This window comes from Oryzias latipes, chromosome 2 (genome assembly GCF_053564925.1).
Source record: "Oryzias latipes strain Hd-rR chromosome 2, Olatipes_Hd-rR_3.1".
NCBI classification, from domain to species: Eukaryota; Metazoa; Chordata; class Actinopteri; order Beloniformes; family Adrianichthyidae; genus Oryzias; species Oryzias latipes.
Window position 1 is genome coordinate 2,305,939 of NC_136238.1, and position 69,995 is coordinate 2,375,933.

At 44.7% G+C, this 69,995-nt stretch overlaps 6 protein-coding genes across 13 annotated transcripts; 4 read left to right on the forward strand and 2 right to left on the reverse strand.

Annotated features, from left to right (window-relative positions):
• The first annotated feature begins 2,713 nt into the window (after positions 1-2,713).
• Positions 2,714-7,490, forward strand: boll (boule homolog, RNA binding protein). Of its 6 annotated transcripts, NM_001164517.1 has the most exon segments (13): positions 3,081-3,186; positions 3,782-3,904; positions 3,966-4,057; positions 4,126-4,180; positions 4,254-4,329; positions 4,414-4,562; positions 4,741-4,785; positions 4,854-4,970; positions 5,056-5,127; positions 5,231-5,390; positions 5,431-5,477; positions 5,616-5,842; positions 6,044-6,858. In NM_001164517.1, coding segments are annotated over 10 exon segments (882 nt in total). In that variant the 5' UTR covers positions 3,081-3,159; the 3' UTR covers positions 5,357-5,390; positions 5,431-5,477; positions 5,616-5,842; positions 6,044-6,858.
• Positions 7,491-9,638: 2,148 nt separating this feature from the next.
• On the forward strand, positions 9,639-10,956 carry LOC101163542 (gamma-crystallin M2-like). The gene is made up of 3 exons (XM_004084474.4): positions 9,639-9,759; positions 9,830-10,072; positions 10,630-10,956. The coding sequence occupies exons 1-3, from the start codon at positions 9,751-9,753 to the stop codon at positions 10,903-10,905; spliced, it is 528 nt and encodes a 175-aa protein (XP_004084522.1). The 5' UTR covers positions 9,639-9,750; the 3' UTR covers positions 10,906-10,956.
• A 437-nt stretch (positions 10,957-11,393) lies between these two features.
• Positions 11,394-12,240, reverse strand: LOC101163295 (gamma-crystallin M2-like). The gene is made up of 3 exons (XM_004084473.4): positions 12,107-12,240; positions 11,782-12,024; positions 11,394-11,705 (listed from the first exon to the last, which is right to left on the reverse strand). The coding sequence occupies exons 1-3, from the start codon at positions 12,113-12,115 to the stop codon at positions 11,436-11,438; spliced, it is 522 nt and encodes a 173-aa protein (XP_004084521.1). The 5' UTR covers positions 12,116-12,240; the 3' UTR covers positions 11,394-11,435.
• A 5,423-nt stretch (positions 12,241-17,663) lies between these two features.
• Positions 17,664-19,406, reverse strand: LOC101163051 (gamma-crystallin M3-like). 2 transcript variants are annotated; one of them, XM_011492711.3, is made up of 4 exons: positions 19,313-19,364; positions 18,850-18,888; positions 18,077-18,343; positions 17,664-18,000 (listed from the first exon to the last, which is right to left on the reverse strand). In XM_011492711.3, exons 1-4 carry the CDS (start codon positions 19,319-19,321, stop codon positions 17,722-17,724), a joined length of 594 nt encoding a protein of 197 aa, XP_011491013.1. In that variant the 5' UTR covers positions 19,322-19,364; the 3' UTR covers positions 17,664-17,721. The 2 variants fall into 2 exon arrangements, with proteins under 2 accessions (XP_011491013.1, XP_020555533.1); XM_020699874.3 differs by lacking the exon at positions 18,850-18,888 and having other exon boundaries at positions 19,313-19,406.
• Positions 19,407-19,720: 314 nt separating this feature from the next.
• LOC101162805 (uncharacterized) lies at positions 19,721-23,323 on the forward strand. The gene is given in 5 exon segments (XM_078942642.1): positions 19,721-19,841; positions 19,918-20,163; positions 20,236-20,552; positions 22,167-22,389; positions 23,012-23,323. Coding segments are annotated over 5 exon segments (1,158 nt in total). The 5' UTR covers positions 19,721-19,742; the 3' UTR covers positions 23,285-23,323.
• A 5,638-nt stretch (positions 23,324-28,961) lies between these two features.
• LOC101164024 (ETS translocation variant 5) lies at positions 28,962-34,921 on the forward strand. 2 transcript variants are annotated; one of them, XM_023949184.2, is made up of 13 exons: positions 28,962-29,095; positions 30,013-30,077; positions 30,147-30,228; positions 30,498-30,545; positions 30,629-30,679; positions 32,848-32,947; positions 33,004-33,210; positions 33,280-33,539; positions 33,646-33,705; positions 33,792-33,857; positions 33,930-34,081; positions 34,284-34,391; positions 34,471-34,921. In XM_023949184.2, the coding sequence occupies exons 2-13, from the start codon at positions 30,030-30,032 to the stop codon at positions 34,690-34,692; spliced, it is 1,404 nt and encodes a 467-aa protein (XP_023804952.1). In that variant the 5' UTR covers positions 28,962-29,095; positions 30,013-30,029; the 3' UTR covers positions 34,693-34,921. The 2 variants fall into 2 exon arrangements, with proteins under 2 accessions (XP_023804952.1, XP_023804956.1); XM_023949188.2 differs by having other exon boundaries at positions 34,284-34,385.
• The last annotated feature ends 35,074 nt before the right edge of the window (positions 34,922-69,995 follow it).

A 69,995-nucleotide genomic window follows, 5' to 3' on the forward strand; every position in this document is an offset into this window, starting at 1 on the left:
CATCCATCCATCCATCCATCATCCATCCATCCATCCATCCATCCATCATCCATCCATCCATTCATCCATCATCCATCCATCATCCATCCATCCATCCATCCATCCATTCATTAATCCATCCATCATCCATCCACCCATCCATCCAACTGTCCATCCATCCATCATCCATCCATCCAACTGTCCATCCATTAATCCATCCATCCATCCATCCATCATCCATCCATCCAACTGTCCATCCATCCATCATCCATCCATCCATCCATCCATCCTTCCATCCATCCATCCATACATCCATCATCCATCCATCCATCCATCATCCATCCATCCATCCATCCAACTGTCCATCCATCCATCATCCATCCATCCATCCATCCATCCATCTTTCCATCCATCCATCCATCCATCCATCCATCCATCCATCCATCATCCATCCATCCATCCATCCATCCATCATTCCATCCATCCATCCATACATCCATCATCCATCCATCCATCCATCCATCCTTCCATCCATCCATCCATCCATCCATCCATCCATCCATCCTTCCATCCATCCATCCATCCATACATCCATCATCCATCCATCCATCCATCCATCCATCCATCCATCCATCCATACATCCATCATCCATCCATCCATCTGTTCATCCATCCATCACCGTTGTCTGCATCTTTGTTGGGTCGGTTCCGGTTCCTGACAGAGCTGTGTGGAACCATGTGGTTCTGCTCCTGTCTGGGTTCCGTGTTCCCTCTATTCTGGATCAGCGTGTGGACACACCCACTAAGTGCAGCGGCGGCTCAAACCCTAAATAATAGGTCTGCTTTTAGAGAAATGGTGGGGTGTTGCTGTGGAATCCAGCGTCATTGTGGTGGAGCGTTTTCACAAAAGACCAAACAACCACCAGAGAGTCAGAGGGCGGGTCGCCACGGAGACGGAACAATGGAGGTTCTGAAGATGGAGGTTCTGTTCCTCTTCTTCACTGGCTGGACGTTGGAGTGCAGAGATGTTTTCCAGAACCTGGTTTGTTCTGACCTGAAGGCTTGAAACTGATGAAACTGTCCACAAATACGGATCTGTGCCTGAACGTCCAGGAGGAGCCACGGGTTCGATTCCCGGCAGTCACTGCACCTCCACGCGTTGCTGCTCATCTCTGGTTCTGACGTCTGCTTTGATCCTGAGCCGCTCTTATCAGAACAAACCAAAGCAGAGAACGTCAAATCAAACGCCGCCCGCAGACGTGGAGCTCTGCAGGTTAACGTCTTTGTTTTGTCACCATTCACTCCATGTGACAGCCCCCCCCCCCCATAACCCAAACACGGCGGGGGCGCGTGGTCCTGGTGGGAACGTCCTCAAAGCCGCGCATCTGAATCCATCGCCCTCGTCTGATTAGAACGTAAACAAGAAGCAGCTCCAGGAGGGGGCGGGGCTCCAGGTCCGCCGTCACCTGAGCATCCACACCCCCCCCCCCCCCCCCTCCCAGCTCAGAACAGAGGACGGGAACCGCAGAGGAACTCGGCGCTGGTCAGCCGGGCCACCACGCCTCCCAAATGTTTGTCCAAAGCTGTTATTTCTGGCGTGGCGTCTGCAGGAGGAATGCGGCGGCGGGAAAAGTCTGTCAGATCTGTGGGGTAATTACAGAGGCCGACCGCTCCTCATCAGCCTCCGTCTCCCTCCCCCACTGACCCCAGAGGAGCATCCAGCAGGGGAGGGGTCACGACCTTTACTCACCGCCATGTGTTCCCTGCTCCCAGGAGACTGTTTGAGGAAGACGAGGAGGAAGGTGAGGGCAAAGCCTCACGTCAGAGGAACAGGGGAGGGAAAGGTCAAAGGTCGACCAATCGCTCCGTCTCCAAAGATGTCATTTAGTGTAAAAATACATCATTTTATTCAGATTATCAAATCTTTAAAGGATTTAGGATCAAAGCAGAGACAAACCTTTTGAACTGGCTGCCGGTTCCAAACCTGCTTTTCATTCCGATTCTGCTGCTTCCCTTTGCGCCCCTGCAGGTGCGGCGCCTTCTCACCTCCCCCGTCTGCTTTTCAGATGTTCCCCCTAAAGTCCTCAGGACCGGTTTGTGTTCATGGTTCCAGAACCAAACGTACGTTTCTGTGCGTGTCGGCTTCCAAACGATGGAATCGGAGATCGTGTTTTAGAGAAGAATTGTTCCTCCATTTCAGCGCTTCAGCATCAGTCTAGTCCCGTTTTTCTGCCGGTTTGAATCTCTGTTTTTGTTTGGTTTTATTACCGTTTCATTGGTTCTCCATGTCTGCAGCTTCGGGCCTCCTTGGCTGGCGGTGGAAGGTGATTTATCGAGAAATAAATGATGAAGAGGAGGAAAAACACGGTTTATACGCGGAGAAATGTCGCCATTCTGTGGTCAAACATGGGTACTGCACCTGTACTCAGTCTGATTTTATTTCATTCAGTTATTAATTAATGTTGTCGATATTTAGATTTATTATTCTCTGTTTTTGTTTGTTGTTTCTTTGACTTTCCTAAAAAAATAATCTGACCTGAAACAAACAGCAGATTATTGTTATAAAAATCAGAATAAAAACAATAGATTTTAGTACATCTGTCAAACTATAGATAGAATATGAAGATTATTTCAATAAAAATGTGGCAAAAGAAATTCAGCGATTGGAAAAAAGAACAGGGGGACACACCGCCCCCTAGAGGTCAAGGTGTGAACTACAGCTGCCAGTTTCTCTGTAATAAATAGTTGTGTGATTTTTAAAAAATAAATCATCTGGTAACTGTTTCTACATTATTTGGATCCAGCTTATAGAAAATTAAACTTCTAAATTTTATGAAAACGTTTTGTTTTAGTTTTCCTGTTTTGATTATTTTCAAGGTAAAATCTTACTTCACTTCTTACAAAATTCATATAAAGTTTAATGATAAAAGCAAAACATCAGGAAATGTAGTTTTCTGTCCGTTTGGGTAAAAGCAGATGGTCTGTTTGTTGGCGGTAATGGTTCAGTCCGGTCAGGTGTTGCTGATGGTTCAGTCCAGTCAGTTGACAGGTTGCGTTCAGGTTCGGCTCGTTATCTAATCAGCTGTTGGTTCGGTGCCGCCGACCCGGGGAGCTGCTGAAGTTCGGTCCAAATTCGCCTCATCTGGTCAGGAACCGTTCGTGACGCCGGAACACGCATTCATGGACGCTCAGAACCGGAACCGGGCGGTGAGTGAGCGGCTACATGCTAGCCGGCTAACGGTTCCTCCGTAGTTTTAACGTGAAATTCCGCTCCCGGTCGGTCGGTGGCGGAGACTTAAGGTTAACGTTTCTGACAGAGACCGAAGAAAAAAAGTTTTAACATGTTTATTTGTTTATGTTTATGTCCATTTTAAGACCGAGAGAGAGAGAGAGAGAGAGAGAGTTCCCAGCAGCAAAGGATGGAGGGAAATCCCGTTAGCTCCAAATAACCGTCACCGTAACGGCCGGTTTATAAACCGTTCTCTACGGTCTAACGTTTCTGTTAGGTTTCTGTTTATTTGTTCACATTGTTTTATTAAATCCATTTAGTTAATTAGTTTCTAATATTAATTAAAATTACTATAATTATTCTAATAATAAACTGAACTCTTATTTTGAAAGGGAGAGTGACAGAAACGGTGGATTTCTCTAAACAGAAACTCTGCAGGCGTCTCGGTTCTGAGTGTAAAGCAGAAGCTGCTGCTCAAAGTCTGTGGTGGTTTCTGCACAGTTTTCTACTAAAGCAGCAGAAAGATGTTCTCCAACCGTAAAGCTGTTGGTTCTCCTCCGGCTTCATCCTCAGCATTCATCTCGCAGCAGCAGCAGCTTCTTCTCCGATGCAGACAGACACGCCCACCTCCTGATGGGCCACGCCCCCGGGACCATCATCCCCAACCGGATCTTTGTGGGAGGAGTCGACTACAAGGTGAGGGCTGGATGTGCTCTGGTTCCCAGAGGGACGTTCCTCACGGTGTCTCTGCCTCCAGGTGACGGAGAACCACCTGCACCACATCTTCTCTCACTACGGGACGGTGACGGAGGTGAAGATCGTCACCAACCGCTCTGGGATGTCCAAAGGGTGAGTCTGCCGACCCAAACCGGCTCCCGGATTGAAACCAGATCCGCCCGTTTCTGTCTTCTCCTCAGATACGGGTTCGTCACCTTTGAAGCTCCAGAAGACGTGGTGAACATCCTCAGCAAGGTGAGTAGGACTCAGCAGAACCGTCAGAACCTGGAGGTCCTCCGCCTGCCGCACGGCTGTGGTTCTGTTGAAGGCTAACAGGATCTGCTACAGAGACAAGAAGTTCTCCATCAGTCAAGCCGTCCAGAAGAGCCAGGCTCCAGGACCGGGTCAGAGAGGAGAACCCTCACCTTCCTGACGTTCTGCTGCTTTCATTCACTCGGTTCTAAACCCTCCTTTGTTTTCTGCTTCAGGTTCCATTGTCCACAAGCCCTTCATCCACCACGACCCCACCTGTGACACCGTCTACCTGACCACGCCTGCAGGCTTTCCCTACACCTTCCACAACGGCGTGGCCTACTTCAACTGTCCCGCCATGAACCAGGCAGCCCGCCAATGGTCTGTAAGTCCCGCCCCCAACCGCAGAACCCGCTACGACACCACCAGAACCTCCGTGACAGCAGAGGTTCTCCGTCTATGGTGGAGAACCTCAGCCAGCATAGTTATCCATCCTACTGTCCACCTATCCATTCATCCACCCATCCATCCATCATCCATCCATCCATCCTTCTGTCTTTCAGCCTCCTCAGAGCTTCCCTCAGCATCTCCAGTGGAACGCTGTGCAGGTAACGGCTGAAGCTCCGCCCCCTCCACGCTGCAGGACAGTCAGGATTTAGCTGTCTCTGCTCCTCAGGTGCAGGCGCCCTCCACCGCCGTCCTCTACTCCCAGCAGGCGGAGTTTCTTTACCAGCAGGCCGATGGCGCCTCCTTCCTGCCCTACCTGCCCGTCATGGAGGATGCTGCTGCTCAGGTGTGGACTCCTGACAGAACCCTGATAGGAACCAGTTCCTTACCGGGAATGTTCAGCTGGACTGTTCCTCTGTCTTCTGTTCCAGATGTTAGAACCGACCGTGTCTGCAGTCTATCAGGGAAGCTCAGCTCTGGTTCTGCAGCACGACCCGGTCAAGGTGAGAACCCGTCAGCTGTTCACCTCAGATGGTTCCTCTAGAGAAGTTCTGGAAGAGACAGAAACCCCCCCCCCCCCCCCCCCCCCGCCTTGTTTTTCTGCAGAGTCGTATGCTGCCCCCCCCTCAAGGTCATCGAAGGTCAAAGTTCAGACACTTCATTTCCCCCAAGAAGTTCTTCCACCCCCCTGAATCCACTGACGTCTTCTGCACTCCTCATCCTCTTATGTAGACGGGAAGGAAGCCCCGCCCACTGCCGTCGCTGTGCCTCCCAGGTGAGCTGCTCCTACCTGTGAACGCCGGGAGGCCTTCTCACAACCTTCTGCTGCCACTCTGATTTCTGCCTCAGATCCATGGACCAACGCCTCCTCAGGTGTTTCAGCAGCAGCTGCAGACCGAACCATCTAAAGACCGTTTCCCTGATGGACAAACGTCTCCTCAGGTGTTTCAGCAGCGGCTGCAGACCAAACCTTCTAAAGTCAGTTTCCCTGATGGACAAACGTCTCCTCAGGTGTTTCAGCAGCGGCTGCAGACCGAACCATCTAAAGACCGTTTCCCTGATGGACAAACGTCTCCTCAGGTGTTTCAGCAGCGGCTGCAGACCGAACCTTCTAAAGACAGTTTCCCTGATGGACAAACGTCTCCTCAGGTGTTTCAGCAGCGGCTGCAGACCGAACCATCTAAAGACCGTTTCCCTGATGGACAAACGTCTCCTCAGGTGTTTCAGCAGCGGCTGCAGACCAAACCTAAAGTCAGTTTCCCTGATGGACAAACGTCTCCTCAGGTGTTTCAGCAGCGGCTGCAGACCGAACCATCTAAAGACCGTTTCCCTGATGGACAAACGTCTCCTCAGGTGTTTCAGCAGCGGCTGCAGACCAAACCTAAAGTCAGTTTCCCTGATGGACAAACGTCTCCTCAGGTGTTTCAGCAGCGGCTGCAGACCAAACCATCTAAAGACCGTTTCCCTGATGGACAAACGTCTCCTCAGGTGTTTCAGCAGCGGCTGCAGACCGAACCATCTAAAGACCGTTTCCCTGATGGACAAACGTCTCCTCAGGTGTTTCAGCAGCGGCTGCAGACCGAACCATCTAAAGACCGTTTCCCTGATGGACAAACGTCTCCTCAGGTGTTTCAGCAGCGGCTGCAGACCAAACCTTCTAAAGACAGTTTCCCTGATGGACAAACGTCTCCTCAGGTGTTTCAGCAGCAGCTTTGTTTGCTTCATCTGATCCTCACTGTGGATTCTCCTGAACTCCCAGCATGCATCAGCATGAAGGATCCAGTTTGCTGCCGTGGGGCTTTAGGCTGGTTCTTGGTTCTGATTGATCAGTCTGGACCGCAGGTGTAAGGTCCAGATCCTTCTGAAGAACCTTTTTTTGTCTCTTTAGATGTGAAGCCAGCTCTAGCTTGTTTTTTAATGTTTGAGGTGAATCCATGGTTAACTTTAATGTTCTCAAAGTTTGAGTTATTTAGCATTTGTGTCTGGAGGCGGAGCTTACCACCAACCAGGACGAAGTTCTGCAGAAGGTCAGAACTCGGATGGTTCAGAAAAAGTTTTCCTTCAAAGTTCCAACGTGAGAACGCTGTGTGTAAAGTTACAGCCCAAAGTCTTCACGTGTTTTTATTCTGTGGTTAAACGTCAAGGGTCATTTGGATCACCTGACCTTGTGCGTTTTGATCTTAAGATTCTGACGTTTGATGATAAAAATGGAATAAAACTTTCTGCTGGTTCAGTCGCTGCGTTTGTCTGCATTGATGATCAATTCAAACATGAAGACAGTTAGGTTCTGTACAACAGATTCAGGACCAGGGAAAGGGCACCGCACAGAAAACCCAAGAACAATCGGTTTTGAACTGCAATAATAATTAATGGAAGTGCGACTCTTGGCTATGCCATACGTCTCACACAGCTCTTTCATCATCAGTGTGGACTCAAAATTGGGTCTCTGATCTGAATGGAACCTAGCCGGACAGCCAAAAGGCTGAATAACATCAGTCCAAAGCGCTTTAACAGTAGTCTGAGCAGTCTGGTCCCACGTAGGGATAGCCCAGGCAAATCAGGTGAACAAGTCAGTTACAACCAAGATATTTGAAAAAGTATCTGTAGGCCGACCTAATGACAAAAAGTCAATACCCACTATTTCCAGTGGACATGACACTGTAGTTGAATTCAACAGGGCCCTAGGTTTTACTTGCTCTTTCTGCAGGTTACAAGAGACACAACCCTGATGGAACTGACGCAATTCTCGTTCATGTTGGGCCAGAAGAACCGCTGATGAAGTCCAGCCAGAGTTCGGTCAACAACAGCATGTGCAGTGGCCTCGTGCATCTTCTTCCACACTTCGTGACTCTTGGCACACGATCTGGAAGCTCGACTCATGCGTAAAGGGATTAATGACTTGAACAGAGTATATTGCCTCTCACCTTAAGTCAATTATTTTGTTGTATCAACTGCAGTCTCCGACTGCGTTCGGACTTACTTGGCATAGTTTGAGTCTCCACATATCCCTTTACCGTTTGTATATCCGCGTCCGCAGCCTGGATCTCCTGCTACTCCGGTCCACCAATCTCTTCTCTGCTTCCTTCTGGGGCCAACTTTATCACCGGCGTCACTGGCGCCATTTCCATCTCTTCAGTCTGGAGCTGTGTTGGCAAGGTGCTACTTGGGTTTCTTGACATTGCATCAGCATTAGCATTGCTCTTCCCTGGACGGTACTTTATGTTATAGTCAAATGAAGCCAATAACCCACTGTTATTCTGTTGCTCCCAGATGTGCAGTCTGCAGATGGGCGACTGGGTTGTTATCTGTGAACACTGAACTTCACTCCAGTCAGATAAGCTTTAAATTTTTCAGTCACAGCCCACTTGAGAGCCAGAAGCTCAAGCTTGAAGGAACAGTAGTTAGCATCACTTCGTTCGCTTGGATGAAGGCTACGACTAGCATAGGCTATCACCCATTCTTGCCCGTCTTGAACCTGAGCGGGACTGTACCCAACCCTTGATAACTGGCATCAGTAGAGGATCGTCACACACCGGCAGGGCTCTTCCCCCTGCCCATGAGTGTACGTCGTGTTGTGGCACTCCTGTCCTGGAGAAGACCCACATTGACTGCCGCTCCAGCCACACCAGTTCTCCTTCTACAGCTTCCAGCTGCTCTTCCTGCTTTCTCCGGCTGCCAGTGCAGCTTTATGGGTGGGGCCATCAGCTTACTGATTGGACATCCAGGTGTGTCCAATCTGGGACTCAGTCTTCATAAGGTGAAACAACAAAACACAAAAACCAACTCCACCACAAAAGCATGCAAACAAAAATCAGAGAAGACTTCCTCCATCAAAACAAAAGTCAACACAAAAGCATGTAAAAAATGACAGGAAAAGGTTTCACCACACAACATGATAGATCTAGAACATGTGATAGATCTAGAACATGTGATAGATCTAGAGCATGTGTTAGATTTAGAACATACAATCCTCACATTTTTCCTGGTTTCTTTCTACACGTGTCGTCTCCTCATGTTCTCTACTTGACGTCAGAAATTTGGAGCTGAACTTCAGTAAACTTGACCTGATGGTTTCATGAAATATTTAGTCTCTGACCACTCCAGTGGCCCTGTGGAAGAGTGTTCAACATCCTGGCTTTGAGTCCACGCCGGGTCGTACTACAGACATACCAAACACCTCCCTGCTAGACCAAAACCATAATAGTTGAATTGGTTCTCCTTGCGCTGGGACAGAGCCCCCCCCCCCCCCCACCCCCACACCTCACCGCCCTTCAGGGTAGGGGTCAAACAAATAAAGAACCCAAACATTTAGAATATCAGAAGCATAAAGTCGTCTCTACTGCCTTTGATCAGAAATCCATAAACAGGACTTTTTTAATGTCTTTGTGGGAGGGGCTGAGTTACTGCTCCATTCAAAAATATCCTAATAATTCTCCAATGACGACAATAAAAACTGTTGTTAGCTGCCTTGAAGAGGTGTTGCTGTGTGTTTTTAGTGTTGGAAGAGAAAAACAATGACTGCAGAAAAAGGTCTAGACCTGGTTCATCACAGATGTGGACTCTTCCAGACCTCCAGGCCCGGTGACCCTTCATGCTTTCTGCACACCTTTGCCCACGGCTGATCACCTGGATCAGGCGTGTCCAACCAATCCAAAGGTATTTAGGGCGACTTTGTTGGAAAACGATCAGGACTGCAGCCCTCGTTGTCCATCCAGGACCGAGAAAGACTTAAATGAGTCTGAGTCCAGAAGAAGCTTCTGGTGCGTTTGAGCCGCTGTCATCAGCTGTTTCAGAACTTCACTGGTAGATTCTTTCCAGCAGTTTGTGTTTGGAAACTTTGAATGAGCTGAGGGTTCAAAAACAAAAGCTGCCGTTGTTTTGCTGACGCCGTTGGAAGTGATTCATGTGACGCCGCGCTTTAATCCAACAGGATGACCACGCCCAAACCGGACAACAATAACTCATCAACATGCTGCGGCGCATCACTTGACACGACCGCGTTTGTGTTATCAAACGCTTTTGGATGACAATACTTTATGCTGTGCAATCACAATGCCACTTTATATAAAAGGGGGGCCGCATGCGAGCGTCTATAGCGTCCGTCTGGCCCCCCCAAGCTGTACACAATGGGAAAGGTGAGTTTGTGTGGGAACCACCGCCGCACGGCAAAAGGTCGTTGTCATTCACGCCGACACATTTCTGCAGATCATTTTCTACGAGGATAGAAATTTTCAGGGTCGGCACCATGAGTGCATGAGCGACTGCGCCGACCTGCACCCCTACTTCAACCGCTGCAACTCCGTCAGGGTGGAGAGCGGATGTTTCATGGTGTACGAGAGGCCACAATATCTGGGCCACCAGTACTTCCTGCGACGGGGGGAGTACTCCGACAACCAGCGGCTGATCGGCATCAACGACTGCATTCGCTCCTGCCGCATGATTCCCACGGTAAGGACCAGCGTCTCAGTCGAGGTCCTGACAGGTCAGGAGCTTCTTTTGGAGTTTAAGGCTTAAGTTACTTCAACTGTAGGAAGGAGTCCAGACCTCTCTGTGGTCCTCTCAACACCTGGGCAGGTAAATTCAGATCAACCATGCTGGAGCTGCTGTCTGCGACACAAAGTAACACATCCTCTTCAAACTACCACAACTCTTTGATCCTTTCCACAATTAATGGAATCAGAATTATGTTGTTTGAAAAAACACTTTGCTAGTGGGAAGTGTCTCATACCGATACAAAGCCGATTGTCTCTGGCTCCATAATCCGTTGGATTTCTGTTAGTTGCGTAAACGGTTGAAGAGTACCGTGGTTTAAAGAACGTCGACGTTGGAGCTAAAGCTCTGGTGTTGGAGGGTTTGAGAACCGTCTTTAGTTGGATGATGACCATCTCAGCAATAGGGCTTTAGCTATTCTTTCAAATTCAGTTAGAAGGAGGTCGCATGGTTTGTATGAAGATTTTCCTACGTTAGTCACACCAAATATAACCTGCCTCATGGTCTCTCTACAGCACCGCGGTTCCTTCAAAATCAGACTTTACGAACGTCCAGACATGAGCGGCCAGATGCAGGAGATCAGCGACGACTGCCCCAACCTGCAGGACCGCCTCCGCATGTCCGACGTAAACTCCTGCCACGTGCTGGACGGTCATTGGCTGCTGTACGACCAGCCCAACTACAGGGGCAGGACCTACTACCTGAGACCCGGCGAGTACCGCAGGTACAGCGACTGGGGCGGCGCCGGCCCGAGGATCGGCTCGCTCAAGCGGATCAACGACTTTAACTAGAAATCTTCAGAACTTTGTTCTTTTTTCAATAAACACGGCTGGCTGAAAACACGTCTTTTCTTGGTGTGTGGTGTAAGGCGTACACGTGTACACCTTTTCTACACTCCCTTCCATTCCTAAAAACACACACCTGCTGCCGAACACTGGCCCTGGAACACAACAAGGAGAAAGGTGGGGTTCAGTGTCTTCCAAGGACACTTTGACATGGGCAGTGGGGACCAAATCTATCCTCTGATTGGAGGTCAACCGCTCTACCTCTGGACCACAGTTGCCTCGTGGTTAGCTGATCTTACTTTGCGAGGTTTACCTGTACTGGAGGTGATCTCCTGCTCCACCTTCCTGATTCTGCCGCTGGATCCGGGGTTGTTTCTGTGGTTTATTTACTACACTCAAAAAGTCTGTAGATCCCCCCCCCCCCCCCCCCCCCCCAAACTAAAATGGTGAATTCATCCAGTAGAGCATCAGCATAACAAGGCGCTCCACACTGGTTCTGGGTTGAAAGGATTTATTGACTTCCTGTTTGGTGGCGTTTACATGGAAATGCGACGGATGGATCCCAGTCTGGGACTTAAACTGCCCCAGTCATGGAACCTCCTGTATTCTCCGGGGCGCACCAGGTACTGCCGCCCCCTGTAGTGGGGGTGCTCGTAGAAGATCCAGTTGCCGTCCATCACGTTGCAGGAGTTGATGTCGTTAAAGTGGAAGCGTTCATACAGGGAGGGGCAGTCATTGGTTAGCTCCATCCTCTGGCCTCCAAACTCTGGGCGCTCGTAGATCAGCATTTTGTGAGAACCTTGGTGCTGCAGAAAGGAAGAGGGGGGGCTAAACCAGCGCCGCGAGCAGGAAAGTGTCAGTTTCGATCAGGAAGAGCCTTACCCCGGGGATCATCCTGCAGGACCGCACGCAGTCGTTGAACCCCATCCAGCGCTGGTAGTCCGAGTACTCCCCCCTCTTCAGGAAGTACTGGTAGCCCATGTAGTTGGGTCTCTCGTAGACCATCCAGTGTCCGCTGTCCACCCGGATGGAGTTGCAGCGGTGGAAGTGGGAGTGCAAGTCGGCGCACTCGCTGGTGCACTCATAGGAGCGGCCCTGGAAGTTCCTGTCCTCGTAGAAGACGATCTGCAGGGAAACGCCAAACCCAGGGTTTAGGTTCCACGCCGGAGCGCCGCGCAGAACCACGGACCAGAGCCAGCAGCCTTACCTTGCCCATTGTGTTGGCTCACTTTTGTCAGTGTGCCGCCGTGGGCCCAAGCTGCCTTTATAACCCCCCCATGACCCGTGTCATTGTGAGTACGGACAAAGGCGGGGCTGGTCAGCTTTTTCTGTCCAAAACTGTTTGTTTAGTGGACTCTAACGGCGCATCAGCTGTTTCCTTTGAGCTGCAGGCTCCATCAATTTGATGCAGCATAACATGAAAACCAACACATTCACTGAAACCAGAAAAAGATCACTGCTCCTCCAACACTCGTCTTCTGGAGGACAAACACCTGTTTGTCCTCCAGAAGACGAGGGTTTGAGGAGGACAAACAGGTTCTGCCGTTCTCCATGGATCAGACCCGAGAGAGTCCGCTGCTGCGTCTGCTGGAACCCAGAGGAGCTGCTGCTGCCTGGACCAACCCTCCACCCTCTCAAGCCAACAAACGTCTGCAGACCCCCCCTCACAGCCCCCCCTGTAATGCCCTTCTGCAGGTTGAAATGAAAACTGCTGGATGGATGGACGGAGTGCAGAGGAGCGGCCGGGAGCGGCTCAGCTTGCAGGAAATGATCAGTCCAGTCTTCATCAATCTAAAGGTGTGGAATTCTGAAGGTCAGGTGTGCCCAAGCCCGGCCCGTTGACCCAAAAGCAGCCTCTGATCCGTTTGGATCCGACCCTTCAGAACATGGAGTAAACATGGCTGTCAAGCCAAAAGACACTCATGCAGAGAACATTAACATTCCTCTAGAAAATCAAAGCCAAAGTCAGCTTTATTGTCAAATATGCTGCAGGAAGGGCATCCGGCGTAAAACATTGCCAAGTTTACCATGCGACTCGTTCGCTGTGGCGACCCCTGATGGGAAAAGCCGAAAGAGAAACAACATGCTGCATCCATCAGACATACAGCACAGATGGAATTGCTTTCCTCTCACCCCACAGTGCAAGCAGCATATAAAATAATAAATAAACGACTTAAAAATAGATGAAAAGACAGTAATAGTAGGAGGAATAACAGTAGTCTAAACAGTGCTAAAGAACAGTGGCATGGTTAAAGTGACGTCAGTGCTGAGAACAGGAAGTGGATGAGTCAGTGATGGCAGTCTTTGGTGATGATGATATTCTGAAATGGTGTGAAGTTTTCAATGTGAGCTTGTAGGATGGAGTGGAGGAGCCAGGGGGGGGGGGGGGGGGCAGGGAGGGAGTTGAGTTTCCTTATTGCCTGATGGAGGAAACTGTCTTTTAGTCTGCTGGTTCTGGCCTGCAGACTTTGCAGCCTCCTCCCTGATGGCAGCAGGTTGAAGTGTCTCTGGGATGGGTGGGAGGGGTCCCCTGCAATCCTGATGGCTTTGTGGGTGAGGGGGGGGGGGTGATAAATGTCCGAGAAGCCAGTAAGAGGGACACCAACGATCTTCTCAGCTGTTTCTCCAATGTGCTGCAGAGTCTTCCGTCAGGACGCGTTGCAGGCTCCGTACCACACGGTGATGCAGCTGGTCAGGATCCTCTCCATGGCCCCCCCTGTAGAAGGTCTGCATGATGGGGGGGGGAGCTCTGGCCCTCTTCAGTTTGCGGAGGAAGTACAGGCGTTGTTGGGCTTTCTTGGCCAGTGATGCAGTGTTGTGGTTCCAAGACAGGTCGTTGGGGATGTGCCCCCCCCAGGAACTTGGTGCAGTCACCCTTTCCACAGCAGCACCATTGACGATCAGTGGAGCATGCTGGGTGGGAGTTCTCCGGAAGTCCACAACCATCTCCTTTGTCTTCTCCACATTCAGGTGGAGAATGTGGTCTTTGCACCACAGAGCCAGCCTGCTCCCCTCACTCCTGGAGGGGGTCTCATCGTTGTTGTTGATGAGACCCACCACTGTTGTGTCATCCTCAAACTCCAACAGAGGTTGGAGCTTGATGTTGGGGTGCAGTGGTGAGTCAGCAGAGTGAAGAGAAGGGGGCTCAGCCCCCATCCTTGGGGGACCCCTGGCAGCAGAATGGCAGCAGAGTGTACTGTAGTAACCCCGTCAGCAGAGCGCCGTCAGACTAGGACTGGATTCAGTAGTAAAATGTTTCCACCTGCAGTCCAGAAATGATTTGTCTCTTTTCTGAGGCGAGAACGTAGCTCCAAATATTCAGAGCCATCTATGAACTCTCACCGAGGGGAAATGATTGTCAGGAACAGCAGCAAAGATAGGAAATGATGTAGGTCCTTCAGCCTTTTACTCCCAGATGATCCAACGGTTTCCTTTTTAGAAATTCTCTCACACGTCTGAATTATTTACAGTTATTTCATTTCTATTTAAATCAAATATTACATATGGAATCCAAATCCTACTCCAATCATCTTCAGACCTGATGAAGCTTTTTGGGCAAGACTATATATATATATATATTTTTTTTATTTAACCTTTATTCAACCAGGAAAGTCCCATTGAGATTAAAAACCTCTTTTACAAGGGAGTCCTGGCCAAGAGGCAGCAAAAAGTTACAAACACAGACAACAAATAAAATTACATTCAATTATAAAAACCGTTACATTTAAAGGAGTTGACCTCAAGTGCTCTCAGTCTGGCTTTAAAATCATTTAAAGAGATAAGTTCAGGGAGCTTCCAGGTTTTCTGCAGTGTGTTCCATGAAGTGGGAGCAGCGTGAGAAAAAGATCTTTTTCCCAGTTCTGTGCGGACAAATGGAACACTGAGCAACAGTTGATCATTTGAACGCAATGAATATGAATCAACATTTCTCCTCGTTAGTAAATCTCCAATGTAGGAGGGAAGCAGTCCAAGCATGGCCTTGTAAATAAAAGTGTCCCAGTGTCTTTGCCTTCTTGTGGACAGAGATGACCAATGGACACGAGAGTACAGTTCACAGTGATGTGTTAATGCTCTACTATTGGTGATAAACCTCAGAGCAGCATGATACACAGAGTCTAATCTATAAAGACAATGATTTGAAGCATTCATGTACAAAAGGTCCCCGTAGTCTAAAACAGATAAAGATGTTGCCGTCACAAGTCGTTTTTTTACCTCGAAAGAGAAGCTAAGCTTATTTCTAAAAAGAAAACCCAATTTCAGTTTTAGTTTCTTCTCAACATTTTCAATGTGGGGCTTGAATGTCAAGGAATCATCAAGTAAGACCCCAAGGTATTTGTACTCATGTACATGCTCTATAGCATCTCTGTGAAGAGTGAGAATCTTAGGGAGATCTTCTGGCACCTTTTTGGTATTAGAAAAGAACATGAATTTGGACTTTTCAGCATTTAGGACAAGTTTCAATTGCAGAAGTGAAAGCTGCACATCATCAAAAGCTTTCTGTAAAGATTCAACTGCTTTTGCTGGAGTTCGTCCAAAGCAATAGATAATTGTGTCGTCAGCATAAAGATGAATATTAGCATCTTGTCCTAGTTCATTAATATATAAAATGAAAAGTAGAGGCCCTAATATTGAACCCTGTGGCACCCCCCTGTGGACATTTAAAAATTCAGAGGACAAGCCATCACATTTAACACACCGAGTCCTTTCATTCAAGTCATTTCTAAACCAGGAAAGCACAGCATTGGAGAATCCAAAACAGCTAAGCCGATGCATTAAAACCCCACGGTCCACAGCATCAAAGGCTTTAGACAAATCAATAAAAAGCGAAGCACAATGTTGCTTTTTGTCAAGAGCAGGAAGTATGTCGTTGACGACTTTTGTAGCGGCTGTGATTGTGCTGTGTTTCTTCCTGAAACCTGATTGCAGCTTTGAAAGATGTTCATTAATCGTTAAATAGTCTTTTAGTTGATCTCAAACAAGAGATTCGTGAATTTTTGACAATACACATAAATTTGATATTGGTCTATAGTTGGATAGGACTGCTGGATCCCCTCCCTTTAATACAGGACAAACAAAGGCAGATTTCCAAATAACAGCTATTTCTTCACTTTGGATTGAGAGGTTAAATTTTTGTTTTTAAATGTTCAGGAAATACAATGACTTTAATCATTTCCTTCTAAATAAAATGTGTATTAGCATTTATAGATACTAGAATCTTCGCTCCAATCCTCACCTGTGGTCATGACTTCTGGGTCAAAAGACCCAAAGAACCAGGAATACAAGCAGCTGAAACGCATCAATGATTACAGTCGTTGTATTTCCTGAACATTTACGTGTACAGGTCTGAACACGCTTTCAGCATAAGGTTCACACTGGACTGTGGCACATGAGCCCACAGTTGGAAGAGTTTTGGTGTGAACTGTCACAGCGCTGCAGATCTGGTGAAACTTTCTCCCCGATGGAAGAATTCCAGCAGAACTCAAACCACAATCATTCATTTCTTTCAAAGCGTTGGTACTGGACGCCATCCAGACGTCACGACCATGGCACCTCTGTACCTCCAGCCTCCTGCTTCTTCCTGCTCTGACGCGTGACGTCATGTGACGTCATGTGACGTCACATGACGTCAGAGGAATCTGGTTGTATGAAAGTCAGCGAGTCCGTGAGCGCTGCACAGATTAAAGCGTTGTTGCTGTCAGTTCATGTGATGGATCCCAAAAGACCCAAAATCTGGTTCTGTCATCAATGAGGAAGGAAACGGGCTTCCCTGCATGTTTTCAGAATAAAAGTCAACACACCTCTCCTTGTGCAATAAAAGCAGATGGAAAACATTTCTTTAAAACGTCATTTTTATTTGATAACAGTAATCATGGATCATGAAGACATAAGTCTCCGGATGAGCCAAAACACCAACTTTCAGAGGAGATTTTACTTTTATTCTGAAATTTGCTCTTTACTGAAAAACAGGAAGTGACCCTAAAGATCAGATTCAAACAAAGACGGCTGGATTGAGCTGCTGAAGCTGATGTTCGCCTGAATGCAGCGTCACCGTTTGAAACCACAGAGGTTCTCTCAGTCCAACCCGTCCTTCCAGGTTCTAACAGAACCATGTTCCATCAAAGGAAGAATAATCTGGTTTTACTCTGGATTGAAGTGTTTTCCCTTTACTCTACTTTAGGGTTTCTGTCTGTTGTGCTTCTCCAGAGGAACGTTTGGTTGTTTCTGCTTTAATATTTAATAATCTTTAGGATTTTTCCATGAAATGAATTCACGTCGTTTCCCTCTGATGTGTTTTTGTCAAAAGAAAAAAGTCAGGAGGTATTTTATTGACCTCTTTTGGCTATAGCACACAATTTTATTCAACATTTAACTGAAACATTGTAATTCAGAGGTTAACAGGGAAACCCAGTTGCATTATGGGATGTAAACAATGATCGACCATCAAGGTTTTCTGTGTTTCTACAGTTACTGGGTCTTTTATTCTGAAAGAGCCTTATTCACATGTTGATAAAATGTCAAATAAAACATGGAGTCTGCGTTTTTTAAAATAAAGCTCGGGTCGAACAAACGCATCACTGTTTGTCTTTTATGGGATTTCAAATTAAGATTCTGATTTGATCTAAACTTCTGTCTGGTTTTCCCCTCCAATCCTCCCCAGGACCTGGACCTGACCCCTGTGGGACCCCAGATCACACCTGTTCCGGTTTTATGACGGGATGTGGACCTTTGCCACTTCAAACTGTCAGATGCACAACAAGCAGACGTTTTGGTGAAAATGTGCTTTTATTTCTGCTCCCCGGTTTCCCTGAACGCCGGCGGGCATCAGCAGGCGTCCGTGACGCGCCGGGCCGAGCTGCACCGCGTGATGTTGCTGGTGGACGCGTCCCTCAGGCTCCGGTACTCGCCGGGCCTCAGGTACACCATCCTGCCTCTGAAGCCGGGCTGCTCGAACAGGAGCCAGTGGCCGTCCGTCACGTTGCAGGACTGGCAGTCGGACATGCTGTAGCGCTCCTGCAGGGACTGGCAGTCCTCCATCAGCTCCTGCATCCGGCCTCCGAAGTTCTCGCGCTCGTAGATCCTCATGAGGAACTGGCCGCTGTGCTGAGGGAAAAGATAATCCTGCAGCGTTAGGCGGAGCTTCAGCCAATAGAGGCAGCAAAGGTCGGCCCCGCCTCACCATGGGGATGACCCGGCAGGAGCGCACGGTCTCCATGGGGGCCGCGCCCGTCATGCCCAGCGCGCTCCCCATGCGCTGGAAGTCCGGGTACTCGCCTCTCCTCAGAAAGATCTGGTTCCCCGTGAAGCTGGGCCGCTCGTAGACCACGAAGCATCCGCTGTCCACCCTGCAGGAGTTGCAGCGGCTCAACTGCAGGTGGACGTCTGCGCAGTCGCTGCTGCACTCATAGGAGCGGCCCTGGAAGTTCCTGTCCTCGTAGAAAAGGATCTGCAGCAGGAGCACAGCAGGGAGTTAGGGACACCCCTACAGCCAGGAATGAAGTCCTTTGAGGCCCCTGACAGACCAGTCAGATTACAGGATTAACAATCGGATTAAATGAACCAGATTACATCCTTTCTATATGATAGTACTTCAAATGAGTCAGATTATAGCGTTCAGGGGTGGGATTACGTCACAAATATATCAGATTACAAAATAAATCTAATCAGATTACTTCAAAAATGAGGGAATTAAAGACTAATTTAGACAGATTAATAAAAATAAATGGTTTTATCCCACAATGGGGAAATTCTTCTCTGCATTTGACCCATCCCCTGGGTGAGCGGTGAGCTGCAGCCTAACTGCGCTTGGGAGGCAGTAGCGTTAAGGGTCTTGCCCAAGGACCCTCACTGGGTGAGGTTCATTGCTCGCCATTGACCTGGTAATTGACCCAGTACCATTGTTGTTCCCTCTCTGGGAATTGAACCCTGGATTCCTGCATGGTAGCCTCTCACCTTACCCACCGAGGTACCCATCCACCAACAGATTACACCCTAGATGAATCAGATTACAACATAACAATCAAGGCATTGACGTGTCAGACCATTTTAAAAATCAGTAAATTACAGACAAATTTAGTCAGATTACAGATTAAATTAGCAAAATTGCTTCATAAAATCCGATTAAAGATTAAAAATTGGTCGATTGAAGCTCTGATGTGTCTGATTAGGTCATTAATAAATCAGATTAATACATAAATCTAATCAGAATACTTTAAAATGACTAAATTTAAGTCAAATTGCATCATAAAATCATCCGGATTAAATGATGAGTCTGTTTCCAGCAGAAATGATTCAGATTAAATGATGAATAAATCAGATTACATAACATAATTGGGTCAAATTAAAGCCTCGACGAGTCAGATTATGTTAAAACAGGAGAGTTAAAGCCTAATTTGATCAGATTAAAGGCTGTTACCCTGCCCATGCTGAGGCCTGGCGCTGGTGCCGGAGCGGCCGGCCGGCAGCTCTTTTATACGCAGCCTCCGCCGCTGGGCTTTGTTGGAAACATCATGACTCATCAGGAGCTGCAGGTGCTGCTTTAACAGAACAGCTCTATAGTTCTGTATTGCATGATGGGGGGGCGGGGGGGTCAGATCAGGACAGGGCAAATAATCCCATCATCGTCTGAATGTCTCTGCGTTTCACCTGTGCAGCCTCACCTGCAGGTTCACCTTTCTGACCCCTCAGAGCCCCGCCCACATCTGGCGTCTCTGCGTTTGGCGGAGGAACCTGCGGGTTTCCGGTCAGAAATGCATGACGTTGCATAAAGAACTGCGGCCCAGAGGAGGTGGGGGGCTGCAGGAGCCCACAATGTGGACTGATGAGTCAAAGCTTTCAGCACAATCATGTGGAAATTCCCCGCCGAGCGGCGTATAAAAAGAGAAAAGCGTGGAAGGAGACGCTGCATCGCCGATCGGACGGCGCTCATCACGACCATGGGGAGGGTGAGTGGCCTCTGGCCGCAGAGCACCTGCAGATAGCGTGCAGAACGGTTCCTCTGAGTTCCTCTGTGTTCTGCAGATCATCTTCTACGAGGACAGGAACTTCCAGGGCCGCTCCTATGAGTGCAGCAGCGACTGCGCAGACGTCCACCTGCAGCTGAGCCGCTGCAACTCCTGCAGGGTGGACAGCGGCCTCTTCGTGCTCTACGAGAAGCCCAACTTCACGGGCCTGCAGGTTCTGGTGCGGCCGGGCGAGTACCCGGACAGCCAGCGCCTGATGGGCCTGAGCGCCGCCGACTGCATCCAGTCCTGTCGCATGATCCCGGTCCTAATCCCTATGTTCTATGATAGCCGGCTCGGTGTCGTTGGCCCGTCTTGTATGTATTTCCCCCCTCAGCACCGCGGCCAGTTCCTCATGAGGATCTACGAGCGCGAGAACTTCGGAGGCCGGATGCAGGAGCTGAGGGAGGACTGCCAGTCCCTGCAGGAGCGCTACAGCATGTCCGACTGCCAGTCCTGCATCGTGATGAGCGGCCACTGGCTCCTGTTCGAGCAGCCCGGCTTCAGAGGCAGGATGGTGTACCTGAGGCCCGGCGAGTACCGGAGCCTGAGGGACGCGTCCACCGGCAGGTTCAGCTCGGTCCAGCGCATCACGGAGGCCTGCTAGAGCCGAAATAAAGAACCCTGAACGCAGCGCTCCTCTGGTCTGGTTCTGTGTGATGGTCTGATGGTTACTGACCCTCTGAGGAGGAGGGGCTTCATGCTGATCTCAATTAAAAATCAGAACCTGAAGGTCCAATCAGGGTTCTGCAGAAGGTCCACCTCCAACAGTACAATGAAAACAGCAGAGTCTCACCTTTAAAGTTGGCAAAAACCCGAGTCAGGAGCAGAGACAGGACTCACCTGAGGAGTCAGGAGTCGACAGCAGGTCCTCAAAACCTCATCCTGGGCTTTAGGATCCAGAACCGGGTCTCTGTGAGACTCTTTCAAAGGTTCTGCTGACGTTCATGATCAGGACGGTTTACCAACGGCCACTGATCGATAACCGCGCCATGTTTTTGGTAACAAGTCCAGACACAGTTCTCGGTCCGAGTGAGTGAAGGGGGGGGGGGCAGGTTTGGTGAGTCCTTCACTGCTGTGAGGCTGGGGTTCCTGCAGGTCCACAACCTGGTCTCCATCAGACCAGAATCTGACTGTTCTGCAAGGATCAGTGCTTTGATGCAGCTGCAGGAACCCTGCAGAGAATCCACACGGAGAAGGAAAGCTTCAGAAGCTTCGAACCTTTTGAAGCTTCTGAAGCTTCAAAAGGTTCAAAAGGCTTCAAAAGGCCATCAGCTTTAACTCTGGATGGACTCGTGTCTCTTCTGTTTGTGAGTCTGACTTGTTTTGTGACGTTTAAAGACTCGGATCATCTTCTGATCTGTCTTCAAAGCGTTCCCAGTGATGACGTTTTCCAGGACATAGTTTCTGCAGAGCGGCAGGACTGTTGGCGCTCTCCCTCCCCGCTACACTCTCTCCTGCTAGCTTACAGGCCCCCACACCCCCATCCAAACATTAGCGGTGCGTTAAAAACAGCAGCAACATCAGATCCATCCATCCATCCGGTTCTGATCCAGATTCCAGGAAAACAAAGACGTTCATAGATCTGTGGGTCTGCAGGTGGATGATCAGAAAGGGGCGGAGCTTGAGGCGACCTTTCTACGTCACAAATGCGATCTGTTCCTGCGTCATTTTTCCTCTGCTCCTGATTCATTTGACACAGAAATCCTCAGAAGAACAGTTCAAATCTGAATTTTCTTGACATTAGTCGCCAGAAAAATGCTCCAAACACGATAAAAACTCCAGAAGCGCCGTTTCCATCAGAGTGGACCTTTGACAGGACACTTCAGAGCTTTTATTGTGGTGATTCTTAGACCACTGTTTCCTGTTGTTGTTCAGAATAAAGCGGTGCTGCTGGTGCAGATCGTCCCGGCTCCCCCCTCAGTCTGCCTCCTTTGTGGGGTTTCAGCAGCAGTGTCCTCGCCGCCGCGGTGTTCTGCCGCGTTCCGCCGCGTTCTGCCGCGTTCCGCCACATTCTGCTGCATTTGCAGTGTTCCAAACACACACAGAACAATGTGATCCGTCTGGATAAATATTTCCTGAATCGTGACAGACGGATCCGTCTTTGTCCTGCTGGGGTATAAAGGGGGGCGGGGGGTCACCCCCTCCTTTGACCTTTCCCTGTGCGAGCCATGGCGAAGGTGCAGCAGGGTTCTCCCAGCGGCGGTTCCTGCATCCTGATGTTCTGTAACCTTGCTCTCCGCTGCAGGTGGTCTTCTACGAGGACAGGATCTTTGGAGGTCGCTCCCACGAGCGCGAGGACGACGCCAGCGAGCTGCACGCCTACATCCGCCGCTGCAACTCCATCAGGGTGGAGGGCGGGTTCTGGGTGCTGTACCAGAGACCCAACTACCGGGGGTTCCAGTACGTGCTGGGCCCGGGGGAGTATCCGGACCACCAGTACTGGCTGGGCTTCAGCGACGCCGTCAGGTCCTGTCGACTGATCCGGCATGTGAGTGGGCGGGCCTTCTCCTCTGCAGCTCGCCGCGGCGGTCCGTCCAGTCAGGATGGAGGTTTCAGGAACCTTCAGGTGGTTAAGGTCACGGCGACCCAATCCCGGTCCAGGAGATCCACCGCCTCACCTGTTTCCAGCTCTGCATGCACTTCCTGCTGAAGGTTACCTGGCAGGTGTGTTCAAACACCTGAGTCACAGGCAGAGGGAGGCGGGTGGGATCTGTAGGACCGGGGTTGGGCCGCCCTGGTTAGTCACATGACCCATACGGGTTCTGTGGGGTTTGGGTTGTCCGTGGAAGTCGTAGAGAGGAGCGGCTGCATCTTGAAGTGAGTTTTAAAGGTCACACTGAGGTCACAACAGTGGACCGTACCATTGGTGTGTTTATGCTGAGGTCATCCTGAAGGTCGGGGGGGGGGGGGGGGGGGTTCAGATGTTTTTCTGCCTCTCAGTTATCCAGTTGGATCAGAACGTTTGACATCAATGTTCTGGACGTTCTTCAGTAGCTTTCAGGTTCTGTTTCAGGAACGTGGTTCTGTTTCGACCCGTTGGTTCTCCATCAGTTCCTGTTTGGGTTCCCTCCCTCCAAGCCACCACTTCTTGTCGTCGTGTTGTCCCCCAGGTGGGGGCGTCTTGGAGGATGAAGGTCTGGGAGGAGCCAAACTTTGAGGGGGAGTCTCTGGAGTTGGGGGAGAACGTGCCCACCTTCCAGGAGCACTGGCAGAACCGACCCGTCCACTCCTGCAAGGTTCTGGAAGGAGCCTGGGTTTTCTATGATCAGCCCAACTACAGGGGGCGCCAGTACCTGCTGGAGAGGGGGCAATACAGGCGCCACTCTGAGTGGGGGGGCATGCAGCCCAGCGTTGGATCGATCCGCAGAGTCGAGAGTCCATAGGAATGTCGCTGTCAAAATAAAAGCCTCATGAAGAGTGAAGGTTGTCCATTTCTGTCAATCATCTTCTGTTAACGTTTGGAACCGTCAGTAAGCAGCAAAAAAAACATCATAAAGAAAGACTATTATGAAGATGTTGAAACAAAACAGGATCAGTCTGGCTCCATCATGGCGGCATCCATTTCACTGGATTGACTTCATTCTGTTGGAGCCGGAATAAACCATTTCTGAGTGAATGAGGGGGAGCTCAGAGACGGTGAGAAACGTCCACGTGAACTCCTCATTGTCCTGATGGAGCCAGCGCTGTGGTTCTGTGGATTCATGCTGCTTTCATGCTGATGGACGCGTGACGGTCAGAACCGCTGCAGGAACCTCCATGTCCGACCTTTAGAAGAAGTAAAGGTCTGAGGTGGACGGTTGATCCAGCTCAGACTTCCTTTGGTCCAGACTGGCACCTGCCAGGTACTGCCCATGCAGTGACTGACGCCACAGGGGGGGGGCATGGACCATAGAGACGCCTCAGGACGTCCTCCTCAGAGGGAGGTGTCCCATCCACCAGAGCTGGAACGCCTCATCGGAGGTGGCAGTCCATGAGGGAGGTGGAGACCTGCAGCTCCTCCATAGTTGTCATGGTAACAGCCAAAGACCTCCAGCAGGGAGGGGGGCTGCCAGCATAGACAACCGTCACAGACGTGAGGAACCAAGTTCTCCACCTTTTGGTTCTTGTTTTACGCAGATCTCTTCCACAATGACCTCTAGAACACGGCATGGGTCCCGTTTGGACTCATCTGAGCGCAGAACCCTGTCCCAGCTTGGGGGGGGGAGTCTGGCTCCACCGTGACTCTTCTGGGGCCTCATTTCTAAAGGTTGCGTACGCACAAAAGAAGGCGTACGCCACTCTCTACGCAATAGTTGAGATTTATAAAAAGCAAACTTGAGGGGAAAATGTGCGGTCCTTCACGCTCTGACCCAGGCGTACGCACAAAAACGGGTGAAATGAGAAACGGCGACACCGTCGGCAGATGGAAGAAACACGTGAAAGTGAAAATGACAATACTGCCTCTCAGAAATAACATGAAGACTTCACAAAGCAAGTCTGACAATTAACAGCTACACCAACACCCGTTTGATCGATCAGCAGTGAGACAAATAAAAAAATAAAAAACGAAAATTACAACAGAAATTCAAATGAACACTTATTTGCAGAAAGAAAAGTGAAACATGTTCTACAATATTGGCATGTTGTGCAATTCATCCTCATAAATAATATAGTTAACAGAACGAAATAATGTACAAAACTGATATTCTCGTTAATGTGTCCGTCTGGCGGAGCAGATATAGGTGCGGGCGTGCGGACGGACGGACAGATGTACTAATTGTCCACTGGGGAAAGTTGTTTTCATATTAAAATTCCACTCCCACCATAACTTCTTCTGCCCTCCAGGCATGTCTCGAGGAGATAGAAGCATGGATGGCTGAAAACTCTCTCCAATTCAACAGCAACAAAACTGAAGCCATATTAATCGGTACCCCTCACCAGATCAAAACATCCTCCACCAAAAGCATTCTGGTCTCTGGTCACAACATTCCACTTTCTTCACCTGTGATAAATCTTGGTGTCAAAATCGATTCTACTCTAACATTTGATCATCATATACGTCACCTCTCCAAAGTCTCTTTTTTCCATCTGAAAAACATTGCAAAGCTCCGCCCCTCACTAACCCAGTCTGATGCAGAAAAACTAATCCATGCTTTTGTCTCCTCCAGACTAGATTATTGCAATGCTCTCCTTGTTGGGATTCCTGGCAGGAGCCTGGAAAAGCTCCAGCACATCCAAAACTGCGCTGCTAGGGTCCTGACAAGGAGACGCAAATTTGACCACATCACTCCTGTCCTTCAGTCACTTCACTGGTTCCCCATTCGTTCCAGAATTCAATACAAACTCTGTCTCCTCACCTACCAATGCGTCCATGGAACTGCCCCTGCCTACCTCAGTGAGCTCCTTTCCCTGCACGCCACTTCACGACTCCTCCGTTCCAATTTCACACACTGCCTTCATCAGCCAAGGACCAGGCTAACCACTATGGGAGACAAAGCCTTTCAGGCTGCTGCCCCTCCACTCTGGAACAATCTTCCACAATCCCTCAGAGCCCCACAAAGCCTTGGCACATTCAAAAAAGGCTTAAAAACTTTTCTTTTTAATAATGCTTTTTAGTACTTTCATTGTTGTTTTATTTTTGTCTTACCTTGTTCTTATTGTAAATCATTTTTATTTCTGCCTCCATTGTAGCGCTTTGGGATTTTATCTAAAATGTAAAGCGCATTCTAAATAAAATTTATTATTATTATTATTATTATTATTATTATTATTATTAAAATATTTCTTCATAAGCTACAGAATTATGGTATTCATGCATATGCCTTTAGTTTGTTTTATTTTTGATAAAACAATGTATGGCGTATGTCTCAACCATTCAGAAAGCAACAAGAAATTACATTTGCTGATCAATTTCCCATTTCCACGTGGATTATTACCGACATCTGTAGCTTGTCAGATGTAATTAAATGGAGGGAAATAAAATGCCCCATCACAATGCGTAATGACGCACAATGGCTGATCTTGGATCTTAGAAGATGTGGCAACTGGAAGAATTCAGAGTGAACGCATCTTTAGACAGCAAGAAGACTTGCTGGCAAACGAGGAAGAGTGGCTTATGAGCCGGTTCCGACTTCCTCCAGCCGTCCTGTTGGACCTCTGCGGGCTTTTGGGCCCGGCGCTCCAGTGTCCCCCCCGATGGAGCGCTGTAGCTACAGCATTACGGCGTCTGCCACCGTCTGCCGCTCACGTGCCTTTTTGGCGTTAGTAATGCCCACACTGTGCCCTCCAAACAACACTTTTCACCTCTTTTCCACCTCTCCAACGATAACTTCTACTTCACATTGAGTGAAGTTACGTTTTTTTCATTTCCTCTCGGTGTGTGCCGTGGTTTCTCAATCCATGAATATTCATTTGTGGGCGTTTCACGGACTATTTATGGGAAACTATGGGCGTGTCATGAAGCCGCAAAAGCTGCGCTGCATTTAGAATTGGTTGTGATTTATTAAGGGAAAGATGCGTAGGATGTGCGTGCGCACGGTTTTATAAATCCGAATATTTCTGTGCGTACGCACGTCCTATGTTTCATCCGTACGCCACTTCTGACGCAAATCCTACGCAAAGCTTTATAAATGAGGCCCCTGAGCCGATCTCAAAGATGGCTCCTCTCTGAGGACAGACGTTCTCCAGGAAACTCTGCAGCCTTCAGGGATGTTTCTGACAGAACCGTGTCCACGAGTGATGCTGACAGCCTGCAGAGACCCGCCTGTCCCTGACGCACAGAGATTCCTTCAGTTTGTGTTTGTAGAGGAGATCCATGGAGAATGTTGTTTCTATTTACTTGTGAGAGGCTCCGCCCCCCCAGCACTATCTTGCCTATCTTAACTTCCTTCTTCTGGTTCAGAATTAGAATCAGAAATACTTTATTGATTCCACACGTGGGAAATTTGTTTGTTACCATAACAACTGACAGGAAAAAAGATTAAGAATAATATGAAATAAAAATTAAAAACAAGAACAAGGAAAATGTGGAATAATTTAAAAAGCTATATACAAAGCAGTGCAGGTAAAGAGATGTGCAAAATAGAGAAGAAAAAAAATGTGCAAAGGTTATCACTATACGTGTGTTATTGTACAGGGTTATTGCATTGGGCTGGAAGGATTTCTGGTACCGGGCAGTTCTGGAGCGGAGCTGTCTGAGCCTCCTAGAGAAGGAGCTCCGCTGTTTGTCCAGAAGAGGGTGGAGAGGATGCTCTGGGGTGTCCATGATTGAAAGGAGTCTGTTCAGGGACCTCCTCTCCATCACTGCTTCAAATGTTTCCTGTTCAATGACAGAACCCGCCTTCCTGATCAGCTGTTCAGTCTGTAGGTGTTACTGACTGCAATACTGCCCCCCCCCAGCAGACCACGGAGGAGAACAGGGTGCTGGCCCCCACAGACTGGTAGAAGATCCCCAGCATCTTGCTGCACACATTGAAGGACCTCAGCTTCCTCAGGAAGTAGAGTCTGCTGCAGGCCCTCTTGTACACAGCGGTGCTGTGGCTCCTCCAGCTCAGTCTGCTGTCCATAGTCACACCCAGATATTTATACTCCTCCACCGCTTCCACATCCTTGCCCAGGATGCAGAGGGGTTGTAAGACAGTCCTTTTCCTCCGGAAGTCGATCACCATCTCCCTGGTCTTGTCCACATTGAGCAGCAGGTGATTCTCTCCAGCCCACTCCACAAATCCGTCCACCAGCCTCCTGTACTCCTCCTCCCGTCCACCGCTTATACACCCCACAACCACAGAGTCATCAGAGAATTTCTGTATTTGACATGACTGAGTTGTGCTGAAAATCTGAGGTGTATAAGGTGAACAGGAATGGAGAGAGCACAGTGCCCTGTGGGGCCCCCACACCACTCAGCACCACGTCAGACAGGACGCCGCCCAGTCGGACAAACTGTGGCCTGTCTGTCAGGTAGTCAGTGATCCAGGAGACGGTGGACGCAGCAGCACCCATCAGCCGCAGCTTATCACCCAGTAAAGAAGACCGGATGGTGTTAAAGGCACTGGAGAAGTCAAAGAAGGTGATTCTCACCATGCCTCCACCACCATCCAGGTGTGAGTGAGCTCGCTGCAGCAGATGGATGACAGCATCATCCACCCCCAGGCGCGGCCGGTAGGCAAACTGCAGGGGGTCCAGAGAAGAGCTCACCACCGGTCTCACCTGAGCCAACACCAGCCTCTCCAGCACCTTCATCACATGAGAAGTGAGGGCAACTGGACGGAAATCCCCGGGGTGAGATGGCGAGGTCTTCTTAGGAACGGGGACCAGGCAGGAGGTCTTCCAGAGGGGGGGGGCACCCTCTCCAGTCTGAGGCTCAGGTTGAAGAGATGCTGGAGAACCGCAGACAGCTGTCTTGCGTGTCTGAGCCGTGACAGGAAGTGGCTTTGTTGTGACATCATAACAGAAGGGGACTTTTATTTTGAAGGTTGTGCTGTCAGAACCTGCTGGTGGTTTGGTCTTCTTGAGGTTCTGAACATCATCATGGAGGAAGAAAGTTCTGCAGGTAATGAGGTGCAAAGAGATGAAAGGCGGATTAAAAGTTCTGATCACATGACGTGAACAGTCACGCGTGACGGGATTACCAGCCGTTCCCTTCACATGTTCCACTGCCTAAAACCGCAGAGTTCTGCCTGTAGAACCTTTGTAATGTTTGGTTCTGTTGTGTTCTGGACGTTTCTCTGTCTAAAGTGTAAAAGAACAAACTTCTTGTTAGAAAAATGACAATGTTAAAAAAAATAAAGGATCCAAATCCACTGCCTTTGATTCTTCTGAATGAAACATACATTCATGTCTGACGCTTCACTGGAAGTGAATCATGTTTATCACTGTTGATGGTAACCATGGTTACGGCTCTGAACAACCTAAAACACAAACAGGTTTGTTTTCTGTCTCCGTGTTTTGGTTTATTTTTTTACGTGACTGTCCCTTTAAGAGCTCTGAGCATGAATGAAACGCAGCCATTCATAAAAAACATGAATCGGCTGACGTCAGAGCGGCCTCGAATCCGATTGGCTCCCTCTCTGACTGCCGTCCGCGTGAGCCAATGGGAGCGCTGCTGGCCTCTGACGGCCCTCCATTGAGAAATCCCCTCGGATGTTGCCTCTCGGAGCTGCGGGGGATGTAGCGCCCAGCGTCGGCCTTGTGACTCCACCACCCGCCGCTCCCGCCAGGTCAGTCCCGCAAGCGCGCGCCGGGATCCCGAGAAGGCGCCGGGGAACCGTTTTGAGCGGGAACGGAGGTCGCCTCGAGGGGCGGCGGCGCTACGGGGGGAGGGGGGGGGTAATGCTAAAAAGGCGATCGCCATTTTCTAACAAACAGAGGCGACGCCGCATCCATGCCACGCACGCGCATAGCGGAGCCTCCGCACGGGTTTGCGGGGGCGGGTGGATTTATCAATGGGTAGCTGTTCCCCCTCCCCCTACCGCAGGGATCAAGTTTCAGTTCATTGAGAAACCACGCAGGCGCCCCCCCTCCTCACGCGTCACCATCGGTATTTCCCGCCTTCATATCAGAACCTGATCATGACCCCGGTCAGGGTTCCAGGTTTACCTGTTCACCTGCAGAACCTGCTGACCAGGAGGGGCGCCAGAGGGGCGGAGCTACGTCAAACTTTATTCACTTTGAAACACAACACAAAGTGCTTTACATTACAACAAAACACACAAAAATGTAGAAACAAACATGATAATGACATCAGAGCCCCCCTCCACACCTACACACAGCCCCCGCCCCTTTCACCCCCCCACCCCTTAACTGATGGAGACAGACGACAGGCTGAGAAAAGGTTTCACGTGGAATCCATCCATCTTGAGACCTGCAAAGCATCATGGGAATTCCATTAGAAGATCTACAGAGGTCCTCATGCAAACACTGCTGCTGGTTCTCCACGTTCCTGTCCCACTGAAGGTTCTCTGAGGAACGTCTAAAGCACAGTGTGACAGGAACCTGACCAACCGCAGGCTGGACTCTCAGGCCTGCAGGAAGGCCCGGCTCAATCCTCTGACGTCCACGCGTTCCTGATCACCGTTTGCTCTGGAACGTCTGAAGGGAGGTTTTACTGAGAAGCTGTTCCGGTTTGTCCCTCCAGGGGGAGACTGCTGCCAGATGGAGGACTTTTATGACCAGCAGGTCCCTTTCCTGGGCCCCGAGAGCGTGAGTGTGAGAAGCATGGATGTGGTTATGAACTTATGGCCCACTGAGGAGCATCGCCTGTTGTTGCAGAGCTCTGCAGGAGAGCAGGACCCGCCTCTGACTGACAGGCGGACCAAGGTCTTGGAGGCGGAGCTAGCTCAGGACACAGAAGGTACAAAACCTCTTTATAAATATAGGAAGTCCTGGAAGACAGTCTCCAAGGTCTTAGAGGGTTCTGGTGTCTCAGAACATCTAGAGACTTCAGAGACTGAATGTTCAGAGGCTATTGTAGTCCGTCTGTGTTTCCTCCTTCAAAGAACTACAAACATGGCGGCATCACGCCTGCAGAAACAGAATGAAGAAGCTCGTTTCAAAGCCTCAACATTTCAGGTCCTTGATTCTATTCATCTATCCGTCCTAAACGTCTCCACTGTCTTTCAGAGCTTTTTCAGGATTTGAGTCAACTCCAAGAAATCTGGATAGCAGAAGGTGAGACGTGACGTTCTGACCTCTCAGAAATGTGCGAACATCTGAGCAGAACCTTCCTGACACCGGTTCTCCTCAACCAACAGCCCAGGTTCCAGAAGACGAGCAGTTTGTTCCAGATTTCCAGTCCAGCAACTGTGAGTGAACGTTTCCACACTTAGAATGATAAGAGAATGAGCTTTAACCTGCAGAGGATCTGACCAGAACCTTCAGAGGATCTGACCAGAACCTTCAGAGGATCTGACCAGAACCTTCAGAGGATCTGACCAGAACCTTCAGAGGATCTGACCCAAACATCTAGAGCAGTGGTGTCAAACTCATTTTGGTTCTGGGCCACATTCAACCCGTCTGATCTCAAGTGGGCCGGACCAGTAGCGTAAAGGCAAAATAAAGATTTATTCTTGTTTTTTACCCAATTGGAAAGCATGCCTCAACCAACATGGCAGCCTAATCATTTCTTATTCCACATTCATTCACAGAGGCCAATGGATCTTAAATGAAATTAATTTCACTTTAAAAAATATTGGTTTGTTCAATTTTATACAGACTGAATGTTTTAAATCTGACACTGAAGCAATCCTGATAATAAATTCAAGAGGGGCTATAGAAAAAAATGAAACATCTTCCTAAAATGTAAACGTCCAAACGATGACAAAATTACACTAAATTAAACTTGCAAACATTTGTGAACATAAGAGTTTGGAGTTAACGTCCTATCTCTCCTGAAACTTCACCCGTCCGTAAATATCAGGATTCAGATCCTGTGCAGAAACACATTTACTGTCATTCAAGTGTGCAAAACACAATGAAATGTCCATTATTATCATTCATTATTATAAGAATCTTTTCCTGGTTTCTGCCTGAATTTTGTGGCAACACCTGCCTTCTTCCTGACCTTTGATGGAGTGCCATCAGTGACCAAAATTACTTCATGTGACCAGTTCACTTCCACATCGTCCATCACAGTAACTAGAGAGCTGACTATGTCATCAGTTGTTGTTGTGTCCATCAACTCCAGAAACTCCACTGTGACGTCTCTTCATCACCTCTAATAAATATGCACAGCTGTACATATCTGTGATGTTGGTGCTTTCATCAATAGTGACTGAAAATACAAGAAATGACTGGATTCCTTCATATGGCTGCCCATGTTTCCTCAGAGATGTTGGATCTGATCGTAATTCTTGACAGACTCGTGTTTAAGGTCGACTGCTTTTTGGGAACAAGACTACTGCAGCCTTCAGCATTTTTCAATAAGTTCACCATCAGAAAATAGATTGGATGTTTGCTCCAACTTGTCTGCAATAAGGTAGCTAGCTTTCACTGCTGCATCACTGACGTCACGGCTGCAGTAAATCCAGATGGTTGTTTATCGGTCCAGCTAATAGTTGATAAATCTTTTTTTTCTTAACTGCAAATGGTGAAACTTTTCTTTGTGGAGAGTCTCATAGTGGTGCTGAATGTTATGTTCTTGGAGAACCTGTTGATGACATACCAAGCATGCAGGTTTGCATTCAGCTCCGTGAACAAATAAAACGCTTTCCATTTTCCTGGAAAGCTCAGGAATTCACTTCAACCTTTTTTTTCTTATTGACAACATTTTGTTCATTATGGTGTCACTACTGATCATCCTTCAGTGGCGAGGCTCACAGGGAACCAAACTACTGCCTACCCAGACACAGAGCTGTTAGGTTTCGTTTTTGACACATGCAGAGATATGTTGTTTCACCTGTTTAGCTTTTCCTTTGCTCCCCCTAGTGGCGGAACTGCGCATTTCGGTTATTTCTTTAAAAAATCATAACTCACCACAGGAATGGACTAGAAACTTGCTTTCTTTTTTAAACATCCTTATGATTTTTACTCTTCGTGTGTGGGCCGGACTAAACCACCTGGCGGGCCGTCTGTTTGACACCCCTGCTCTAGAGGATCTGACTTAAATATTCAGACGTTCTGACCCAAACCTGCAGCTTTACTTCAGAAGAAACAGCTGTAGATGGATCTGAGGTGGACCTGTGCACAAGCGTCCTGCATGTCTGGACTGCCGTCTGCATACATGACTGTAGTTTCAGACCATGAAGCAGAGGAAACTTGATGGGGCTGCGTTGTCATGGTGATTCCAGGAACTTTACTCCATTTATCACCTGCACAGGTGATCTTCATGAAAGTGTCAGAGGGCCAGAACAGGATGAAATGTGTAGGAAAGGGGGCCGTCCTAACAGAGAACACCTCAGGTCCCTCAGGCTCCGCCCCCAGGCGATCAGATTATACCTTGTTGAAGGATTTTTGTCTTGTTTTCTGTTCACAGTGATGGGTCATGGACCTGTGGTCAAAGTGAAGCGGGAGTCCAGCCCCCCCAGAGGTGCCTCCCCATGCCGGAGAGCGGACGCCTGCCTTCACCTGTACAGGTGTGTAACCTGAAGGTCTGCGGTTCACATCTGGAATCTAACTGATCCTGTTTCAGAGGCCGCAACAAGCCAAGTCTGACTCCGCCCGCTCCGCCAATACACCGCAGCTCTGCCCACCATGCTGGGCCCCCGCCGTTCTCCCCCCACCTGAGCAGCGGTGCTCCCTGCCCCCCTCAGCAGCACCCTCAGACCCACCAGGGGGCATTCGCCCTGCCGTGCCCCCCCAGCAGCTGTCCCCGAGGGTCTTTTAGCTCAGAGCACAGGTGAGTCTCAGCCCCTCCCTCTCAGGTCTTCATGGGGGGGGGGTTATTAGACATCCTTCCTCCCCTCAGATTCCAGCGCCAGCTGTCCGACCCCTCCCTGCCCTTCTCGGACAATTCCTCCAGCGCTCCGTACCACCCGGCGAGCCGTGACCCCCGCCCCCTCTACCAACGCCACCTGTCAGAGCCCCCGGCCCCCCGTGCCGCCCCAGCTTTCAAGCAAGAGCTGGTGGACCCACGTTACCCAGATCCTGCCGGTCCGGATCCGGCCCAGACCGCTTTAAGCCGCGTCTTCATCAAACAGGAACCGCGAGATTTTGACTTTGGTCCAGGTGTGTCCTGGGATGGGGGGGTGAGGTGGTGGTGTGTGTGTGTGTGTGTGGGGGGGGGGGGGGGGGGTGATGAGCTCTGACTCTCTGACTCCTTTCTGTCTTCCAGAGGTCCAAACCTGCCAGTCCTACAGGAAGTCTTCAGTTCTGTTCCCACAGAACCCTCCAGGTGGGTCTGAAGGTGCAGAACCTCATCAGAACATGAGACCTAGATCTAACCCCCCCCCTATCTCACCCACCCCCCACCCCACACAGGGTTTCCTCCCAGAGAGTCCGGTCTGTCCCTGGATGACACCTGTGTGGTTCCAGAGAGACTTGAAGGTAGACCCCCCTCTCACTGTGGTTGCTTTAGCCCCGCCCCTGGGTGGAGCTTCATGTGTGTCTGTGCTGCAGGTAGAGGGAAGCAGGGGGGGCTGCCGTACCAGCGGCGGGGGTCCCTGCAGCTCTGGCAGTTCCTGCTGACGCTGCTGGACAACCCGGGCAACGCTCACCTGATCGTGTGGACGGGCCGCAACATGGAGTTCAAGCTGAATGACCCCGAGGAGGTGAGCCCCCCCACGGTCAGCCCGCAACCCCCATGATATGAAGCCTTTCTTGGGGGGAGGAGTCTGAATAACAGCTTTAATCTCAGAACTTTGATGGGATCCGAGAAATCTGAGACGAGGCGGAACGCCAAAGTTCTGAGGTTTGGGTGGGAAAGACCCCCCCTCTGGGAATCGAACAGCTGACCCTGGGTTCTGTGTACAGGTGGCCCGGCTCTGGGGTGTCCAGAAGAACCGTCCGGCCATGAACTACGACAAGCTGAGTCGCTCGCTGCGGTACTACTACGAGAAGGGCATCATGCAGAAGGTAAAGGCAAGTCCTCCTGGTTCTACGTCTGACGGTTCTCCTGAACGCCTCGCCGCCGCCGCCGCTCACCTGTCTCCTCCCACAGGTGGCTGGGGAACGCTACGTCTACAAGTTCGTCTGCAACCCCGAGGCGCTTTTCTCCATGGCCTTCCCGGAACACCAAAGGCCCTGCCTGAAGGCGGAGCTTCCCCCCGGGGAGGAGGAGGGCCTCCCCCTGCCCGGATACGAGGAGGAGGGGCCTTACCTGGTGGACGGGGCGGAGCAATGCATGCAGGCGCTGACCTTCCCCGACATCTACCCAAACTAGAGCTGAGCGGTGCGCAGCGGCCTGAAAGACTCTTATTCTGAAGGGCGTGCACACTTCCTCGCCGTGTCGTAGGTGAAAGGTCACGCATCCCTGAGCGTCTGGACGGAAGCTGCTGTTCAACCAACATGCTCTAAGAACGGTGTTTTATTTTGAAAATTGAAACAATCTAAAAACAATTTTAAATCAAACCAAGTCATTGTCATTTTCAAAATAAAAGCTCGTTGTCCAACAGAGTTGTACTTTTCTAGCTGCAGACGTTTTTACCGTTTGAAAAAGTTCTCATCTGCTCCAAAACAGCCACCAAAGTGTATTTTGGAGATGTAGCTTCCAGCCTTAAAGGAGGCGGCGCTGTCATGGTGTGGGCTTTCCACTCTGGGATCTGTTTGTTCCCAAAAAGCATCTCAAAGCCATGAGGACTTTTCTGAACTTCCAGTCCCACACAGACACATGAGTTGGTTTGGTTCTCCTGTGTTCTGCAGCAGAGACGTTTTCCTGAACTTGTTGATGACTAAAGTTCTGCTGGGATTTTTCCTCTTCCAAACAGAACCAGAACCTTTTGTAGAGCTGCTTGCTTCAGTGTGTAGAGGAGTGTTTGATTCTCACATCTGGATCTATTTTTGCTAAAGGTGCTATTTGCTCGTGACCCCCCCCCCCCCCCCCCTGAGGATGTCTTTCTGTATTTGTGCTTCTGTTCATCATTGATTTAATAAACCTTTCCTCTTTTCATGTTGATTCGTTCATTTAACGTGTCCGCTTATCCATCACCGGGTCCTTGGGGGCAGCAGTCTAAGCAAAGATGCCCAGAGTTCCCTCACCCCGGCCACTTCCTCCAGCTCCTCTGGGGGAACCCCTAGGCGTTCCCAGGCCAGCTGAGAGACGTAGTCTCTCCAGCGTGTCCTGGGTCCCTGGGGGCCTCCGCCCAGTGGGACATGCCCGGAACACCTCTCCAGGGAGGCGTCCAGGAGGCATCCAGACTAGATGCCTGAGCCACCTCAACTGGCTCCTCTGGATGTGGAGGAGAAGCGGTTCTACTCCGAGCTCTCCGCGGGTGACCGAGCTTCTCACCCTATCTCTAAGGGAGTGTCCAGCCCCCCATGGAGGAAGCTCATTTCAGCCGCTTGTATTCGGGACCTGGTTCTTTGGGTCATGACCCAGAGCTCATGACCATAGGTGAGTATTGGAACGAAGATCGACCGGTAAATTGAGAGCTTTGCTTTTCGGCTCAGCTCTCTCTTCACCACAACGGACCGATACAGTGACCACATAACTACGGACGCCGCTCCAATCCGCCTGTCGATCTCACGCTCCGATCTTCCTTCACTCGTGTACAAGACTCCCAGATATTTAAACTCCTCCACCTGGGGCTGGGAGACTCCACCCACAGAGAGACGGCAAACTACCTTTCTCCGGTCGAGAACCATGGCCTCAGATTTAGCGGTGCTGACCCTCATCCCGATCGCTTCCCACACAGCCGCAAACTGCCCCAATGCACACTGGAGGTCCTGGCTCGATGAAGCCAACAGGACAACATCATCTGCAAAGAGCAGAGAGGAAATCCTGGTCCCCAAACCAGATCCCCTCCGGCCCCTGGCTGTGCCGAGAAATTCTGTTCATAATAAATATGAACAGAACCGGTGATAAAGGGCAGCCCTGCCGGAGTCTGACGTGAACCGGGAACAGGTCTGACTTACTGCTGGCTATGGAACCAACTCTTACTCTGGTCATACAGAGACCGGACAGCCCTCAGTAAGGCTCCCCGGACCCCATACCATGTATTAGCGCTTTGAGATTTTACCCAAAATGTAAAGTGCATTCTAAATAAAATTTATTATTATTATTATTACTCCCAGAGCACCTCCACAGGATACCACAGAGGACGTGGTTGAACACCTTCTCCAAATCCACAAAACACATATAGACTGGGTAAGCAAACTCCCACAATCCCTCCAGTACCCTAGAGAGGGTGTAGAGTTGGTCCACTGTTCCACAACCAGGACAGAAACCGCACTGTTGTTCCTGAATCTGATGTTCGACTATCGGACGGACTCTCCTCTCCAGTACCCTGGCATAGACTTTCCCAGGGAGGCTGAGGAGTGCAATTCCCCTTTAGTTGGAACACACCCTCCGGTCCCCCTTCTTAAAGAGGGGAACCGCCACCCCTGTATGCCAGTTCAGTGGTACAGTTCCCGACTGCCATGTGATGCTGCAGAGACGTGTCAGCCAAGACACTCCCACAGCATCCAGAGACTTGAGGTACTCAGGGCGGACTTCATCCACTCCCGGGGCCTTGCCCCTGAGGAGCTCGTTGACTACCTCAGTGACTTCAGCCCAGGTAATAGACAGCCTCCCCCCAAAGTCCTCATTCTCTGCTTCTTCAAAAGAAGGCGTGTCAGTGGGATTGAGGAGATCCTCGAAGTATTCCTTCCACCCCCAACAATATCCCCAGTCGAGGTCAACAGCCCCCCACCTGAACTGAAAACTGTGCCTGTGGAGAACTGCTTTCCCCTCCTGAGGTGCCGGATGGCTTGCAAGAACTCCTCCCAGGCCAGAGTTTTTGCCTCCGCAACAGTACGGGCCACAGCTCGCTTAGACTGCCGATACCTGTCAGCTGCCTCTGGAGTCCCGCAAGCCAGCCAGGCCTGGTAGGACTCTTTCTTCAGCTTGACGGCATCACTTCCTTCCGGTGTCCACCACCGGGATCAGGGGTTACCTCCGCGACAGGCACCTGAGACCTTGTGACCACAGCTCCGAGCAGCAGCAGAGACATTGGAAGATGAAAACATGGTCCACTCGGACTCAACGTCCCCAACCTCCCTTGGTGTTTGAAGTTCTCCCAGATGTGGGAGTTAAAGACTTCCTTGATGGACGGCTCAGCCAGATGTTCCTAGCAGACCCTCACAGTACGTTTGGGTCTTCCAAGTCTTTCCGGCCTCCTTCCCCGCCAGCGAATCCAACTCACCACCAGGTAGTGATCGGTGGACAGCTCCGCCCTTCTCTTCACCCGAGTGTCCAAGACACAAGGCCAAAGGTCGCCGAAAAAACTACAAAGTCGATCATTGACTTCCTGCCTCCTACTCCCCCGTGAACTGCCAGCTTCACATGGTGGGGGAGTTTGAGAGCTCGAGTGATCCCAGGAGCTAAGATGTCTGGGGCTTAAGCCCCTGGTAGGGTCTCCCATGGCAGACAGGTCCTGGGTGACGAGCCAAACAAAGAGCGGTTGAGAACCCCTTGATGAAAAGAAACAACGAGGACATGATTACGTCGCCCGGATTGGCGTCACCGGGGCCCCACTCTGGAGCCAGGCCCGGGGTTGGGATTTGCAGGCGAACGCCTGGTGACCGGGGCTCTTCCTACGGGCCCCGGTCGCGATGTGGACCACTCTCCCATGGGCCCACCACCCGTAGGAGACCTCAAAAGCGGCCAATGCATTGTGGTTTGGGTGGCAGTCGAGGGCGGGTGCCTCGGCAGCCCAAACCCCGGTCATGGAAGTTGGCTTTTGGGACATGGAACGTCACCTCTCTGGGAGGGAAGGAGCCTGAGCTGGTAGAGAGGTTGAGAGATACCGTCTAGATATAGTCGGGCTCACCTCCACACATAGCCTGGGCTCTGAAACTCAGTCCTTAGAGAGGGGTTGGACTCTCATATACATTTGTACATTTTTATTGGTTCATTTTGTTGGTTTTTGTGGATTTCTGGTAGCTGCAGCATCAAATGACTTTAGAAAACGTAAAAAAGTGAAATAATTCAGATAAATGTGTATAGAAAAAACAAAGAAGTGGAGATGACAGTTTCTGTCTCTTCCAAATCAGCCCATGAGCCCAGCCTGATGTCACCACTGTTAGACTGTACACTCAAAAAACGTTCACATTGAAAGAACATAAAAAAATTATGGAAAGATTTTCCACCTGATTTACTTGAACAAAAATGAATCATATTGGTCCTACTTAATGTACTTAGGTTCAAACTAATAAATTTAAGTTGATTCCATTTAAATTCTACAGTTGGACCCAACTTTAAATTAATATTGTTGCTCACTCTAAAAAGAAAAAAGTTAAATTACTTGAATCACTTCAATTGGTAACACCTAATTAAATTGAGTTTATTCAACTTAAATTTGTATGACTACCAAACAAAATTTATGTTGATTAACTTAAATCTTGTATTTTTTCTATCATTTTATTTAAAAGTCTGGAATTGACAGTTTTTTCTGAAGTTTTAACCAATGGGTCTATTAATTTTCACATCAAAGACATGACTTACCCAACAATGTCCCACATTACAAGGCAGGGGCCCATGTGGCATGAACTCTAACTATAGTATTGGCACAATACAAATTTACTGCACAAGGGGGTGGTGATCATCCTCTCCCACACTCTAACTCATGGTGCAGAAAAAAAATAAACATAACAGTTTAAATTACTAGTTAAAACAGAGTAAAACAGCTAGACAATAAAACCCATGGACAAAAACTCACACTTAGACCCCAATCTGCCCAGATAGACAAAGAAAATGGAATCCCACAATTCCTTGCGATTACTAATGTAATCCAATTCAACGGTATCATGTTGGATCAACATGATTGAAATTAGTAACTGTTAAATTGATTATTTTTATGCACAATCGACATGATTCATTCACATAAGATTTACAAACATAACTTTTTCTGGTTGAAATGACAAGTTACATTTTCGTAAACTTAAATGGCTGATAATTTCCTATTATTGAGTGTAGACTGGGGCTGCTATGCTGCTCCAACTCTTCTATCTGATCCTCAATCATCAATACAACCACTGGCACCTGGTCAGGGGCGTGTCCAACCTGAGAGGTAACCATCCATGACAATCCCCTTCACGTTGTAGCAGTGTTTCCAGCTAGAGCTAGGGCCTCCATCCACATCAGTTTAGAGAAACCGTCCAGGTTTACTTTGAACCAAGAGGAAACTTTTTTATTTAAAATGGAAACTAACTGGAGCCAGGTTAGTTTACCAGCTATTTACTGGTTGTTGTTACAAATTCATATCAGAGTTTATTTGCAGGAAACGACCAAACTTCACAACAGAGATAAAAACTGAACGGAAAAATGTGATTTAGTATTTAAGATATAAATGTTGAGATCCAGAGTTCTGGTTCTGGTGTCTATCCCAATTCCAGAGTGTTGAGGTGAACAGGGGATCCATGGTGCTCTTTTGATTATGCATTGACTTGATTCTATATCTGCATGAATATTCTATTGTGAAATATGCTTGTTTCCTGCCTGCAGTAACAGATGAGATGTGCCGAGGTCAGCAGCTATTTTATTTACACATTTTCCAGAATTCCTTCAAGTTTATAATGTGAACTTTAGAGTTTAAAACTGTTCAAATGTTCAATCAGGTTTTTAGTTCACTTTTATATGATCCTAATTTGACTCCATAGTGACGTTTCAGAAGTTAGAATTAGAGGAAGTGAGTGGGAACCGCAGGCCCAGACCCATCGTGGCCAAGTTTGTCCTTCACAAAGAGAAGGAAGAGATGAGACGCCGTGGCAGGGAGCTCCGGGGGACCGACCTCAGGATGGATGATCAGTTCCCCAAAGAAAGGATCCTGATCCCCATCAGAAGGAAGTTTCTGAATGAAGGGGCCCCTGCTGTCATCTCTGTGGACCGACTCTATGTGAATGGACAGCTCCACCGCGACCCAAACGTCCCTCCCTGGCTCTACTAAACCAGACATGTATCCACACCCTTTACACTCTCTGCACAGGTGTCAGTTTATGCTTATATGTGACACACTGGGCAGAACTCACGGGGCATAAAGGTTTTCCACTTTAGGTAAAATCCCCACCAGTCTCCTCAGCAGCTTCAAGCCTGTTTATGATAGGTTTGTTCTGTTTCTACCCTCTCTGTTTTCTTAATTATCCCCCCTCTGCACTCCTTTCCCTTTTTTCTTTTTTCACACACTATTCCCTCCCCCTCACCTAAGCTGCCACATAACTCAGCCACCCTACAATGGTACTGATCTGCACAACACACTCAGACACTCAGCATGTCCAGCATTATATCACATGCACTGTACATTACACATTAAGCCTCATAGCAACATCAAGCACACCATTATGTGTACATATATACTCATTTTTGCCTCCATCAATAACATACAGTTTCTAGCATTCACCTCAACAGCAGCATGTCCACCCTAAGGTTAGTTACTTGGAATGTGCACGGAGCTGGAACCTGAGAGAAGAGACTGAAAATAATGACCACATTAAAAGATCTCAAAACTGATTTTGCGTTTCTTCAAGAAACTCATATGTCTAATTCCTCAGTGAATATTCTCACCACAGCAGATTTTCCCAACGTATATTCAGCTTGTTGTAACCTTCCTAACCTCATCCTTTCCAATCTCTGCTACTTCCTGCTCCACAACAACCACATCTTCATCCCTTCTTTCCCTGTCATTTTCCTCGTTCATCAGCTCCTCAAAATACTCCTTCCATCTTTTCTGTACACTCTCCTGAGTTGTTAGCACCTTTCCATCTCTGTCCTTAATCACCCTTATCTGTTGCACGTCCTTCCCATCTCTGTCTCTCTGTCTGGCTAGCCTGTACAAGTCCTTTTCTCCTTCCTTTGTGTCTAGCCTGTCATATAGTTCATCGTAAGCTTTCTGTTTGGCCTTTGCCACCTCTCTTTTCACTTTACGCTGCGCTTCCTTGTACTCCTGTCTACCTTCCTCAGTCCTTTCTACATCCCACTTCCTTTTAGCCAACCTCTTCCTCTGGACGCAGTCCTGTACTTCCTCATTCCACCACCAAGTCTCTTTACCGTCTTTCCTCTTTCCAGATGACACACCTAGCACCTTCCTACCTGTTTCCCTGATAATCTCTGCTGTAGTTTCCCAGTCCTCTGGAAGCTCATCCTGACCACCCAGGACCTGTCTCAACTTCTGCCTAAATTCCTCACAAGTTTCTTCATTCTGTAGCTTCCCCCACTTGGTCTTCTTTTCTGTTTTCCCTCTCTTCTTCTTCCTGACCTCCAGAGTCATCTTACACACCACCATGCGGTGCTGTCTGGCTACACTCTCTCCTACCACCACTTTGCAGTCATTAACCTCTCTCAAATGACCTCGTCTACATAGGATGTAGTCCACCTGAGTACTCCTACCTCCACTTCTGTATGTCACTCTATGTTCCTCTCTCTTCTGGAAGTAAGTGTTGCCTACAGCCATTTCCATCCTCTTCGCAAAGTCCACCACCATCTGTCCCTCCAGATTCCTTTCCTTCACACCAAACCTGCCCATCACCTCCTCATCACCTCTATTGCCCTCACCAACATGCCCATTAAAGTCTGCTCCAATAACAACTCTCTCTCCTCTGGGGATACTCTCTATGACCTCATCCAACTCACTCCAGAATCTCTCCTTCACTTCTAACTCACAGCCAACCTGTGGCGCATACCCACTGACTACATTCACCATCACCCCTTCAATTTCTAACTTTAGGCTCATCATCCTGTCTGAGACTCTTTTCACCTCTAGAACACTGTTTACAAACTCCCCCTTCAGAATCACTCCTACCCCGTTTCTCTTCCTATCAACACCATGATAGAATAGTTTGTATCCTCCTCCAATACTACGTGCCTTGCTGCCCTTCCACCTTGTCTCCTGCACACACAGTACATCTACCTTCCTTCTCTCCATCATGTCTGCCAGCTCTCTGCCTTTCCCTGTCATTGTGCCAACGTTAAGAGTCCCTATTCTCAAACCTATGTTCCTGCCTTTTCCCTTCTCTCTCTGGCCACGGACCCTTCTGCCTCCCCTCTTTCTTCCACCAACAGTAGTCAAATTTCCACCGACACCCTGTAGGTTAACAGCATCGGTGGCGGTCGTTGTTAACCCAGGCCTCGACCGATCCGGTATGTCTAAAGTGTTGTGGATGATTCACATGGTTATTTTGGCAATTTTTACGCCGGATGCCCTTCCTGACGCAACCCTCTCTATTTATCCGGGCTTGGGACCGGCACAGAAGTAACTGGCTTTTGTGGAATAAAGTTATTTTTAAAACATGATGGCGCTGAAACCAGGGAATTCTGGGATATGTTGGCATGTATAAATGCACACAAACATCCCGCCGACAGAGTTCTGTGTCTGTTTTCATTTATTTATTGGTTGAATGCTGTAAAGCATTCAACCCCTTTGTTTTCCTGTTTCTCTTTATTTCTTTATTGGTTGAATGCTGATAATCTCTGCTGTAGTTTCCCAGTCCTCTGGAAGCTCATCCTGACCACCCAGGACCTGTCTCAACTTCTGCCTAAATTCCTCACAAGTTTCTTCATTCTGTAGCTTCCCCCACTTGGTCTTCTTTTCTGTTTTCCCTCTCTTCTTCTTCCTGACCTCCAGAGTCATCTTACACACCACCATGCGGTGCTGTAAAGCATTCAACCCTTTGTTTTCCTGTTTCTCTTTATTTATTCTTATAGTATCTTCCGCCGTTTTTTGGCGTTTAACTACTTCTACAATTTTTAACCTAGTTTAACCATTCTACTATTAAAATGTTCATCTCTTTCATCTTATTTCTGCTATGACTTTTGGTTTTTCAAATCCTTTTACTTTTTAAGATATTCCAGGTTTTCCGGGAATTTTTGCTCCATTGAAATACATGGAGAATTTTTCGTTCAGAAGTTCACAGTTAAACTCCTACAATTTTTCACCTATTTTAACCGTTCCACTATGAAAATGTTCAGCTCTTTCATATTATTCTAGCTATGACATTTTGGTCCTTCAAATCTTTGAACTTTTCCAGATATTCCCGGATATTCCCAGATTTTCCAATCTTTTTGCTCCATTGGCCACACCTTTGCTTCTTTAAACAATTGTAACTTTAACATTCTTTTGGCTAGAGACACCGTTCAAATATTGAAATGTTCACAAGGTTTTGGACTTCAACATAAGGTTCAAAATTATTATGGGATGGCAACACCACCTACAGTTTGGCTATCATTTTGTGCCAAAATGTGAGGCAATTTTAAACTTCTTCAAACTTTCACCTATTTTTACCATTCTACTATTACAATGTTCAACCCTTTCATCTTATTCCTTTCAGCTATAACTTTTGGTCCTTCAAATCCTTGAACTTTTCCAGATATTCCCGGATATTCCCAGATTTTCCAATGTTTTTGCTCCATTGGCCACACCTTTGCTTCTTTAAACAATTGTAACTTTAACATTCTTTTGGCTAGAGACACCGTTCAAATATTGAAATGTTCACAAGGTTTTGGACTTCAACATGAAGTTCAAAATTATTATGGGATGGCAACACCACCTACAGTTTGGCGGCCATTTTGTGCCAAAATGTGAGGCAATTTTAAACTTCTTCAAACTTTCACCTATTTTTACCATTCTACTATTACAATGTTCAACCCTTTCATCTTATTCCTTTCAGCTATGACCTTTGGTCCTTCAAATCTTTGAACTTTTCCAGATATTCCCGGATATTCCCAGATTATCCTATGTTTTTGCTCCATTGGCCACACCTTTGCTTCTTTAAACAATTGTAACTTTAACATTCTTTTGGCTAGAGACACCGTTCAAATATTGAAATGTTCACAAGGTTTTGGACTTCAACATAAGGTTCAAAATTATTATGGGATGGCAACACCACCTACAGTTTGGCGGCCATTTTGTGCCAAAATGTGAGGCAATTTTAAACTTCTTCAAACTTTCACCTATTTTTACCATTCTACTATTACAATGTTCAACCCTTTCATCTTATTCCTTTCAGCTATGACCTTTGGTCCTTCAAATCTTTGAACTTTTCCAGATATTCCCGGATATTCCCAGATTTTCCAATGTTTTTGCTCCATTGGCCACACCTTTGCTTCTTTAAACAATTGTAACTTTAACATTCTTTTGGCTAGAGACACCGTTCAAATATTGAAATGTTCACAAGGTTTTGGACTTCAACATAAAGTTCAAAATTATTATGGGATGGCAACACCACCTACAGTTTGGCGGCCATTTTGTGCCAAAATGTGAGGCAATTTTAAACTTCTTCAAACTTTCACGTATTTTAATCCTTCTACTATTACAATGTTCAACCCTTTCAGCTTATTCCTTTCAGCTACGACTTTTAGTCTTTCAAATCTTTGAACTTTTCAAGATATTCCAAGATTTTCCAGGATTTTCCAAGACTTTTGCTTAATTTAAATACATGGAGAATCCTTGAAAACCTTTGTTGCTTTCAAGCATTATAACTTTAACAAGCTTTCAGCTAGAGGCACCGTTCAAACATTGAAATGAAAAATGAAAATCTTACCCAAGGTTAATTATCTCTTCTCAATGATTCCCACACAACCGCCATTAAAATGGTTCAAAACATTAGACTCATCCATATCAAGCTTTCTATGGAACAACAAACCTGCAAGAATTAGTCTAAAAACTTTAAAATCTGCAAAAAACTGTGGAGGATTAGAATTACCTAACTTCCACAAATACTTTCTTGCAAATAGATTACAATACATCTTAAAATGGTTAAAAAATAATCCAGAAACCAACTCATGGTTAGACTTGGAACAGGCGTTATGTGGAAAGATCAACCTGTCACAGCTACCATTTATTAGCCAAACAGTTAAAAAACAGGATTGTTTCAAAAGCATTAATATAAATGCCACCTTAACAGCCTGGTGGGAATTTCTCAAAATATCAAAATCATCAATTCAACCGTGCAAAATGACACCCATCTGGAACAACCCGGACATCCTTATTAACAAAAAAATGATTCACTTCCCAGCTTGGCAAGCAGGGGGCATAAAACAACTAGAGCACGTAATTATTGATAGAAGATTCATAACCCCCCAGGAACTTCAAGACAAACATGGAATAAATAACTTCTTGGAATATCAGCAACTTAAATCAAGTATTACTAAAAAGTATAAAATTAAAGACGACGATTTAAAGCTACCAGATGTAGTTACCACTCTGATTAATTTTTCAATGAATAGAACTCTCTCCAAAATATACAAACTTTTATGTAATTTAGATAACAATATTGCCCTTCCAACAAAAATCTGGGATGCAGATTTGAGCATCAGCACAGATGAAAGCTTCTGGTCAGAACTTTGTCTAAACACCTTTAAACTGACAAAAAGTCCAAATCTGCAGCTAATCCATCTCAAAACTCTTCACAGAATTTACTACACTGGACAGAGGATGTTCAAGATGGGTCTCAGTAACTCAGACATTTGCGAGCACTGTGATAATAATCTACCCGACAGCTACATGCACGCACTGTGGTTCTGCACTCCTGTCCAGGCTCTCTGGCAGCAGGTATGTGCCGATTTATCAGTCTGGCTTAAGGTTTCAATCACTGCCTCACCGTCACTTTGTGTGCTTGGTGACATGAGTGCCATCGATATAGAAGAAGGATTAGCTTCTATCATTTTCATAACTCTTTGTATTGCCAAAAAAACTATTTTAATAAATTGGAAAAACAAGAAAAATATAAACATAAGTCAACACAGAAATCTGCTGTTTGATCATATCAGCTTGGAAAAAATGTCAGCCCAAAGCTCAAGTAACTTTGAAAGAATTCAGTCTCTCTGGTCTCCTGTGGTTGACTCCATGACTTAGGGGGTGGGGGGCTTGGTCGTCGCTGCTCCTTGCCCTTCTGCCGTGGTTTGGGGTGGGGGTCGGGGCTTCCGGTGCCTGGCGGGGGCGGTGGGGGGCTCCGTTGGTCGGGGGGTCGGGTCCGGTGCCTGGGTGGGGCGGGCTGGGGCGCTGCGTGGTCCTCTGGGCTTGGGTGTGGGGGTGCGTGGTGGGGGGGTGGGGTGGTGGTCTGGCTTGGCTTGGGGGGGTGGTCCCTTTGCCTGTGCTGGGGGGGGTTGGCGGGGGGCCCTGCTCGGGTGGGGGGGGCCCAGCGGCGCCGGATGGGCTGCCCATCTGCACCTGGGGCTGGGATCGGCCCTTCCCTGGCTCTGGGGCGGGACGGGACGACCCTCTCGGGGCCCCCGGTCGCTCTGGGTGTCACCCGCTTCGGCTGCGGGGTCTGGGGTGGGGTGGGGGGCTTGTTGGCCCTGTCCTGTGGGGGGGCGTTCTGGGGGGGAGGGGGGGCCCATTATTAGTACGGGTCGGGGGGGCTAGCGGGTCAGGGTCTCCGCTGAGGCAATCGGTGGTTGCCTCGGCCGGTTGGCCTCCTCGGTCCCGTCGAGGCCTGACCAGAGCTCTTCTAGGGCCGGCGTCTGGGGGTGGGGGCCTGGGCTTGCTCCGGGGGGGGGCGGCGCTTTCTGGCTCCTCTCTCTCTGTGTGGGGTGGGTGGTGCCGGGCCTGGGGTGTCGGCGCCTCCGGGGGTGGGCCCCTGGGCTGGGTGGCCCTGGCCCCTTTGCTGGGGGTGGGCTGGGGGACGGCTGTTTGACCACCGGGGGACAGTCTACCAGCTGTCCCCAACTTACCCCCTTCCTTATATAACCTCATATTAGGGTGAGGGGGTGGGGGTCTAGCCTGCGATGCGCCTTGGGGGGGGGCTACTTGGGAGTGGCCCCCCTCCTATGGTTGCCGTATGGAGTGGGCCCCCCCTCTTTCGGTTTTATTTGCACCTTAGACATGTAGGGTCCTTGGTAGGGGGGGTGCTTGGACATCACTGCAAGCAAGCAGCTGATGTCCTCCTGGCACCCTACCCGCCAATTTTAACCGCACCTTAGACATTTAGGGCCCCTTGGTGTGGAGGGTGAGGGGACATCACTGTGAGTAATCAGGAGATGTCCCCTTAGTGCCCTACTCGCCAATTTTAACTGCACCCCCCTTAGTACACACACCCCTCCCCCTTCAATATATACATTCAAACGTAAACACACACACATGCACACAAACACCCTCTCAAACACCCATACACGCACACACATTTTACAAGGAAGGTGGGACCTGGGTCCATCTGTCCCCTACCCCTTCCCTGGTGGGGGGTGCGGGCCCCTTGGCGATGGCGGCCGTGTCCCTTGGGTGCCGGCTCCCTGGGCCCGGCGGTGCTCTCTCCGCACGGTGGGGGGGTTCATATTACACCTGAGCCGGGGGTGTTCGTGTCCCTGGGGGGTGGGTCCTGGTCCTTGCCCCTGGGCGCTGGGCCCCGCCAAACTTCCAACATGGCCGAGCCTGGTCGGGCCATATTTATAACATCCCTTGTGGGCCGCCCTTTTTTCCCCGGGGTTCCCCCCTCCTGGGCGGGGGCGGCGGGCCCCTGCCTTGCTCCTACCTGGACCAACCGTGGGCCGGGTGGGTGGCTGCCTGGAGTGCGGAGCGGGTCTCCCTTGGGGGGTCCTGGCTCGTACCTGGGGTCGGGGCGGGGGGATGCCCGGAACTCCTGGGTGGTGGTGGGGTGCTCGTCTGGGGCTGTGGGCGTCCCTCTCCGGTGGGGCCCTGCGTTGGGCTCTTCCGGCGCGGCGGGGGGCTGCTTTCCTGGCTGGGCTGGGGCGGCGCTCTCTTTCCCTCTGCGCCTCCCTGCTCTCTGGCTCTGGGGGCCTCGCGGCGGTCCTGCTGGCCCTGGCCTGGGTGGCGGTCTTGGTCGCCCGGGGGGCGGTTGTTCCCTGCCTGTTCCCGTGTGGCGTTGGGGGAATTCCGGCTGCCGCTGCTGCTGCGGCGGGGGTATGGGTGTGGGGGTGGCTGGGCGCTCCTCCTCCTTCTTTTCACATTCCACCATCCATTTTAGAAGAACATAAACACTCACCTGAGCACAGGTGTTAGCTCACCTTTGCACTAATAGTTTGCATGATTGAATGAATGAAAGATTTCACACTAGTTGGTTTAAAGGCATAGGTATGCGTTCGTGAACACTATCTGTTTTGTGTGCATGTTGACATGTGGACATTTTTGCGGCTAGCAGGTGTGTTGATAATATTTGAGTGTGTGTGAACAGGCCCCGCCCTTTTTGTACTACATTTGAACCGTACCGTAACGATAAACAACCAGTAAACCTGTCTGCTCTATGCTGCTTCATGGTCTTACCCCCCTTCCCCTCCTATTATCACCCTCCTACCCCCCCCTCTCTCTAACGTCCCTCTCTCTTCTTCCCCTCTTTCCTTTTCCGTCCGGTCCAACACCAAAGATTTTCAAACATGATTGAAATTAATAAATTTTGGCCTCAATTACAAAAGGGGTTTATTCAGACATACCTTTGGTTTGTCTGAAGATGAATAACCCCTCTTGTTAAAATAAAATATGTCCAACACAAGAGGCCCTCAGCTCTCATCTGTTTGCCTAGCTGTTGGACAGGACAAGTTAAAAAAAAAAATAAATAAATAAATAAAAAAATAAAAAAACCATTGAAATGCTCACAAGGCTTTGGACTTCAACATACGTTTTGAAATTATTATGGGATGGCAACACAACCTACTGTTTGGTGGGCATTTTTTGACAAAATCTGAAGCAAATGTTGCAATAAACTTCATCCATGGCTGGAACTGAACATATTGAAATTCACTGGATCTGGACATATAAGGAATGTGGGCGTGGTTAGCAAACAAAGCTCGTTGCTAAGGACGTCCAAAAGTTTACTTTTTCCGATTCATCTGAAACCGACGTTGATTTGTTCCTCATCTCCAGGCGACCGAAACATAAAATGGTTGCTATGGAGATAAAATCAATAGAAAAGCCGCCATTTTGAAAAGAGTGGATTTTCTATCAACTTAGAACATGTAGCTTTTACCAATATAATACTCTCAAACAACGTGTTTTTTGGAGTCAGTTGATGATGCTGATTCCAATGCTAGTACTTTTAGCCATTTTAGCAACATCTTCAAATTTTCAACAATTCAGCCATTTTTTCAACAATTTCAGCTTGCATGCTTAAGTCCTACAAATTTTGACCTATTTCAGCCATTCTACTATTACAATGTTCAACTTTTTAAGCTTATTCCTGCTAGGACTTTTGCACCTTTAACTTTTCATGGTTCTTCCAGTACAGTTCAGCCATTTCTTCAGCTAATTCAGCTTTCATTCAGCAGTACAGCATTCAACCCTGCATTTTCTTCTGGAAATGCAGCTCCTTCTAGTTGGTTGAATGCTGTAAAGCATTCAACCCTTTGTTTTCCTGTTTCTCTTTATTTATTCTTCCACCTATCTTCCGCCGTTTTTCGGCACTTAACTCCTTCTACAATTTTTAACCTATTTTAACCATTCAACTTTTAAAATGTTCAGCTCCTTCATCTTATTAATGCTATGACTTTTGGTACTTCTAATCCTTGTACTTTTTAAGATATTCCAGTTTTTCCGGGAATTTTTGCCCTATTAAAATGCATTGGGAAGTTATGGTACATGAGGTTCTGGATTCGACACCCGGTTCGGACCCTTAATTTTTTTTTTACTATTTTACTTTTAAAATGTTGAGCTCTTTCAACTTATTACAGTTATTACTTTTGGTCATTCAAATCATTGAACTTTTTAAGATATTCCAGGATTTTCCAGGATTTTTTGCTCCATTAAAATACATGGAGAATCCTTGAAACCTTTGTTTCTTTCAACCATTGTAACTTCAACATGCCTTTAGCTAGAAACACCGTTCAAACATTAAACTGCTCATAAGACTTTGTATTTCAATATAAGTTTTGAAATTATTATGGGATGGCAACACCAACTACGGTTTTGCGGCCATTTTGTGCCTAAATGTGAGGCGATTTTTAACTTCAGTTTCACCTATTTTAACCATTTTACTGTTGCAATGTTAAGATCTTTCAGCTTAATCCTTTCAGCTATTACTTTTGGTCTTTCAAATCCTTGAACCTTTCAAGATATTCCATGCTTGTACAGGATTTTCCAAGATTTTTGCTCCATTTAAATACATTGAGAATCCTTTTTTACCACCACTTTTGGTCTTTCAAATCCTTTGACTTTTCAAAAGTGAAAATTGTCGTTCGTTTTTTCCACGTAAATAACGAACTGTGGCATGAAATCGTTTCAACTCGGCTTTTTCCAATAAGATGATACACGACACGCCTGATTAATATATACCGGCTGCATTGTGTGATCACAGAAGTGTTGGCTCAATGGCTTAGAAAGTGGTCTTATAATACTGAGGTTCAGAGTTCGATTCCAGCATCCGACTTTTTCTGCATGTTTTTTTACCTTACCTTTCTTGATAAAATTCAGTTCCACTAACTCAATTATATTTCGTTACATGGAAACATTTTCTTTCAGGTGGGGTTACTCATAAGCTTTGACTTTTTATCCTTTTACTTTTAAAGATTTTTCAGGATTTTCCAGGACAGTGCAGCCATTTCATCAGCAAATTCAGCTTTCATTCATTGTTCCTTTATCTTTTCAAGAACCTTTGCTTCTTCCACACAATTTTAGCTAAAGACACCATTCAAACGTTAAAATGATCACAGCAGCTTAAAGCACACACACAAACACTCAATGTATGTTACAAAAAACAGTGGGAGCAAATCTAAGTTAGTTTTGATGTATTTTTTATTTTCCTCCTCGTAGCTGGAAGCTGCAGTTCAAACATGTGATCCGCAGCCATCTTGTGGACAAGCGTTGGGACCCGGGCCTTAGCCCCGCCCACGGCCGCTAAGGCTCATGGGAAAGTGTTGATTCCCAAACCATGAGTTAGGTGGCTGTTGCGAGAAGTAAATATCATGTTTTTACACCCCATATGACAGTGGTTAAATGACAATATTATGCCGTGTCATTCAGCTAACTAGCGGATGATCAATATAGCTTTCTATTATATATGGTTGAGTGTGTTAAGACTAATGGCACATACATAGTTTAGAGAATTGACCTTGAGGTTCATCATATGACATGATGTCACCTGCTGCGGCATGTGGCTCCACTTTTACTGTCAAATGATCAAAGCTTTGCATTACAACTTCCAGGTTTGTAGTCATTATGGGATGGAGGCTGTTTGGTAGCCATTTTGTGTTTTTCAAATCTGAATCCTTTGTTTCTTTAAACGAATATAACTTCAACATACTTGTCGCTAGAGACACCGTTCAAACATTAAAATGATCACAAGGCTTTGGACTATAAAATACGCTTAGAAATCATTATGGGATGTCGACACAATCTACTGTTGGTGGCCATTTTATGACAAAATCTGAAGCAGATATTGCAATAAACTTCATCCATGGCTAGAACTGAACAGATTGAAATTCCCTGGATCTGGACATATAAGGAATGTGGGCGTGGTTAGCCAAGAAACTTCGTTGCTAAGGACGTCCAAAGGTTTACTTTTTCCGATTCATGAAACCGACGTTGATTTGTTCTTCATCTCCAGGCGACCCAAACATAAAATGGTTGCTATGGAGATAGAATTAATAGAAAAGCCGCCATTTTGAAAAAAGTGGATTTTCTATCAACTTAGACATGTAGCTTTTACCAATATGATACTCTCAAACAAGTGTTTTTTGACACTTAACTACTTCTACAATTTTTAACCGATTTTTACCATTCAACTTTTAAAATGTTCAGCCTTTTCAGCTTATTATTGCTATGACTTTTGGTACTTCTAATCCTTGCACTTTTTAAGATATTCCAGTTTTTCCGGGAATTTTTGCCCTATTAAAATGCATTGGGAAGTTATGATGCACGAGGCGCCCGGTTCGACACCCGGTTCGGACGCTTCAAATTTTTTTACCATTTTACTTTTAAAATGTTCAACTTATTACAGTTATTACTTTTGGTCATTCAAATCATTGAACTTTTTAAGATATTCCAGGATTTTCCAGGATTTTTGGATCCATTGAAATACATAGAGAATCCTTGTGCTAAACTTCTTTTACAGGTTTTTACTTACTTTAACCATTGTATGAAACAGTTCAGCTCATTCCTTTCCTTCAAATCTTCAAATTTTCATTAATTCAGCCATTTTTTCAATAATTTCAGTTCTTGTTTAACTCCTTTTACAATTTTTTTACCTCCAAAATCTTTTTTACCACCACTTTTGGTCTTTCAAATCCTGCGACTTTTCAAAAGTGAAGGCTCATGGGAAAGTGTTGATTCCCAAACCATGAGTTAGGTGGCTGTTACGAGAAGTGACTATCATGTTTTTGCACCACATAAGTTAGTGGTTTAATAAAAATATAATGTTGTATCATTCAGCTAGCTAGCTGATGATCTATATATCTCTCCATTATACATGGATATGTTTATAAAAACTAATGGTACACGCATAGTTGAAAGAATTGATCTTGAAGCCAGAATGTCTCCTGCTGCAGGATGTGGCTACACTTTCACTCTCAAATGATTAGTGCTTTGGATTACAACATCAAGGTTTGACGTCACTGTTCAAACATTAAAATGATCACAAGGCTTTGGACTTTAAAATACGTTTAGAAATCATTATGGGATGTCGACACAATCTACTGTTGGTGGCCATTTTATGACAAAATCTGAAGCAAATATTGCAATAAACTTCATCCATGGCTGGAACTGAACATAATGATATTCACTGGATCTGGACATATAAGTAATGTGGGCGTGGTTAGCCAAGAAACTTCGTTGCTAAGGACGTCCAAAGGTTTACTTTTTCCGATTTGTCTGAAACTGACGTCGATTTGTTCGTCATCCCATGCCGACCCAAACGTAAAATGGTTGCTATGGAGATAAAATTAATAGAAAAGCCGCCATTTTGAAAAAAGTGGATTTTCTGTCAACTTAGAACATGTAGCTTTTACCAATATGATACTCTTAAACAATGTGGTTTTTTGAGTCAGTTGATGATGCTGTTGCTAGCACTTTTAGCCATTTTAGCATCATCTTCAAATTTTCAACAGTACATCCATTTTTTCAACAATTTGAGCTTTCATGCTTAACTCCGTCTACAAGTTTGACCTGTTTTGGTCATTCTACTTTTACAATGTTCACCTTTGACTTTTGGTCCTTTAATTTTTCAAAATATTCCCGGATTTTGCAGGACATTTCAGTTATTTTTTCAACAATTTTTTAGCTTTCATGCTTAACTCCTTCTATAATGTTTGACCTATTTTAGACATTCTACTTTTACAATGTTCCGCTTTTTCATCATATTTCTGCCTTCATTCAGCAATACAGCATTCAACCCTGCATTTTCTTCTGGAAATGCAGCTCCTTCTAGTTGGTTGAATGCTGTAAAGCATTCAACCCTTTGTTTTCCTGTTTCTCTTTATTTATTATTATTATTGGTTGAATGCTGTAAAGCATTCAACCCTTTGTTTTCCTGTTTCTCTTTATTTATTATTGGTTGAATGCTGTAAAGCATTCAACCCTTTGTTTTCCTGTTTCTCTTTATTTATTATTATTATTATTATTATAGTATCTTCCGCCGTTTTTTGGCGTTTAACTACTTCTACAATTTTTAACCTATTTTAACCATTCTACTATTAAAATGTTCATCTCTTTCATCTTATTTCTGCTATGACTTTTGGTTTTTCAAATCCTTTTACTTTTTAAGATATTCCAGGTTTTCCGGGAATTTTTGCTCCATTGAAATACATGGAGAATTTTTCGTGCAGAAGTTCACAGTTAAACTCCTTCTACAATTTTTCACCTATTTTAACCGTTCGACTATGAAAATGTTCAGCTCTTTCATCTTATTCTAGCTATGACATTTTGTCCTTCAAATCCTTGAATTTTTCCAGATATTCCCGGATATTCCCGGATTTTCCAATTATTTTGCTCCATTGACCACACCTTTGCTTTTTTAAACAATTGTAACTTTAACATTCTTTAGGCTAGAGACACCGTTCAAACATTTAAATGTTCACAAGGCTTTGGACTTCAACATAAGGCTCAAAATTATTATGGGATGGCAACACCACCTACAGTTTGGCGGCCATTTTGTGCCAAAATGTGAGGCAATTTTAAACTTCTTCAAACTTTCACCTATTTTTACCATTCTACTATTACAATGTTCAACCCTTTCATCTTATTCCTTTCAGCTATGACTTTTGGTCCTTCAAATCTTTGAACTTTTCCAGATATTCCCGGATATTCCCAGATTTTCCAATCTTTTTGCTCCATTGGCCACACCTTTGCTTCTTTAAACAATTGTAACTTTAACATTCTTTTGGCTAGAGACACCGTTCAAATATTGAAATTTTCACAAGGTTTTGGACTTCAACATAAGGTTTAAAAATTATTATGGGATGGCAACACCACCTACAGTTTGGCGGCCATTTTGTGCCAAAATGTGAGGCAATTTTAAACTTCTTCAAACTTTCACCTATTTTTACCATTCTACTATTACAATGTTTAACCTTTTCATCTTATTCCTTTCAGCTATGACTTTTGGTCCTTCAAATCTTAGAACTTTTCCAGATATTCCCGGATATTCCCAGATTTTCCAATCTTTTTGCTCCATTGGCCACACCTTTGCTTCTTTAAACAATTGTAACTTTAACATTCTTTTGGCTAGAGACACCGTTCAAATATTGAAATGTTCACAAGGTTTTGGACTTCAACATAAGGCTCAAAATTATTATGGGATGGCAACACCACCTACAGTTTGGCGGCCATTTTGTGCCAAAATGTGAGGCAATTTTAAACTTCTTCAAACTTTCACCTATTTTAATCCTTCTACTATTACAATGTTCAACCCTTTCAGCTTATTCCTTTCAGCTACGACTTTTAGTCTTTCAAGTCTTTGAACTTTTCAAGATATTCCAAGATTTTCCAGGATTTTCCAAGATTTTTGCTTCATTTAAATACATGGAGAATCTTTGAAAACCTTTGTTGCTTTCAAGCATTACAACTTTAACATGCTTTCAGCTAGAGGCACCGTTCAAACATTGAAATGCTCACAAGGCTTTGGACTTCAACATACGTTTTGAAATTATTATGGGATGGCAACACAACCTACTGTTTGGTGGGCATTTTTTGACAAAGTCTGAAGCAAATGTTGCAATAAATTTCATCCATGGCTGGAACTGAACATATTGAAATTCACTGGATCTGGACATATAAGGAATGTGGGCGTGGTTAGCAAACAAAGCTCGTTGCTAAGGACGTCCAAAAATTTACTTTTTCCGATTCATCTGAAACCGACGTTGATTTGTTCCTCATCTCCAGGCGACCCAAACATAAAATGGTTGCTATGGAGATAAAATCAATAGAAAAGCCGCCATTTTGAAAAGACTGGATTTTCTATCAACTTATAACATGTAGCTTTTACCAATATAATACTCTCAAACAACGTGTTTTTTGGAGTCAGTTGATGATGCTGATTCCAATGCTAGTACTTTTAGCCATTTTAGCAACATCTTCAAATTTTCAACAATTCAGCCATTTTTTCAACAATTTCAGCTTTCATGCTTAAGTCCTACAAATTTTGACCTATTTCAGCCATTCTACTATTACAATGTTCAACTTTTTCAGCTTATTCCTGCTAGGACTTTTGCACCTTTAACTTTTCATGGTTCTTCCAGTACAGTTCAGCCATTTCTTCAGCTAATTCAGCTTTCATTCAGCAGTACAGCATTCAACCCTGCATTTTCTTCTGGAAATGCAGCTCCTTCTAGTTATTATTATTATAGTATCTTCCGCCGTTTTTTGGCGTTTAACTACTTCTACAATTTTTAACCTATTTTAACCATTCTACTTTTAAAATGTTCATCTCTTTCATCTTATTTCTGCTATGACTTTTGGTTTTTCAAATCCTTTTACTTTTTAAGATATTCCAGGTTTTCCGGGAATTTTTGCTCCATTGAAATACATGGAGAATTTTTCGTTCAGAAGTTCACAGTTAAACTCCTTCTACAATTTTTCACCTATTTTAACCGTTTACTATGAAAATGTTCAGCTCTTTCATCTTATTCTAGCTATGACATTTTGGTCCTTCAAATCTTTGAACTTTTCCAGATATTCCCGGATATTCCCAGATTTTCCAATCTTTTTGCTCCATTGGCCACACCTTTGCTTCTTTAAACAATTGTAACTTTAACATTCTTTTGGCTAGAGACACCGTTCAAATATTGAAATGTTCACAAGGTTTTGGACTTCAACATAAGGTTTAAAAATTATTATGGGATGGCAACACCACCTACAGTTTGGCGGCCATTTTGTGCCAAAATGTGAGGCAATATTAAACTTCTTCAAACTTTCACCTATTTTTACCATTCTACTATTACAATGTTCAACCCTTTCATCTTATTCCTTTCAGCTATGACTTTTGGTCCTTCAAATCCTTGAACTTTTCCAGATATTCCCGGATATTCCCAGATTTTCCAATCTTTTTGCTCCATTGGCCACACCTTTGCTTCTTTAAACAATTGTAACTTTAACATTCTTTTGGCTAGAGACACCGTTCAAATATTGAAATGTTCACAAGGTTTTGGACTTCAACATAAAGTTCAAAATTATTATGGGATGGCAACACCACCTACAGTTTGGCGGCCATTTTGTGCCAAAATGTGAGGCAATTTTAAACTTCTTCAAACTTTCACCTATTTTTACCATTCTACTATTACAATGTTCAACCCTTTCAGCTTATTCCTTTCAGCTACGACTTTTAGTCTTTCAAATCTTTGAACTTTTCAAGATATTCCAAGATTTTACAGGATTTTCCAAGATTTTTGCTTCATTTAAATACATGGAGAATCCTTGAAAACCTTTGTTGCTTTCAAGCATTATAACTTTAACAAGCTTTCAGCTAGAGGCACCGTTCAAACATTGAAATGCTCACAAGGCTTTGGACTTCAACATACGTTTTGAAATTATTATGGGATGGCAACACAACCTACTGTTTGGTGGGCATTTTTTGACAAAATCTGAAGCAAATGTTGCAATAAACTTCATCCATGGCTGGAACTGAACATATTGAAATTCACTGGATCTGGACATATAAGGAATGTGGGCGTGGTTAGCAAACAAAGCTCGTTGCTAAGGACGTCCAAAAGTTTACTTTTTCCGATTCATCTGAAACCGACGTTGATTTGTTCCTCATCTCCAGGCGACCGAAACATAAAATGGTTGCTATGGAGATAAAATCAATAGAAAAGCCGCCATTTTGAAAAGAGTGGATTTTCTATCAACTTAGAACATGTAGCTTTTACCAATATAATACTCTCAAACAACGTGTTTTTTGGAGTCAGTTGATGATGCTGATTCCAATGCTAGTACTTTTAGCCATTTTAGCAACATCTTCAAATTTTCAACAATTCAGCCATTTTTTCAACAATTTCAGCTTTCATGCTTAAGTCCTACAAATTTTGACCTATTTCAGCCATTCTACTTTTACAATGTTCAACTTTTTCAGCTTATTCCTGCTAGGACTTTTGCACCTTTAACTTTTCATGGTTCTTCCAGTACAGTTCAGTCATTTCTTCAGCTAATTCAGCTTTCATTCAGCACTACAGCATTCAACCCTGCATTTTCTTCTGGAAATGCAGCTCCTTCTAGTGTTACATTTGTTTTCTTCTTATGCTATCTTCCGCCGTTTTTCGGCACTTAACTCCTCCTTCAATTTTTAACCTATTTGAACCGTTCAACTTTTAAAATGTTCAGCTCTTTCATCTTATTACTGCTATGACTTTTGGTTTTTCAAATCCTTGTACTTTTTAAGATATTTTAGGATATTTCAGGATTTTTTGCTTCATTGAAATACATTGAAAAAAAAATCCTTGCAAACCTTTGTTTCTTTCAACCATTATAACTTCAACATACTTGTAGCTAGAGACACCGTTCAAACATTAAAATGATCACAAGGCTTTGGACTATGAAATACGTTTAGAAATCATTATGGGATGTCGACACAAACTACTGTTTGGTGGCCATTTTATGACAAAATCTGAAGCAAATATTGCAATAAACTTCATCCATGGCTGGAACTGAACATATTGAAATTCACTGGATCTGGACATATATGGAATGTGGGCGTGGTTAGCAAACAAACGTTGTTGCTAAGGACGTCCAAAGGTTTACTTTTTCCGATTTGTCTGAAACTGACGTCAATCTGTTCGTCATCCCCAGGCGACCCAAACATAAAATGGTTGCTATGGAGATACAATCAATAGAAAAGCCGCCATTTTGAAAAAAGTGGATTTTCTGTCAACTTAGAACATGTAGCTTTTACCAACATGACACTCTTAAACAATGTGGTTTTTTGAGTCAGTTGATGATGCTGATGCTAGCACTTTTAGCCATTTTAGCATCATCTTCAAATTTTCAACAGTACATCCATTTTTTCAACAATTTTTTAGCTTTCATGCTTAACTCCTTCTACAATGTTTGACCTATTTTAGACATTCTACTTTTACAATGTTCAGCTTTTTCATCATATTTCTGCTTTCATTCAGCAATACAGCATTCAACCCTGCATTTTCTTCTGGAAATGCAGCTCCTTCTAGTTTATTATTATTATTGGTTGAAGGCTGTAAAGCATTCAACCCTTTGTTTTCCTGTTTCTCTTTATTTATTATTATTATTATTTATACTATCTTCCGCCGTTTTTTGACACTTAACTACTTCTACATTTTTTAACCGATTTTTACCATTCAACTTTTAAAATGTTCAGCTCTTTCAGCTTATTATTGCTATGACTTTTGGTACTTCTAATCCTTGTACTTTTTAAGATATTCCAGTTTTTCCGGGAATTTTGGCCCTATTAAAATGCATTGGAAAGTTATGGTGCAAGAGGTTCCCGGATCGACACCCGGTTCGGACACTTGAAATTTTTCTACCATTCACCTTTTTAAATGTTCAACTCTTTCAACTTATTACAGATATTACTTTTGGTCATTCAAATCATTAAAATTTTTAAGATATTCCAAGATTTTGCAGGATTTTTGCTCCTTTAAATACATAGGGAATTCTTGTGCTTAACCTTTTTTACAGGTTTTCACCTTTTTTAACCATTTTACTTTTAAAATGTTGAGCTCTTTCAGCTCAGTTCAGCCATTTCTTTTACAAATTAAGCTTTCTTTCAGCAATACAGCATTCAACCCTGCATTTTCTTCTGGAAATGCAGCTCCTTCTAGTTATTATAGTATCTTCCGCCGTTTTTTGGCGTTTAACTACTTCTACAATTTTTAACCTATTTTAACCATTCTACTTTTAAAATGTTCATCTCTTTCATCTTATTTCTGCTATGACTTTTGGTTTTTCAAATCCTTTTACTTTTTAAGATATTCCAGGTTTTCCGGGAATTTTTGCTCCATTGAAATACATGGAGAATTTTTCGTTCAGAAGTTCACAGTTAAACTCCTTCTACAATTTTTCACCTATTTTAACCGTTCCACTATGAAAATGTTCAGCTCTTTCATCTTATTCTAGCTATGACATTTTGGTCCTTCAAATCTTTGAACTTTTCCAGATATTCCCGGATATTCCCAGATTTTCCAATCTTTTTGCTCCATTGGCCACACCTTTGCTTCTTTAAACAATTGTAACTTTAACATTCTTTTGGCTAGAGACACCGTTCAAATATTGAAATGTTCACAAGGTTTTGGACTTCAACATAAGGTTCAAAATTATTATGGGATGGCAACACCACCTACAGTTTGGCGGCCATTTTGTGCCAAAATGTGAGGCAATTTTAAACTTCTTCAAACTTTCACCTATTTTTACCATTCTACTATTACAATGTTCAACCCTTTCATCTTATTCCTTTCAGCTATGACTTTTGGTCCTTCAAATCCTTGAACTTTTCCAGATATTCCCGGATATTCCCAGATTTTCCAATCTTTTTGCTCCATTGGCCACACCTTTGCTTCTTTAAACAATTGTAACTTTAACATTCTTTTGGCTAGAGACACCGTTCAAATATTGAAATGTTCACAAGGTTTTGGACTTCAACATAAGGTTCAAAATTATTATGGGATGGCAACACCACCTACAGTTTGGCGGCCATTTTGTGCCAAAATGTGAGGCAATTTTAAACTTCTTCAAACTTTCACCTATTTTTACCATTCTACTATTACAATGTTCAACCCTTTCATCTTATTCCTTTCAGCTATGACTTTTGGTCCTTCAAATCCTTGAACTTTTCCAGATATTCCTGGATATTCCCAGATTTTCCAATCTTTTTGCTCCATTGGCCACACCTTTGCTTCTTTAAACAATTGTAACTTTAACATTCTTTTGGCTAGAGACACCGTTCAAATATTGAAATGTTCACAAGGTTTTGGACTTCAACATAAGGTTCAAAATTATTATGGGATGGCAACACCACCTACAGTTTGGCGGCCATTTTGTGCCAAAATGTGAGGCAATTTTAAACTTCTTCAAACTTTCACCTATTTTTACCATTTTACTATTACAATGTTCAACCCTTTCAGCTTATTCCTTTCAGCTATGACTTTTGGTCCTTCAAATCCTTGAACTTTTCCAGATATTCCCGGATATTCCCAGATTTTCCAATGTTTTTGCTTCATTGGCCACACCTTTGCTTCTTTAAACAATTGTAACTTTAACATTCTTTTGGCTAGAGACACCGTTCAAATATTGAAATGTTCACAAGGTTTTGGACTTCAACATAAAGTTCAAAATTATTATGGGATGGCAACACCACCTACAGTTTTGCGGCCATTTTGTGCCAAAATGTGAGGCAATTTTAAACTTCTTCAAACTTTCACGTATTTTAATCCTTCTACTATTACAATGTTCAACCCTTTCAGCTTATTCCTTTCAGCTACGACTTTTAGTCTTTCAAATCTTTGAACTTTTCAAGATATCCCAAGATTTTCCAGGATTTTCCAAGATTTTTGCTTCATTTAAATACATGGAGAATCCTTGAAAACCTTTGTTGCTTTCAAGCATTATAACTTTAACAAGCTTTCAGCTAGAGGCACCGTTCAAACATTGAAATGCTCACAAGGCTTTGGACTTCAACATACGTTTTGAAATTATTATGGGATGGCAACACAACCTACTGTTTGGTGGGCATTTTTTGACAAAATCTGAAGCAAATGTTGCAATAAACTTCATCCATGGCTGGAACTGAACATATTGAAATTCACTGGATCTGGACATATAAGGAATGTGGGCGTGGTTAGCAAACAAAGCTCGTTGCTAAGGACGTCCAAATGTTTACTTTTTCCAATTCATCTGAAACCGACGTTCATTTGTTCGTCATCCCATGCCGACCCAAACGTAAAATGGTTGCTATGGAGATAAAATTAATAGAAAAGCCGCCATTTTGAAAAAAGTGGATTTTCTCTCAACTTAGACATGTAGCTTTTACCAATATGATACTCTCAAACAATGTGTTTTTTTTAGTCAGTTGATGATGCTGATTCCAATGCTAGCACTTTTAACAATTTTAGCAACATCTTCAAATTTTCAACAGTTCAGCCATTTTTTCATCAACTTAAGCTTTCATGCTTAACTCCTTCTACATTTTTTGACTTATTATAGCCATTCTACTATTACAATGTTCAACTTTTTCAGCTTATTCCTGCTATGACTTTTTTTCAAATCTTTTAACTTTTAAAGATATTCCAGGATTTTTGCTTCATTGAAATACATAGGAAATCTTTTTTTTTTAACTTTTTTCACAGTTTTTTACCTACTATAACCATTTTACTTTTAAAATGTTGAGCTCTTTCAGCTCTGTTCAGCCATTTCTTCAGCAAATTCATCTTTCATTCAGCATTATAGCATTCAAGTGGATTTTCTGTCAACTTAGAACATGTAGCTTTTGCCAATATGATACTCTCAAACAATGTGGTTTTTTGAGTCAGTTGATGATGCTGATGCTAGCACTTTTAGCCATTTTAGCATCATCTTCAAATTTTCAACAGTATATCCATTTTTATCAACAATTTCAGCTTTCATGCTTAACTCCGTCTACAAATTTTGACCTGTTTTGGTCATTCTACTTTTACAATGTTCAGCTTTTTCATCATATTTCTGCTTTCATTCAGCAATACAGCATTCAACCCTGCATTTTCTTCTGGAAATGCAGCTCCTTCTAGTTGGTTGAATGCTGTAAAGCATTCAACCCTTTGTTTTCCTGTTTCTCTTTATTTATTATTATTTATACTATCTTCCGCCGTTTTTTGACACTTAACTCCTTCTACAGTTTTTAACCGATTTTTACCATTCAACTTTTAAAATGTTCAGCTCTTTCAGCTCATTATTGCTATGACTTTTGGTACTTTTAATCCTTGTACTTTTTAAGATATTCCAGTTTTTCCGGGAATTTTTGCCCTATTAAAATGCATTGGGACGTTATGGTGCACGAGGCGCCCAGTTCGACACCCGGTTCGGACCCTTAAAATTTTCTTCAAACCAACTTTTAAAATGTTCAACTCTTTCAACTTATTACAGTTATTACTTTTGGTCATTCAAATCATTGAACTTTTTAAGATATTCCAGGATTTTCCAGGATTTTTGCTCCATTAAAATGCATAGGGAATTCTTGTGCTTAACCTCTTTTACAGGTTTTTACCCTTTTTAAGCATTTACTTTTAAAATGTTGAGCTCTTTCGGCTCAGTTCAGCCATGTCTTTAACAAATTAAACTTTCTTCTAGCAATACAGCATTGAATCCTGTATTTTCTTCTGGAAATGCATCTCCTTCTACAATTTTTTTACGTCCACAATTTTTTTACCACCACTTTTGGTCCTGCAAATCCTTAGACTTTTCAAAAGTGAAAATGTCCGTTTGTTTTTTCCACGTAAAAAGGGACTGTGGCATGAAATTGTCTCAACTCGGCTTCTCCCAACAAGATAATACACAACAAGCCTGATTAATTTATACCGGATGTATAATATCATCACCAAAGTGTTAGCTCAGCGGGTTAGCTGGTGGGTTTATCATACAGAGGTTCTGAGTTCTAGTCTGGGGTCCGACTTTTGCTGCATGGTTTTTTACCTTGCCTTTCTTGATGAAATTCAGTTCCACTAACTCAGTTATATTTCGTTACATGGAAGAATTTTCTTTGAGCTGGGGTTACTCATAAGCTTTGACGTTTCAATGTATGTTAGAAAAAACAGTGGGAGCAAATCTAAGGTAGTTTTGATGTATTTTTTATTTTCCTTTCCATAGCTGGAGGCTGCAGTTCAAACATGTGCTTCAGCCATCTTGTGAACAAGCGTCGCCCACGGCTGCTAAGGCTCATGGGAAGTGTTGATTCCCAAACCATGAGTTAGGTGGCTGTTACGAGAAGTGACTATCATGTTGTTATACCATATATGATAGTGGTTAAATGAAAAATATAATGCTGTGTCATCCAGCTAGCTAGTTAGCTGATGATCAACATAGCTCTCCTTTAGACATGGATCAGTGTGCTAAGATTAATGACACATGCATAGTTGAGAGAATAAATCTTGAAGCTAAGCATTTGACATGATGCCCCATACTGGAGGAGGTGACTGCACTTTTGCTGTCAAATGATCAGTGCTTTGGACAACAATATCAAGTGTGAAGTCATCAGGGGATGGAGACTGTTTGGCAGCCATTTTGTGTTTTTCAAATTTAAAACCTTAGTTTCTTTTAACCAATATAACTTCCACATACTTGTAGCTAGAGACACCATTAAAACATTAAAATGATCACAAGGCTTTGGACTATAAAATACACTTAAAAATCATTATGGGATGTCGACACAACCTACTGTTGGTGGCCTTTTTATGACAAAATCTGAAGCAAATATTGCAATAAACTTCATCAATGGCTGGAACTGAACATAATGAAATTCACTGGATCTGGCCATATAAGGAATGTGGGCGTGGTTAGCAAACAAACTTCGTTGCTAAGGACGTCCAAAGGTTTACTTTTTCCAATTTGTCTGAAACTGACGTCGATTTGTTCGTCATGCCCAGGCGACCCAAACATAAAATGGTTGCTATGGAGACAAAATTAATAGAAAAGCCGCCATTTTGAAAAAAGTGGATTTTCTGTCAACTTAGACATGTAGCTTTTACCAATATGATACTCTCAAACAATGTGTTTTTTTTAGTCAGTTGATGATGCTGATTCCAATGCTAACACTTTTAACAATTTTAGCAACATCTTCAAATTTTCAACAGTTGAGCCATTTTTTCATCAACTTAAGCTTTCATGCTTAACTCCTTCTACATTTTTTGACTTATTATAGCCATTCTACTATTACAATGTTCAACTTTTTCAGCTTATTCCTGCTATGACTTTTTTTTAAATTTTTTAACTTTTAAAGATATTCCAGGATTTTTGCTTCATTGAAATACATAGGAAATCTTTTTTTTTTAAACTTTTTTCACAGTTTTTTACCTACTATAACCATTTTACTTTTAAAATGTTGAGCTCTTTCAGCTCTGTTCAGCCATTTCTTCAGCAAATTCAGCTTTCATTCAGCATTATAGCATTCAACCCTGCATTTTCTTCTGGAAATGCAGCTCCTTCTAGTGTTACATTTGTTTTCTTCTTATGCTATCTTCCGCCGTTTTTCGGCACTTAACTCCTCCTACAATTTTTAACCTATTTGAACCGTTCAACTTTTAAAATGTTCAGCTCTTTCATCTTATTACTGCTATGACTTTTGGTGTTTCAAACCCTTGTACTTTTTAAGATATTTTAGGATATTTCAGGATTTTTTGCTTCATTGAAATACATTGAAAAAAGTCCTTGCAAACCTTTGTTTCTTTCAACCATTATAACTTCAACATACTTGTAGCTAGAGACACCGTTCAAACATTACAATGATCACAAGGCTTTGGACTATAAAATACACTTAAAAATCATTATGGGATGTCGACACAACCTACTGTTGGTGGCCTTTTTATGACAAAATCTGAAGCAAATATTGCAATAAACTTCATCCATGGCTGGAACTGAACATAATGAAATTCACTGGATCTGGCCATATAAGGAATGTGGGCGTGGTTAGCAAACAAACTTCGTTGCTAAGGACGTCCAAAGGTTTACTTTTTCCAATTTGTCTGAAACTGACGTCGATTTGTTCGTCATCCCCAGGTGACCCAAACATAAAATGGTTGCTATGGAGATAAAATTAATAGAAAAGCCGCCATTTTGAAAAAAGTGGATTTTCTGTCAACTTAGAACATGTAGCTTTTACCAATATGATACTCTCAAACACTGGGATATTTTTTGAGTCAGTTGATGATGCTGATGCTAGCACTTTTAGCCATTGTAGCATCATCTTCAAATTTTGAACAGTACATCCATTTTTTCAACAATTTCAGCTTTCTTGCTTAACTCCATCTACAATGTTTGACCTATTTTAGACATTCTACTTTTACAATGTTCACCTTTGACTTTTGGTCCTTTAATATTCCAGGATTTTGCAGGACAGTTCAGCCAATTTTTTTGAACAATTTCAGCTTTCATGCTTAACTCCTTCTACAATGTTTGACCTATTTTAGACATTCTACTTTTACAATGTTCAGCTTTTTCATCACATTTCTGCTTTCATTCAGCACTACAGCATTCAACCCTGCATTTTCTTCTGGAAATGCAGCTCCTTCTAGTTGGTTGAATGCTGTAAAGCATTCAACCCTTTGTTTTCCTGTTTCTCTTTATTTATTATTATTATTATTGGTTGAATGCTGTAAAGCATTCAACCCTTTGTTTTCCTGTTTCTCTTTATTTATTATTATTATTATTATTATAGTATCTTCCGCCGTTTTTTGGCGTTTAACTACTTCTACAATTTTTAACCTATTTTAACCATTCTACTTTTAAAATGTTCATCTCTTTCATCTTATTTCTGCTATGACTTTTGGTTTTTCAAATCCTTTTACTTTTTAAGATATTCCAGGTTTTCCGGGAATTTTTGCTCCATTGAAATACATGGAGAATTTTTCGTTCAGAAGTTCACAGTTAAACTCCTTCTACAATTTTTCACCTATTTTAACCGTTCGACTATGAAAATGTTCAGCTCTTTCATCTTATTCTAGCTATGACATTTTGGTCCTTCAAATCTTTGAACTTTTCCAGATATTCCCGGATATTCCCAGATTTTCCAATCTTTTTGCTCCATTGGCCACACCTTTGCTTCTTTAAACAATTGTAACTTTAACATTCTTTTGGCTAGAGACACCGTTCATAATTGAAATGTTCACAAGGTTTTGGACTTCAACATAAAGTTCAAAATTATTATGGGATGGCAACACCACCAACAGTTTGGCGGCCATTTTGTGCCAAAATGTGAGGCAATTTTAAACTTCTTCAAACTTTAACGTATTTTAATCCTTCTACTATTACAATGTTCAACCCTTTCAGCTTATTCCTTTCAGCTACGACTTTTAGTCTTTCAAATCTTTGAACTTTTCAAGATATTCCAGGATTTTCCAAGATTTTTGCTTCATTTAAATACATGGAGAATCCTTGAAAACCTTTGTTGCTTTCAAGCATTATAACTTTAACAAGCTTTCAGCTAGAGGCACCGTTCAAACATTGAAATGCTCACAAGGCTTTGGACTTCAACATACGTTTTGAAATTATTATGGGATGGCAACACAACCTACTGTTTGCTGGGCATTTTTTGACAAAATCTGAAGCAAATATTGCAATAAACTTCATCCATGGCTGGAACTGAACATATTGAAATTCACTGGATCTGGACATATAAGGAATGTGGGCGTGGTTAGCAAACAAAGCTCGTTGCTAAGGACGTCCAAAAGTTTACTTTTTCCGATTCATCTGAAACCGACGTTGATTTGTTCCTCATCTCCAGGCGACCCAAACATAAAATGGTTGCTATGGAGATAAAATCAATAGAAAAGCCGCCATTTTGAAAAGAGTGGATTTTCTATCAACTTAGAACATGTAGCTTTTACCAATATAATACTCTCAAACAACGTGTTTTTTGGAGTCAGTTGATGATGCTGATTCCAATGCTAGTACTTTTAGCCATTTTAGCAACATCTTCAAATTTTCAACAATTCAGCCATTTTTTCAACAATTTCAGCTTTCATGCTTAAGTCCTACAAATTTTGACCTATTTCAGCCATTCTACTATTACAATGTTCAACTTTTTCAGCTTATTCCTGCTAGGACTTTTGCACCTTTAACTTTTCATGGTTCTTCCAGTACAGTTCAGCCATTTCTTCAGCTAATTCAGCTTTCATTCAGCAGTACAGCATTCAACCCTGCATTTTCTTCTGGAAATGCAGCTCCTTCTAGTTATTATAGTATCTTCCGCCGTTTTTTGGCGTTTAACTACTTCTACAATTTTTAACCTATTTTAACCATTCTACTTTTAAAATGTTCATCTCTTTCATCTTATTTCTGCTATGACTTTTGGTTTTTCAAATCCTTTTACTTTTTAAGATATTCCAGGTTTTCCGGGAATTTTTGCTCCATTGAAATACATGGAGAATTTTTCGTTCAGAAGTTCACAGTTAAACTCCTTCTACAATTTTTCACCTATTTTAACCGTTCGACTATGAAAATGTTCAGCTCTTTCATCTTATTCTAGCTATGACATTTTGGTCCTTCAAATCTTTGAACTTTTCCAGATATTCCCGGATATTCCCAGATTTTCCAATCTTTTTGCTCCATTGGCCACACCTTTGCTTCTTTAAACAATTGTAACTTTAACATTCTTTTGGCTAGAGACACCGTTCAAATATTGAAATGTTCACAAGGTTTTGGACTTCAACATAAGGTTTAAAAATTATTATGGGATGGCAACACCACCTACAGTTTGGCGGCCATTTTGTGCCAAAATGTGAGGCAATTTTAAACTTCTTCAAACTTTCACCTATTTTTACCATTCTACTATTACAATGTTCAACCCTTTCATCTTATTCCTTTCAGCTATGACTTTTGGTCCTTCAAATCTTTGAACTTTTCCAGATATTCCCGGATATTCCCAGATTTTCCAATGTTTTTGCTCCATTGGCCACACCTTTGCTTCTTTAAACAATTGTAACTTTAACATTCTTTTGGCTAGAGACACCGTTCAAATATTGAAATGTTCACAAGGTTTTGGACTTCAACATAAAGTTCAAAATTATTATGGGATGGCAACACCACCTACAGTTTGGCGGCCATTTTGTGCCAAAATGTGAGGCAATTTTAAACTTCTTCAAACTTTCACGTATTTTAATCCTTCTACTATTACAATGTTCAACCCTTTCAGCTTATTCCTTTCAGCTACGACTTTTAGTCTTTCAAATCTTTGAACTTTTCAAGATATTCCAAGATTTTCCAGGATTTTCCAAGATTTTTGCTTCATTTAAATACATGGAGAATCCTTGAAAACCTTTGTTGCTTTCAAGCATTATAACTTTAACAAGCTTTCAGCTAGAGGCACCGTTCAAACATTGAAATGCTCACAAGGCTTTGGACTTCAACATACGTTTTGAAATTATTATGGGATGGCAACACAACCTACTGTTTGGTGGGCATTTTTTGACAAAATCTGAAGCAAATGTTGCAATAAACTTCATCCATGGCTGGAACTGAACATATTGAAATTCACTGGATCTGGACATATAAGGAATGTGGGCGTGGTTAGCAAACAAAGCTCGTTGCTAAGGACGTCCAAAAGTTTACTTTTTCCGATTCATCTGAAACCGACGTTGATTTGTTCCTCATCTCCAGGCGACCGAAACATAAAATGGTTGCTATGGAGATAAAATCAATACAAAAGCCGCCATTTTGAAAAGAGTGGATTTTCTATCAACTTAGAACATGTAGCTTTTACCAATATAATACTCTCAAACAACGTGTTTTTTGGAGTCAGTTGATGATGCTGATTCCAATGCTAGTACTTTTAGCCATTTTAGCAACATCTTCAAATTTTCAACAATTCAGCCATTTTTTCAACAATTTCAGCTTTCATGCTTAAGTCCTACAAATTTTGACCTATTTCAGCCATTCTACTATTACAATGTTCAACTTTTTCAGCTTATTCCTGCTAGGACTTTTGCACATTTAACTTTTCAAGGTTTTCCCAGTACAGTTAAGCCATTTCTTCAGCTAATTCAGCTTTCATTCAGCAGTACAGCATTCAACCCTGCATTTTCTTCTGGAAATGCAGCTCCTTCTAGTTTATTCTTCCACCTATCTTCCGCCGTTTTTCGGCACTTAACTCCTTCTACAATTTTTAACCTATTTTAACCATTCAACTTTTAAAATGTTCAGCTCCTTCATCTTATTAATGCTATGACTTTTGGTACTTCTAATCCTTGTACTTTTTAAGATATTCCTGTTTTTCCGGGAATTTTTGCCCTATTAAAATGCATTGGGAAGTTATGGTACATGAGGTTCTGGATTCGACACCCGGTTCGGACCCTTAAATTTTTTTTTACTATTTTACTTTTAAAATGTTGAGCTCTTTCAACTTATTACAGTTATTACTTTTGGTCATTCAAATCATTGAACTTTTTAAGATATTCCAGGATTTTCCAGGATTTTTTGCTCCATTAAAATACATGGAGAATCCTTGAAACCTTTGTTTCTTTCAACCATTGTAACTTCAACA

Coding starts and splice junctions, on each gene's coding strand:
- LOC101163542 (XM_004084474.4), top strand. Junction 10,073..10,629: donor CCTGCCGCATGATTCCCACG/GTAAGGACCAGC, acceptor GTCTCTCTACAG/CACCGCGGTTCCTTCAAAAT.
- LOC101164024 (XM_023949184.2), top strand. CDS start 30,030: ATGGAGGACTTTTATGACCAGCAGGTCCCTTTCCTGGGCCCCGAGAGC. Junction 33,706..33,791: donor GTTCCCACAGAACCCTCCAG/GTGGGTCTGAAG, acceptor CACCCCACACAG/GGTTTCCTCCCAGAGAGTCC. Junction 34,082..34,283: donor AGCTGAATGACCCCGAGGAG/GTGAGCCCCCCC, acceptor TTCTGTGTACAG/GTGGCCCGGCTCTGGGGTGT.
- boll (XM_078930221.1), top strand. CDS start 3,160: ATGGACGCTCAGAACCGGAACCGGGCG. Junction 3,905..3,965: donor TGGGAGGAGTCGACTACAAG/GTGAGGGCTGGA, acceptor CTCTGCCTCCAG/GTGACGGAGAACCACCTGCA. Junction 4,330..4,413: donor GAGCCAGGCTCCAGGACCGG/GTCAGAGAGGAG, acceptor TTTCTGCTTCAG/GTTCCATTGTCCACAAGCCC.
- LOC101163295 (XM_004084473.4), bottom strand. Junction 11,706..11,781: donor CCTGCAGGATGATCCCCGGG/GTAAGGCTCTTC, acceptor TCCTTTCTGCAG/CACCAAGGTTCTCACAAAAT.
- LOC101163051 (XM_011492711.3), bottom strand. Junction 18,344..18,849: donor TGGGTACCTCGGTGGGTAAG/GTGAGAGGCTAC, acceptor CTCCTGCTGCAG/ATCCTTTTCTACGAGGACAG. Junction 18,001..18,076: donor CCTGCCGGGTCATCCCCATG/GTGAGGCGGGGC, acceptor CTTTTCCCTCAG/CACAGCGGCCAGTTCCTCAT.